Raw genomic sequence first — 72,089 nt, forward strand, 5'->3', positions numbered from 1 at the left:
CCTCAACATCACCTGTAGGAAAGGGCTCTAAAAAGGGTTTCAATCTTTGACCGTTAACCTTCGAAGAACTACTACCATTTGGTGTCTCGATTTCAACAGCTCCATGAGGAAAGACATTGCGAACAATAAAAGGACCCGTCCACCGAGAACGTAACTTCCCAGGGAAAAGATGCAAGCGGTATCATACAAAAGAACTTTTTGACCTGGAGAAAATGACTTCCGTAAAATGTTTCTATCATGCACAAGTTTCATTTTGTTCTTATACTCCTTCGCACTATCGTAAGCATCTATACGAATCTCGTCCAACTTATTGAGATGGAGTTTCCTATGGGCTCTTGCCTTGTCAAGTGAAAAATTTAGCTGCTTAACAGCCCAATAAGCTCTATGTTCTAACTCAACAGGTAAATGACAAGCCTTGCCATAAACAAGCCGATAAGGCGACATTCCAATGGGGGTCTTAAACGCAGTATGGTAAGCCCATAAGGCATCAGTAAGCCTAGACGACCAGTCTTTCCGATTAGGATTAACTGTTTTCTCTAATATACTTTTTATCTCCCTATTGGAAACCTCTACCTGACCACTAGTCTGTGGATGATACGGGGTAGCTACCTTATGTGTAATACCATATTTCTTCATCAGAAGCCTAAAAGTCCCATTACAAAAGTGAGACCCTCCATTACTAATTATAGCTCGCGGTGTGCCAAAACGTGTAAGTATATTATTTTTCAAGAACTCAATCACAACCCTATGGTCATTGGTTTTACATGCAACCGCCTCAATCCCCTTAGATACATAGTCTACGGCGACAAGGATGTATAGGTTACCAAAAGAATTAGGAAACAGACCCATAAAGTCTATACCCCACACATCAAAGACCTCAACAATTAGAATCGGGTTCAAGGGCATCATGTTCCTACGGGAAATGGATCCTAATTTATGGAAACACTCACAAGTAACACAATAGCTTTGGGAGTCTTTAAACAACGAAGGCCAATAGAATCCACACTGCAATATCTTAGCAGCAGTCTTCTTAGCACTAAAGTGACCCCCACAAGCATGATCATGACAAAAAAAAATACTGGACTGGTCACTCTCAGGTATACATCTCCTAATAATCTGGTCTGGACAATACTTAAACAAATAAGGATCATCCCAAAAGAAGTGCTTAACCTCGGCTAAAAACCTAGAACGATCTTGTTTACCCCAATGTTGGGGCATTCGACCAGTAACAAGATAATTCACTATATTCGCATACCAAGGTGCTTGGGTACAAAGAACAGTTGTTCATCAGGAAAACTCCCTTATAGGAAGGGAATCATCTGGGATCACAACAAGCTAGACAAGTGGTCTGCTACTACATTTTCGGCACCCTTTTTGTCTCTAATGTCTGGAGAACTCTTGCAACAATGGATCCACCTAATCAATCTAGGTTTAGTATCCTTCTTGCAAAAAGATATTTCAAAGAGCATGATCAGTAAGATATGACCTTAGAACCTAAGAGATAGGGTCTAAACTTGTCTAAGGAAAACAATGGCTAACAGTTCCTTCTCGTAGTGGTATAGTTCAACTGGGCATCATTCAGAGTTTTGCTAGCATAGTAAATCACATGAAGTAATTGTTTTCTCGCTGACCTAGCACAACACCAATAGCATAATCTGAAGCATCACACATGATCTCAAAGGGTAGGTTCCAGTTGGGTGCCTGGACTATGGGGCGGTAGTGAGTAAAGTCTTAAGCTTCTCAAAAGCCTCTAAACAAGCATCATCAAAGACAAACTTAACATCTTTTGCAAGCAAATTGCAAAGAGGTCTAGAAATCAAGCTAAAATCCTTAATGAATCGACGATAAAAACCTGCATGCCCTAAGAATGACCTAATATCTCTTACGGTTTTTGGGACCTGTAAAGTCTTAATAAGGTCAACTTTGGCTTTATCTACCTCTATACCCTTAGAAGATACGATATGCCCTAAACAATTCTTGAATGAACCATAAAGTGACATTTCTCCCAATTAAGCACTAAATTCTTTTCCTTACACCTAGTCAAAACTAATGACAAATGATGCAAGCACTCATCGAAAGATGAACCAAACACAGAAAAATCATCCATAAAGACCTCTAAGAACCGTTCTACCATGTCAGAAAATATGTTCATCATGCAACACTGAAAAGTCGCAGGGGTGTTACAAAGCCCGAAAGGCATGCGTCTATACGCAAAGGTACCAAAGGGACAGGTAAAAGTGGTTTTCTATTGGTCTTTTGGGGCAATAACGATCAGATTATATCCAGAGTATCCATCTAAAAAGCAGCAGTGACTATGTCCATCTAATCTCTCTAGCATCTGGTAGATGAAGGGAAGGGAAAAGTGGTCCTTCCTAGTGACCTTGTTCAATTTCTTATAGTCAATACAGACACGCAAACCCGTGGTCACTAGGGTCAGGATTAACTCATTGTTATTATTCTGGACTACAGTAATACCATATATCTTGGGAACAACCTGAACGGGGCTGACCCACTTACTGTCTGAAATAGGATAGATAATGCCTGCATCTAACAACTTAAGGACCTCGGTTCGAACTACTTCTTTCATATTATGGTTTGGCCGACGTTGCATCTCCCTAGAAGGTTTGGTATCTTCCTCTAAATAAATTTGATGCATACAAATAGTAGGACTTATACCCTTAATGTCTGCTATGGTCCACCCTACAACTTCTTTGTTGTTTTGAAGGATGGTTACTAGCCTACTTTCCTTATCACTATCCAAGTCGGAAGCAACAATCACAGGTAAAGTCTCAGATGGGCCTAAAAACACATACTTCAGGGTATCTGGTAATGGTTTAAGGTCCAACTTAGGAGGCTCTTCTAACAAAGGAATTAGGGTAGACTTAGAAACTGGTAGTGGTTGGAACTTACGTTTCCATCCATTACTAGTGTCAAACAAAGGGGTTGAATCTAACAAAGCATTCACCTCATTAATCACATTATAATCATCAAAATAAATCTCAAAGTGGGTCAGGCATTTCTCTAATGGATCTTCTAACAAAGTGTTTGGTAATGACTCCTCGACTAATATTCCTATCATGTTCACCTCTTCTATGCTAGAGTCATCTAGTTCATAGGGTATCTTATTAATATTAAAAATTTTCAGCTCAATATTCATATTACCAAAAGACAAATTCATAATACCATTTCGACAGTTAATGATTGCATTGGATGTAGCTAAAAACGGGAGACCTAAAATTACTGGTATTTGGTTCTCTGGGTTAGGGACAAGTTGGGTATCTAGGATAATAAAATCCACTGGATAAATAAACTTGTCAACCTCAATAATAACATCCTCGATCACGCCATGAGGAATTTTAACAGACCTATCAGCTAACTGGAGTGTCATCTGAGTAGGTTTCATCTCACCAAGTCCTAGCTTAAGGTACACATGGTACGACAATAAGTTCATACTAGCTCATAAGTCAAGCAATGGTTTCTCAACACGGTATTTACCTATTGTACAAGCAATGGTAGGGGACCCTGGGTCTGTATACTTAGGAGTAGTGGTATTCTGAATAATAGAACTCACATGACTAGATATGAAGGCTTTCTTCTGGACACTGAGCTTACGCTTTCGTGTACACAAGTCCTTAAGGAACTTTGCATAAAAGGGAATCTGCCTAATTTCATCTAGTAATGGAAGGTTGATAGTTACCTGCTTAAAAACCTCCAATATATCATTAAAGTTGGACTCCCTCTTAGTCGGAACTAGCAGCTGGGGGAACGGGGCTCTACGAACAAAGCCGGGCTCATGAGGACCCATATTGGTCTCTTTGGAGACTCTATCAGTCTCCTCATTTTCTGGTTCAGAAGGGTGAACTATAACACGTTCACTATCAGGCATGGAAACCTTGTTGTCTATCACTCTACCACTCCTAAGGGTTTTAATAGAATTCACATGATCAGATGGTCTTTCTGCTATTTCATTAATTTCTCTAGGGTTGGGTTGAGTCTGACTATGAAACTTACCTCTTTATCTTAAAGACTCATTTATCTGACTAACCTGGGTTTTCAACTCGGAAATAGCCTGAGAGTTAGCCTGACCAATTCTCTTATTCTCTTCTAAACCTTGAGCAACAGTTGCTGAAACTGCATAGTGTTACGAGTTAACAAAGCAAGAGACTCTTCTAAATTCATAATCTTCTTATCTGAAGGGTTCTGAAACTGTGTCGGAGTTGAAGGATTCTTAGTATAGCCAAAACCTGGGGGAGGCTGAGAATTACTAGACTGACCTTGATTCTGGCTTTTAGACCAAGAACAATTAGGATGGTTTCTCCAACCAGGGTTGTAGGTCTCTGAATATGGATCAAACTTCTAACGGTTTTCAAACCTGGCATTGTTATAAACAACATGAGCTTGCTCCTCACTAACCTGACGTTCCCAAAATGAGTTATCGGGCTCTATTCCACAACTAGAGACTTGGGAGGCTCTATTAGGTTCAACAAGGGACCTATTTTTAGGATGATTCAATTCCAGAGCTTCTAACCTTCTAGATAAAGCAGCAAGCTTAGCATCTGAACCAAAACTTGTATCTACCACATTGGTGCTACTTCTATTGACCAAGAGTCTTTTAGGGGGTTCAACAAAAGACTCCCGCTGTTGGGATTTTTCAGCGATAGCTCCTAAGAAGGTAAAAACATCTTCAGCATTTTTACTAGTGAACTCACCAGCGCACATAGATTCGACCGTGTCTTTGGTCGAATAGTCCAAACCATTATAAATAATCTCTACAAGTTTCATCTATCAAATCCATGGTGAGGACACTGGGATAGAAGATCATTGAATATCTCTAAAAACCTATAAAGATACTCTCCCTCTTTTTGCACACTAACATTAATGTTCTGCCTAACAGCTGCAGTTTTATGCTTAGATTAGAACTTCATATAGAAGGCAGCGATAAGTTCCTGCCATGTTTCTATGAATTCAGACGGTAGGTTGTTAAGCCAGGTCTTGGCTTTGTCTCTCAAAGAAAAGGGAAACATCTTAAGTTTCAAGACTTCATTGGTAAGGTCCTTTATCCTAATTGTTCCACAAATTTCCTCAAAGTCCCTAATATGAAAATAAGGGTTCTCATCATCCTTTCCTAAGAATATAGGGATCATTTTAAAAATACTAGGTTTTATTTCAAAATTAGCGGTAGTGGCTGGCAATTTAATGCATGAGGCTCGGGTGGACCTAGTTGGGAACATGTAATCTTTCAAAGTTGTCATTGCTGGCACAACAGAAGTACTAGGGGTAATTTCCTCACAAAGAGACAGATTCTCGAAACTGAAGTTTCCAAAAATAGGGCTCTCAAAAGAAGAGTCTTCGAGCTCCCCACTTTCACAAGAAGAACTTCTAGGCTCGTCACTAATCAAACGGCCAAAAGTATTTCTTTTCCAGGCCCTTTCGGGCATATACTAAAAAAAACAAAAAGAAAGGTCCTAAAAGGAATGGAGGTTTTATGCAAACACAAACAAGGCTGACTCCACCACAACAAACCTACTGATTTCTAGCAAAAAAAAAAAAGCATGATGGCTCCACTTAGATTGTTTCTAGACCAGCTTCTAATCCTTCGAAAAAGAACTCGTTACAATCTGAGCAAATTCTCTGGAATCATTCCGAGTCAAAGTGAGTTGAATAGAGGCGAGGGAAGCGCAGTGGAGCTTTGATACACAAGGCCTCACCAATATTCAAGGCGGCGCAGTCACGCATTCAACTCACAGAAACCATCATGAACTTAGAAGTATGCTCAAAAGAGTAACCAATATTTTTCGAATGACTGTCCTATTAAGCTTGGTGGGTTTTATAAACAACCTACAAATTGACCTGCAAGTGCACAGGGTCAGTTGTAGCTAGTGATGGGAAGAAAGGGTTTGTCCACAGGGACTTGGAGGGAGCTATTGTTGTTTTCTAAGTAAAATCTAACCTAAACAGGGAATTGGGGAAAACTAGGATATTGAATCCACCTAAATCCTCAGCTATATCATGTCCAGTGCAAGTCTTGTTTTTGGCCTTAGTAAACAAGGTGAAGGTTCAGGCCTGCCTTGTGTTCTGGGCTTTCATCTAGGATAAGCTATTCACCTAGTTCACTAATGCATCCCTAGCATTGATGGTCTTCTTACAGCACCATCAATCACAGATGGACTTCATCACTAATTTACTAACTATCCTATATCTAAAGAAAATTGCTCACCTAGTTAATCCTGTTCACCCCTAGCATTGGTGGTCTTCTTACAGCACCACCAATCACAGGTTACTATCATCACTGAGTAATCAATTCTCCATGGTTCTAATTCAAGCTCATCAAGAACAAAACTAAATCATTTACTTCACTGTGGCATAGAGGCTTCATCTGCTTCCTAGTGATGAACTAAAACATGGTAAACAGAAAGAGTAATTGAAATTGAAATAGAAATTGAAACTGAAATTAAAATTAAACCTACTCAGACCCAAATTGGGGGTTAACTTGGCTAGCCCAAGAACCGTTTTTGCATTCTCTACAGCTTCCCTTTTATAGTTTTTCAAAAATACAAAACCCTAATTCGAAACCCTAATTTTTTGGGGAAAATCAAATTCTCTCACCAATTTCCTGAATTGAGCTCGACCCATGCTTTGGGTATGTCCCCTCTGCTCTTCTGAAGCTTTTCCTGCCCTCAATTTTGTCTTCTCCTCACTGTTGGTGAAACCCTAGCTCGAGCTTTCTTGTCAAACCCACACTTAGGGTTCAGAGATGTGAATTTGAAAAGAAGTCTAGGCTAGGGAGAGATGTCGTGGTGTTGTCGGGTGGTTGTGGTGGTGGTGTGGTTCGAGAAGAAGGTGTAGTTGGTGGAGGTGATGGAGTTGCAGAACTGTGGAGTTTTTGGGGAAGATGAGAAGAAGAACCCGATGGAGAAGAAGGGTCTGTTTGGTTGGGTAATAGGGTTCGGTGACTAGGGTGTTAGACGGACGTATCAAAGGTTGATGCTCAGCGACGCGAAAGCGTAGGATGAAAAGATGATGGAATGATCCAACGGAGCGATGGAGATGAGGGTGGAGAGACCGTTGGATGATGGATACATCAAAACTGACGGTCCAAGATGGGGTTAGGTACTATGGTGTTTGACAGGAGCTTTGGATTTTGATGCACAATGATGAGGCGACCGTTGGATGACAAGATGGATCCAATCTGACGGCTCTCATGGAAATGGGTATGGATAATGGAAATGGATTTGGGTAAGGGTTTTGGGCTTTGGGTATGCCAAGCCCATATCTTCTTTAAGAACAATTCTTCCTCTTCAAGCCCACTTCTAGTTGATCCGGCTCTTGCAAACATCATTCTTCGCTTCCTCCTAGCGGGAGTCTTTGCCGTTCCTTTGCTCTTTTCGCTCCGTGAGATAACCAGGCTTTATTTAGTACCTAAAAATGCAAAATTAATCAATAAAAGTATTTATTCTTGAAAACAACGAAAACACATAATATGGGATAAAATGTAGAATTAATGCACAAAAGATGAGTTAAATGCCAAGAAAAATATATATAAATATGCACTTTTTAGCACTCATCAAATACCCCCAAACCTGAATTTTACTTGTCCTCAAGTAAAACAAAACTAAGGAAATCCTACCTATACCACTGTCGCTGGTCTCTCGATTTCATTTAGCGAATGCAATAAGCCTTTTAAACCACTAAGTGTCCCTAGTGGACGAGTGAAGTCTCGTGAAGGTTTGCTTAGAACGTACCTACAAAGTTCTAGGACAAAATATAAGCTCATATTCCATCAAATGTGACATGTGCAAGACATTTTAAGCTCACAGCAAAATGGAGATGTCAATCTAGCTATCTAAGGCACAATCCTAACACTGATAACAAATAAAGACATGTGATAAGAGTGTAAAGTGTATCTACACATGTGTAAAGAAAGATCGGATGTTATGACTACTAATCACCAAGAGATAGTTTCTCAGGCTAAGAACCAAGGTCGAAATCTAGCTAGCTGTCCGGACTTTACGAGAATTGTGAATGAGTTGGAGGTATTTCACAATTACTCGCGTTGTACATCAATGGCATACACCCTTCTTTGCTTATTACAATAAAACACAAAAGATGACTCTTTACATGACTCTTATTTACATTGACTACTCTCTTTTATTTTTGGAACAAGAGAGGATGGAATTGATAAATACTTGATTGATTTTTGATTTTTTTTTTTTTTTTTTTTTTTTTTTTTCTGAAAATATACATCATTTTTATTTTTTATTTTTTTTTTAACAAGCAATACTTTTGATACATATACAAAAGGAACAAAAGATTACATGACACTTTGCAAGAGGTAGCCCTTTTTGATGCACCCAGTTAAATTCGATGGTTGTCTTTCTTAATGTAACCTCCACCTTCTATCCCAACCAACCAAAGAACAAGCTAGTCAAGTTTCGTTCAGTATTCTAAAGTGATTGGCAACTAAAACTTCCGATAGAACACCTCAAGGATGAGGCTATACATGTATTGGTAGATCGTGCGCGTGCAAATTTCTTATCACTATGTGAATTGTGCTAGAATCAGGGTGCCTAAATATCTAGACTAAGACTCCTAAAAATTACATATTTGCACAAGAGTCAACATTTCAAGGTAAATGAGCTCCATTTTTATGTTTTTTTTTAATTTTTAATTTTGATTTTATCATTTTTTTCAAAAAGAAGGAGTTCTTGTTTTCAATTATGGCATATTATCAAAGTATCTACTTTTCACCCCCAAACCTAAACTAAACATTGTCCTCAATATTTCAAAATATGAACAAAATTATAATACAACATATGAAGAGGATCATGTTGAGTAGAGAAAAAGGAAAGAGAATACCCGATTTTGGCGAAAGCAATATTAGAACTCCGTTATTCAAGGCAAGAATCCAACATATGTCAGCCGAGATCATATTGGATTAACAAAATATATACAAAAGGAACAAAAGGGTTTTAAGAAATTTTATCTACTGGATTATATACAAAAAATTCACCATACACTAACAATCTAAAGAGTTGAGGATCAACCCAAAAGAAAAAGTGTAGAGGTTTCAACAGCTTCACACAATAATAACAGGAAAGAAACGCAAGTGAAACTGTGAAACAAAATGAGCTACCCCCAAACCTGGATTTTTCAACGGATAAAATTTTGGAAACAAAATCTCGCAGTTTTGGGGGTTCATCATGCACAAGGTCTAACTCAAAGTGAACTGTGCTAGGGACGGGCAAACATGCTAATTCCAACTGTGGTTCCTCAAATGTATTATACTTAGAAGCAAAATAGTCCAAGAGGACTTGGGAAGCACACAGTTCGAAACCTAGATTAGGGACTCTCAGAAAAATCGGTTTGACAATATGGGTACAAACCAAATCTAGGTTGGGTGGAAGGCCATCAGATTGTGACTTATGTAGGAAGATAGGCACATCATTACTAATCACATCAACATCTCCTAAGTCTTCTACACGTGTCACAACATGCTCACAATCATCAAACAAATTGGCAAGATCACAATCAGAATCATCATCATCAGAAGAATTATTCTCATGCATCGGCAAATCAGGAGAAATATCACAATGTGACCTAGGTAGAGGATCAGACACATCAAATATATTTTCATGCATATTAGCATTAGTGTCTACAAAAGATTCAACTATTCCTATGTCATGCTCATCTTCGCAGAATAATTGTACGAATCCCATGTCAATATCAAAATCATATGAATTACAATGAGTATTAGAAAAAACAACATTCATGAAGGTCGAGGGCGAGAAGCCATATGTTATTGAACCAACAGGTTCCACAATATTTTCATGTTCTTCTAACATATCATCATAATCATCATCATGGTAGCATGCATATTGGTCCTCATTAACAGTGGTGGTGTCATTAGTCGATTCATGTTCCTCTAAATTAGGTTCATATTCAACATCATTTACATGAATGGGACTAGACACTTCATTAGGGACAACATACATTTCCTCATGAATTTCCTCCTTTTGTAGGTGAAGCAAAATCTGATCTAAATATGCATGAATTCGTGATGTAGATCTATCAAAGTTTTGCTTACTGAGTCTTAAAGCTTCTGTGGTGGAGTCTAAATTCATGGGAGTACAAAATTCTTCATGTTCAAATTATGGTGAATGGTACATGCGTGCATGGTCATTAGGGTTTACAAAATATTGATCGCAACCCTCAAAGGATTGATTATGGTCCCAATGACTACCATTCTCACAATTTATGGGCATTTCATACCTTGGATTTTCTCTAGATTGCCTAAAATTATGCAAAATATGACAATTCTCAACAGGGTGGTCTAAACTACCACATGCGGGACATGCATAGATTTCAGGTTGCCTAAGAAAATTAGGCATGACAGATTCCTCATGTGATTGCATTTCTAAAGCTGTGATTCGAGCTTCTAATTGATCGATCAGTGATGATTGTGTGAGTGAGGCACTAGAAAAATGTTCATTTTCACGTTGTGGTGAATGATGCATGTGAGAATAGTTATTAGGGTTCATGTATTGAGGCTTGGGACTATGAAAATGTCCATAATAATTCCTATAACTATTGACATCATGGTCTATGGAAGGTTCATAACGTGGAGTATGTCCATACGCAAGTTCTCTAAGGGATTTGTTGTATTCCCCAACTGTAGACCAAGATCCAGACATGATTTGGCTCAAAAGCTAAGTAACTATGTTACAAAGCCCAAAATTTGGTTTTTAATGGGTTTGGATTTTTGGGAAAAATTTGGTTTTTATGGGTAACATTTGGTTTTGTCGGGTTTGAAAAAGAAATTTGGTTTTTAATGGGTTTTAGAAAATTTTGGTTTTAGACTTTGAAGACAAAGCCCATTTGGGAGCTTTTGGTTTTGATGGGAGCAAATTTGGTTTTAAAGAGGTAGAAAAATTTGGTTTTTAATTGGGAGCAAGAATTTTGGTTTTAGTGTTGGGAGCAAGCCCACATTGGTGGGAGAAATTGCTTTTCCAAGGGAAGGTGAAATAAGCCCACAATGTGTATGCAAACTGAAGCCCAATGTAGCTTTTGAAATAGCCCAACTGTTACTTGTTTGGTCTGAGGCCCAGTTGGGCTTTTAAAAGTTCAGTTTTTCTAATTTAAAACTACAGGCCCAAATCAATCTAACACCACAAGCCCACAAGCAATTAAACAAACAAACCCACAAGAAATTAATTACAAACCCAACAGAAAAATGGAAAAAATTATTACAAGCCCACAAATTAAAAATGGAAGCCCACAGGTTGGGTTCTCTTAATGGGTTTAGGCTTACTTGCTTAAGCACCGCCCAGCTGCTCAGTTTGGTTGCAAAAGCCCAGTTGGGCTTTGGATCATCCTAAGCTTTTGTCTTTGTTGAGGCCCAGTTGGGCTTGGCTTATGAATGGCAGCAGCACCACTTCAGGCCTAGCAGCAGGAGCAGATCAGCAGCAGCAGCAACAGCACAACAGCAGGCTTTGGGTCAGGTCACACAGCAACAGGTGCAGAAGGCAGCAGCAGTGCACTAAAGCAACAGGCAAGAAGATGCTCTGATGCTGTGCAAGAACAGCAAGCAAACAACTAGATGAAGATGCAAACAACAAGAATGCAATGTAAACAGCAAATGATGCAAGTGCAGCTGCAAGCTAAGAGCAACAGCAAGCAAATGAGCAAGGAAAGAAAAACAACAAGGATATGTTACAGGACTTATGATGCAGGTGACTTAAACTAAATGTGAGATAAAACAATGATGCAATTGACTGAAAAGCTAAAACTACAACTAACAGTACAGCTAACACATATATACAAGTAGTATGCAAATGATGCAGAACTACACAGTTGCAGTAGCAATGACTGAAAAGAAAAAACTAAACAAAATATGTACATGGTAAAGTAAAGAAAAAGAAAACAACAATGGCACCGCTACCGAGTCCCCGGCAGCGGCGCCAAAAACTTGATGGGTTTTATAAACAACCTACAAATTGACCTGCAAGTGCACAGGGTCAGTTGTAGCTAGTGATGGGAAGAAAGGGTTTGTCCACAGGGACTTGGAGGGAGCTATTGTTGTTTTCTAAGTAAAATCTAACCTAAACAGGGAATTGGGGAAAACTAGGATATTGAATCCACCTAAATCCTCAGCTATATCATGTCCAGTGCAAGTCTTGTTTTTGGCCTTAGTAAACAAGGTGAAGGTTCAGGCCTGCCTTGTGTTCTGGGATTTCATCTAGGATAATCTATTCACCTAGTTCACTAATGCATCCCTAGCATTGATGGTCTTCTTACAGCACCATCAATCACAGATGGACTTGATCACTAATTGACTAACTATCCTATATCTAAAGAAAATTGCTCACCTAGTTAATCCTGTTCACCCCTAGCATTGGTGGTCTTCTTACAGCACCACCAATCACAGGTTACTATCATCACTGAGTAATCAATTCTCCATGGTTCTAATTCAAGCTCATCAAGAACAAAACTAAATCATATACTTCACTGTGGCATAGAGGCTTCATCTGCTTCCTAGTGATGAACTAAAACATGGTAAACAAAAAGAGTAATTGAAATTGAAATAGAAATTGAAACTGAAACTGAAATTAAAATTAAACCTACTCAGACCCAAATTGGGGGTTAACTTGGCTAGCCCAAGAACCGTTTTTGCATTCTCTACAGCTTCCCTTTTATAGTTTTTCAAAAATACAAAACCCTAATTCGAAACCCTAATTTTTTGGGGAAAATCAAATTCTCTCACCAATTTCCTGAATTGAGCTCGACCCATGCTTTGGGTATGTCCCCTCTGTTCTTCTGAATCTTTTCCTGCCCTCAATTTTGTCTTCTCCTCGCTGTTGGTGAAACCCTAGCTCGAGATTTCTTGTCAAACCCACACTTAGGGTTCAGAGATGTGAATTTGAAAAGAAGTCTAGGCTAGGGAGAGATGTCGTGGTGTTGTCGGGTGGTTGTGGTGGTGGTGTGGTTCGAGAAGAAGGTGTAGCTGGTGGAGGTGATGGAGTTGCAGAACTGTGGAGTTTTTGGGGAATATGAGAAGAAGAACCCGATGGAGAAGAAGGGTCTGTTTGGTTGGGTAATAGGGTTCGGTGACTAGGGTGTTAGACGGACGTATGAAAGGTTGATGCTTAGTGAAGCGAAAGCGTAGGATGGAAAGATGATGGAATGATCCAACGGAGCGATGGAGATGGGGGTGGAGCGACCATTGGATGATGGATACATCAAAACTGACGGTCCAAGATGGGGTTAGGTACTATGGTGTTTGACAGGATCTTTGGATTTTGATGCACAATGATGAGGCGACCGTTGGATGACAAGATGGATCCAATCTGACGGCTCTCATGGAAATGGGTATGGATAATGGAAATGGATTTGGGTAAGGGTTTTGGGCCTTGGGTATGCCAAGCCCATATCTTCTTTAAGAACAATTCTTCCTCTTCAAGCCCACTTCTAGTTGATCCGGCTCTTGCAAACATCATTCTTCGCTTCCTCCTAGCGGGAGTCTTTGCCGTTCCTTTGCTCTTTTCGCTCCGTGAGATAACCAGGCTTTATTTAGTACCTAAAAATGCAAAATTAATCAATAAAAGTATTTATTCTTGAAAACAACGAAAACACAGAATATGGGATAAAATGTAGAATTAATGCACAAAAGATGAGTTAAATGCCAAGAAAAATATATAGAAATATGCACTTTTTAGCACTCATCAAAGCTCGTTACCCTATAGGTCTCGTTCTAGTCAAAATTTTAGTCTTAGGTTCGCGTTTGGTTTCGTTTTCCTAAGGCGGGAAAGAAGAGAACGGTGATGAAATCCGAACCCTTATCTTGTATGGCCAGTCCTTACCCTTTACTAGGAAATTAAAACAGCCGTTTTCAGGTCCTCAACATATATGAAAACGAAGGAATACAGTAACTCGCTAGCAGGAGATTCGCCAGTGTTTCGACAAACTTACCTCCCGTTCCAGACGGGGGATGAACCGTTGTAGCCGACTCGGGCCACGACTCCAATGTCGTGTACGAACTCGAGGGGCCGAGGTGATATCGTAATCACCGTCCTTCTCTGCAAACAGTTTTAATATTGAATACTACCCTTCCGTAGGGTTTAAAAAAAATGTTCAAATGTGCAAATGTCCAAAGTCCAAAATAAAGTGCAAAAGAAAAGGAAAATCTAATAAAAATTATAAAAGCTAAAAAAATAAAAATAAAAAAATAAAAATGTCTCTCTTTTTTTTCTCTCTCTTTTTATATATAAAAAATATCTTCTTCTTTCGCTCCTTTCGCTTTTCCTTTTACTCCAAGTCTTTAATTATTCACCAAAAGCTTTGACAAATTTTTCTTTCGCTCCAAATTTCAAAACCTGCAGTGCAAAGACAAAAACCAAAAAACGTAAAGAAGAACAAAATAAAATAAAAATGAAAAACAAATAAAAACCTAAAAAAAATAAAAATCTAAAAACTCTAGCCTAAAAACAAACCCGCGTCGGCGGCGCCAAAAATTGATGGTATTTCAAAAGTTATTGTAATGATAGTGGTAAAAAGGTTCGTTTCAGACTTGTGAAGGAAATGAATTTCTAGATTTAAATTTTTAAGAATAAAGAAAATTAATTTTCAAAAAGTGATGTCAAGATTTAAAATTGACCAAGGCTCCGGATTCACTATTACTTCAAGTTGATTGGTTACAAAAATATTTCAAAATTATTATCTAGCTCTTTTTCCATTAAATCACTTATTAATCTATAAGATGTCCAAAAAAATAAATTGTAATCCTTAAGCATGATTTACCAAAGAATTAATTCTAAGCGTAAAACATCAAACTGATTCACAAATAATTAAGAAAACCATTTTTATCTCTTTTTTTTTGATCCAAGTGAATTAAATAAAATAAATAATTAAGAAATTTTAAAAAGAATTTACCAATCAATTATGAGTGAATAGCTCCTCTGTTGCCTCAGTCACCAGGTATTTTAGCTCCTCATGTTATTCACGTGCTCAAAATAGGTGTTCATAGCTCAAAAGATGATCAAAAGAATGAAAAGGTATGAAGCTGTGAGTTTGTAACAGTTATAAATGTTACAAAACTCGCCGTAACGAAAGAACAATAACTGAACTGTTGCAAAATTTATTAATTGTTGGAATAGGTGTTACAAAACTGTGACAAAGTGTTTGAATTTGAAAGTTTAGGCCACTGTTTCTGCGACTGTTCTCTTCTGTTGTTTACGTTATTCAGTTTCTTCTTCACCAGCAGAAATGAACTTCTCCTGCAATTTTTTTGTTTTTCGTCTCTGAGCCTTTTTTTTTTACCCCCAAGGTCCCGACACCTCGTATGTGAACCGAGCTACCTATATATACTCATTTGGACAAAGAATAAACTCTCATAACTCCAAATATTCTCACCATAACTCGATATTACTTTTTACTGCCAGTCAAGGATTTTCCTCCCTGATTTATCAACCCACGCGTTACTCCTTAGATGTCATGCTATAAACACATTACAGAAGTCACCAAAACCCCAGTTTCCACACGCAAGCCTCCAGTTACAGCACACACTTCTCGGAAATAAATCCGAGAAGATATATCCTCCCTGTTTTTCTCAACAAATTGATTCAGCCAATTCTGGCCTAAACGAACACCCAAACCAGATATTTTAGGACATATCACAGCTTTTCACAAAGTTTCAGCGATTGAATCGCACAAAATCACGTCCAAAATCTTGATTGAAATTCTGCCAGGAATAACAAATATTTTCCCGCCAAAATGAAATTCAAACTTTTGAAGATGGTGTCCCCCTATCCGATCCTGGGGTGCGAATAACATCTGCCTTTTTTGGGGTGACATGGGTTGCCCCTTAGTAATTGAGTGCCCCTTAACCAATGATGAGAGTCCGAAAAACAAATGTCCTCCGGGGATGCTCCGTGCAACTTTTCGAGCCGAATTTTCCAACAATAATTATTTTCCAAAAATACCTACAAACACAGAAAACACTATAATAAGGACGAAAACCAGTACTAACAATACGAAACATTGAGTATAAATTAGACACATAAATGCATCTATCAATTAGTACATTGAGAACCAAGATTAGTGACCTTATAAGCGATAAGGATCGCATCTCCAATCAAGGTGCACACTCTTTAGCTCATTTTCATGAAACCATCCTCCAAGTTCAATTTGAAAGAGATAATCTTCTTCTCGAAAATATTGCTCTCAAAGAAAAGGAGAATCAAGCTCGCTCTCGCCTTCTTATTAATGACGACGCTGAATTAGCTTGGGCTGCGAAGGTTCTTGATAATGCCCGGAATGACTTAGGTGTAAATGTTAGTGTTTATGATGACCAGTCGTCTTTGATTAAAGATATGATTTCAGAAAGATAAGGTTGTTAGCCTTTTTATTTTCATAGTTATTCTCCTTATTGATTTTCCATTGAATTATTGATTTATTTTCACCTACTCGCAGCTGCTGAGAACGAATTTCGCAAGAAGGTTGGAGAACTTGAAGATGAAAAGCTGGATCTCACAATTAGACTATCGTCTCACAATCAAAAGTGTTCTCGACTGAAGAACCAACTGAAGATAACCATTTCAAATTTTCAGAACGACGCTATTACTTTTCGCAACGATACTATCAAAACTATTTGTGACGACCACGACATCCCTTATTCTGTATATTCCTGCCTTTCAGAGAAGATTCCTGAGAATACGCCTCCTTTGGTTATCTTTGATAGCGAAGCTAGTGATGCCGAAGATGATAGTGGAGAGGAATCTGATGGTGCTGAAGGAGAAAAGTCTGACGATTCTGATACACCGATGGATTAATCTTTGTTTTTTCTTTTATACTTTTGTATTGCACTACTTGTATATTGAATTCTCTATCTTTTACTTCTCTATTTGCTTCTACCTACACATATCAGAAAAAGTAAATGTTCTTTTTGGCCATTTTTATTTAATATATTATTTTTAACTTTTCCCTTTAAGAATTTGTTATCTGGATGTTCATTTGATATTTTTGTTCTCGAATGAGGATTATTTCCATCCAAGTATTTGAACAGGTTGTTCTTTTATTCGTCTTTCTCCGCGAAATTTTGCGATTTTGCTATTGGGGATATCTCGCCGCTTTGTTTGCGATATTTTCGCTGCTTTGTTTCTTGCTTCTTCGTGCATCTCGTCATAGATTAAATTTATTGGAATTTCTTACTGTATCAATTCTGGTGTGTTCTTATGCTTCCTTCCTAAGTAAAGGTCTTATTATGCCACCCTTTTCTTTTCGACAAAATCGCAGGACGTTTTTACACTTTCATGTAAGAACTTATTGATCCTACCTAAACTTATTTGTATGATTTTTATTGCATGATAGGCCTAAATATTCTTGAAAAAATGGAGCCCCATGACATTGTTGTCTTGTGACAAAATCGCAGGACGTTTTTACACTTTCATGTAATAACCCATTGATCTCGTCTTATCCTTTTCTTTTGAATATCTGTTGCGACAATATGACATGCCTAAATTTCCTTTCGAAAATAAAGTCCCATGACATTGCCGTCTTTTTTTACACTTATCAACTCCCCAATGGAGGGTGCCGCCCTTATCACCTCCCTGGTTGCCCCTTCAAGGAGACGTACCTCCATACAAGATAGGCTCCTCCCATCCGGTCTTAACAACAACCAGTTGTTTTCGCAGCCTCTTGTCCGTTTTTCCTATAGGGCTTATGGTTACGAGACTGTACCCTAAGTGGAGTTTTCTTCAGGCCGAGTGTAGAATAATCCAAGACTTGCCAAGAATGGCCAGGTACGCTCCAGACGTCCCAGGCACGCTTGGATCAACCGTGTACGCGCCTTGATCAAATTCTACACTCATTAGAATAGTCCCTCAGTCGCCCAACCTAAGTCATATATGCTTAAGCTGAGAATCCTAGGTGGCTCTCCTGGATGGGCTTTCATGGACCCCAAATATCCATGACTCAGGTTCCGGCTGCGGTATGACCTTTCCCTGAGCTATGTTAACCAGATGCCCCCTCCTATGACGTATTTTAGGTCTTACATTTTCCTCTTGCGAATTTTATTTCGCGAACTAGGGTGTACACCATACTCGGTTCGTCCCATTCTAATATTTCAATGATATCTGATTGACATCTTCATAATTGCGAGATTTTTGCAAAGCCATATTTTAAATCTTTATTCAATCTTCTTTTTGTATTTCAGTTCTGCTGTAATTTCCCCATCTTCTTTTTGTATTTCAATTCTGCAATAAGACAATAAAAAAAACTATTTTTTTTGTAAAAGCACCTACTTTACTTTACCTTTTACCTTTCTTCTTTTCCTTACTTCTTAAACTTTTTGCCTCTGCTGCTTTCTGCTTTCATGGTTTCAACATCTCCCGCCACTTGCTTAATTAGTTCCTGCGAATTTGTCGCTGCCTCTTAGTTTTTGCAAACATTTATCTCGCAATATCTCTTCAGTTCTCCTGCCAACTGTATCCACCATCATTCTCTCGCTCCTTTGCATTTGTTGAATGTTATACCTCCAACTTCCTTTCTTCCGTGCTTTCTCTTCGCAAGTTTTCACATCAATCTCGTAGTATTTTTTTTCCCTTCTGTCGTATCTCCTTTTATTACGCCATCTCCATTAGGATGTGGAACTTTAATGCATTGGTGCAACTTTGAAGCTACACCTATAATTCCATGTAACCATGGTCTTCCGATTAATGCATTGTACGGTGATTCTACATCAACAACACAGAACTTAACTTCGGTAGATAATCCTTTTAACGGGATTCTCATAGTAACTTCTCCTTTTGGTTTATTTGTTGTGCCGTTGAAACCATATATCCTATAAGTTGAAGGTATTAACTCATCATCTCTCCCTCCCATTGTTTTGTAAGTGTGGTAAAACAATATATCTACCAAAATTCCTGTGTCGATCAAGACTCTGTTTATCGCCCATGATTCTTCAGCTTCACTATCCTCATCTTCATTGAACTTTGGGATAATCTTCAGTTTTACCACTAATGGGTTATCGTGCATTTCTTCTCCCTCTTGAATTTCTTCTGCTGCGAACGAGATATTATGCTTTTGCCATTCTTTCAAAGGCAATATCTTTGCAATGTTCATAATCTCTCTTCCATCATTGTCTCTTGCGAATACTCGGCTCAAGACTGTGTCATGGAAGTCTTCAATTGTTTTGTACGAATGTACAATTGAGTTGCAAAACAAATTATTTGCCTTCTCTCCGACTTTAATTAAGAATGTATCTTCTCCTTTTGCTTCATTCACTCTTAGGTGTTCCAATGCTGGTGGCGGTGGTAGCTGGTATCTTGGTTGTCTTACCAAGAAATGATTTAACTTTCCTTGGTCTATCATTCTCAGAATTATCTTCTTGATGTTTCTACAATCATTTGTTGCATGCCCGTGGAAATTATGATAGGTGCAAAATTCTTGACTTCTATAACCTGATATGGGTTCACTCCCCATGTTCCATGGTGCTGGTATGTTCTCCATCAATATTATTTCTTCCCAAATCTTTTCCACGCTAGCATTCAGGGGTGGCATCTTAATTTCTTCCCATACAGCTCTATGACTTCTCTGTCCTCTATTGTATGGTTGCCTCTGTCCCCCATAGGTTTGTTGCGGCTGATCTAGTCTTTGTATCTTGTTGTTTCCGCCACGGTTGTAGAAATTTCTTTCTCTGTTGAACTCCTCTTGATCTCGACTTCCCATTGCTACCAATTTCTGTTGGCAATTGCTCATCAGCTTTTCTCGTTTTTCCTGCGAATTGCTCTCCACCGCATTTATCATTCTTGGAAGTAAACTTGCGTATGTCATTCTTAAATGATTACCTGTGACCTGATATGATTCCTCCTCATTTTTCTTTTGATATACTCTTCTTGGAACTGTCGCAGCTTAGCCATAGTGATTGTGTATCTTACGTTGAAGATTTTCACATATAGCAGGTTTATTTTGAGTATGACATTTACATATGAAAAAATGAGATTTCTCTCATCCACTCGACCTGCCATCTCGCTACACATTGTCTTCCACCTCATTATTATGTGCTTCAGACTTTCACTTGCCCTCTATTTTATATTGAATGCATCTTCAATTCCTAGACGTGAAGAGTTATTGCTTATGTATGCTCCCAGAAATACAACTCGCAGATGACTGAAAGATGGGATAGTATAATTTGGTATCCCTTCAAACCATTTTAGTGCTTCTCCAGTTAGACTTGATGCGAAATACTTGCATAGTACGATGTCGTTATTTTCCCACTGCAATATACATCTCATATATGCCTTGATATGCTGTATTGAACAAGTCATTCCATCAAAAACACTATTTAATGCCGGCAAGTTTCATTTTGGAGGTATTTCTCCCAGCTGTATCTCTCTTGTAAATGGTGTTTACTCAGCTTCTTCTATGGCTTCATCTAGCTGTCTTCTTCCTCCTTATTTTCTGTCATTCAGCATTCCTCTCATTTCGCTAACTCTTTTAAGATTTTATCATTGACGCCAGGGTTTTCCTCCATTGGCTTCTTTAGTTTCGCTTCTCTCCTTCTATGCTCATGTCTTTCCATTCTTGCGAGATTATGAATTTCTTCCTCCTCGTCCTCGTTTTGCCTTTTTCTGCAATCTTCTTTTTCCCTTCTTTGGTGAACTCAGATGTGATTATTCCCTTCATTTTCTCTTCTATAACTTTGTACATTTCTCAGCATTTTTGTATGTTGTCTATCGGATTCTCTCTAACGTCTGCCAAATTCTTCGCTACTACCGTTACTACGATGCTGTCCGCGCCTTTTCTCTCGATTGTCTTGATCGTTCTGACGTATTGCTGCTTGAAATTCTCTTTCTTCTACTTATTTCCTTTGTCTTTGCGGTGCATCTGTTGGATGTGCTTGTTCCACATAATGCTTCCCAACTGCATCTTCATTCACTTGATGTTTTTCATTCTGGTGGACATTCTTTGTATACAAATTTATTCTCATTTCTCCCCTGCCTGATTCTGAATTTGTTCTTGTAACACTTCTTGGTCTCCTACTCTATATCCTTATGTTCTCCATTCTCAATTCATGGTTTTGTCTTGTTAAATTTGCTCTATCTTCTGCTTCTATTCTCCTTTCTTCATCTATTCTTTCTCTGTATTCCTCTGATGCTTCAATTTCCTCATTTCTTTGAATTATTCTTCCAATTTCTTCCCCTTCTTGTTCTTTTCTATCTCCTCTTCTGAGTCTGCCCTCTAGGTACGTACACTTACTCTATCATAATCAACAACTTTTTTTCGGATTTGCACATTTTGATTCGGTGGCTGAATTTGAGTTTCATCATCATTTTTTGATTGGTTACTTCTCATTCCTCAGACAGAAGATTCTTTTGTTTCGTTACCATCTTCATCTTCTCTCCTACTAGCCAATCTCCTACTTCGTCTTATGATTGTCGGTTGTTCTGAAACATTTTTTTCTTTTGCCATTTTTCCTAATTAATCTTTCAAATTTCTTCAAAGAATGTTTATAGGTTCAATTCCAAGCTGTTTCTAGCGCCAACAATGTAATTGCAGGAAATCCTACAATACACCCCAAGCTATAATTCACAAGATGAATGATGATTTTATTAAGGTTTTCTTACTGAAATCACAAGATAGACTCAAATCAGAAAGATTACAAATGAATTTTATTTATCTTTCTCACTCCTATTGGCTTGATCAAGACTCGAAAAAGCTCCCCCCCTATTTCCAAGTTACTCAACCCTTTATATAGGGTATTACATAGTGGATGACAGTTAAGACAACCCTTGTTTTCGGATCTGACTTGCGATGTTCTCGCGGATGCACAATGATTAATCTCGCAAAACTCTTCAATCTCGCAAGATCTTCACACTTTACCCGTGATATAGCTGTCACTATCGGCCACGTCATTCTTTCGATAATCCTGCGAAGTCTTCGCAACCGTTTTCTGATCACAATCTCGCCGACTCCTAGTTCTCGCAAGATTCTGCTCCTACACAAAGAAACCGATATATCCTTACAGGCAGTTGTGGCAGCCAATTTCGAGCATAATCTTTTCCATATTGTGCCAATTGCAATTGCGCATAACCCCCACCTAGTTTTAACAAAGGGGTAAAAGGAGCGCCACAAACTCCTCAAGTAAATAATAATAATAACTATTAGTATTATTATGAAGACGGCAACACAGGCTTCTATTGAAACACAAACAAAATGTTACATGTCATTGTTTGGTTATGTTGGGAGCCGAACAACAAGTTGCACTCCAACACTTTTTTGAATAATAATACCTAACATCATTATAATTATTATTTACCGAACATTTGTTGGCCAGTCGTGTCTATCCTTGTCATGGCTTATTTCATTTACTAAATATAATAGTAATCAAATTTATTTATATATGTTAGTAAAGACTACTAAAGACTTAATGATTTAGCAGCCAGATGCCATATTGCCACACCTTTCACCTTGGTAGCTTGTTTTTGGAGGACCATTTCTGCGAAGGACAACTGAAAAGGCAAAAATAGTTGCTATATATTTCACATTTTGTAAAAATTGTCCGGCTAACAGAGTAACGGGCGTACCGGACACACCAGTCACCGGTTTTTTGGTTCTCTGTTTCAATATTTTTCCTATAAATAGATAACGTTTTCTGTTCCATTTTTGCAAACTAAATTTTAACACACACTCAATCAGAACCCAAATTGAGATGGATCCAGTTTTAGTAGCTACAGAGTTCGTTGCGCAGTACAACAATACGTATGATAACAATCCAACTGGACTCTTTAATTTCTACGTTCCAGGCTCAACTCTCACAGTAGATGGTCAGCGTGTCGATGGTGATCAGTCCATTGTTGATCGGCTAAGCGGATTCCAGCCTTGCAGTCACAACACTTTAAGTGTTGATTGTCTGCTTGCTGATCCAGAAAACCCTGACGAACCTCTCATCGTGATGGTCTTTGGTGATTTTGTGATGACGGGGACTGAACGTAAATACACTCAGGTAAAGTATAGAAAACATGATACTTTCTGTGAGCATCAAAGTCTGCATTTTATATAATTTTTTTGCCGTTATTATCATTACCGTTGGCTCTTACGTAACGAAACAGGATCAGTCAAAGACTGGTAAACTTTATCAATTTAACAGCCGGTTTACTTATTACACTGTATAATCGGTTTTCTTAACCATAGCTATTGAATATTGGCTCTCGTGTTCTTCTTTTCACCGTAGGTTCCTTTATCTTTGTTGTCTCCAAAATAATTTTTGCCTCGACCGCGGGATGGTAATGATCCATAAAAAAATCCGTTCTATTTTTAAACTGATCCGGTTTCAAATGTGTCGTTGCTAGAAGTTTTATAATTTGAACATGTTTTGTATCGGGAGGTGGGGTTACACGACTTTTCATGTACTAACTAGTAGTTAGGCCCGGTCCAGTACTTTTTTTTGTTATGGACTTTTTTTTTTTGTTCTAAAACAACAAATAACCTTAAGTATTAACTAGAATGCTTTAAAAACCGAAAAAAAAAAGAAAACCGATACTACAGTACCGTTATCACGGTGGGGAGGATCGACCGAAAAATGAAACACTGCGGATTGCATAACGCGTTATACATCTTTTTTTTTGGTTGGAATGTTATTTTGAGGCATATACATCATTTTAGTGGTTACATAACGAAATTAATGGATTCATGAACCAAATATGATTACATAATTCGTTATGCATCTCTTTATTTGTTGGAACGATATTTTTAGGCATATAGTATCTTCGTTTCAGAAAAAAAGATACTCGACAGTTTCATTTTTACCTAAAAATAGGCCAAATCGAAAAAGTGAAGGTATGACTTTTCCTGAAACGGGGTGAATTTTTTCTGAAACAGGGTGAAAATGTCACTTTTTCTGATTGCATAATGGCTATGCATTCAATTTTCGAAAATCGTGCATAAAGCGGAAATATCATTTTTCCTGAAACATATGAAGTATATTGTTTTATAAGTTGCAACGGAAAATTAGTTGCTGCATAAACCAAAATATCGCTATATAATGTGGTGATTTGCATAATGACTATGCATTCAATTTTTGAAAATTGTTCCTAAAATAATTAACACCTCCGAATTTTTCATAAAAACTCTAAATTTGATGATGTTGTTTGTACTCATTGGGTAGATCTCTTTAAAATCTTTCAATGAGATAAAATTTGTAAAATTCTAAGACACGAATTTTTAAATATGTTATATTCTAGTTTGTTTTCCCACCGTACCCCTGGAAAATTAGGATGCATAAAGAATTATAATAATTGGACTAAAAGGAAGGGACAATTTTATTCAGTGGAAAAATAACAGGAAAAAAAACACATGGAAATCAAATCCTCATTTTACAAAAAAAGTGGCTAAGGTCGGCCCGATTAACTAAAAATCATAGGTGCGAGGTGCGACCAACCTCAAGCCAAAGCCAAGCACTAGAGATACAGCTGGTATTGATGCTAGACCAGGGATATATTTGGTGGGAAATAAAGTTAGTATAAATCAAATTTCAATAAGTATTCTTTCCGTCCTAAATTTTTAGTCCGCTTTGACTAAGTCAAAATTTTAAGGAGATCGGAGAAGTATACAAAATTATCCTTTTTAAATGCTATATTATTACCAAAACTAAAAAGAGTATATAGGTTATGGAGTATATAATAAAATACATATTCGGTAATTTAGTTATTCATAGAAATGTTTAAATAGAAGATAATATTAAACATCTTTGTACGATTAATTTAATAGATTTGTTTCCTATTAAGGAAAATATCATTTAAGATTTTAAATTGGTTATATTTAAAAATAATTTTATAATATAAAAAATTAAATGATATATTTGAGAATTTGACTAAAAAATATGATTATAAACAGAAACTGGCCTATATTTTAAGACAGACGAAAATAGAATAGAGGACAGAAATTTTAAGACAGATGGAATAATAATTAGTAGGGAAATGATAAATATAATCAAGAATAAAGATTTGTCAATAATTTGTACTAATATCATTCGAAAATGATTTATTGACCGGAAGAATGAACCAGGGTTTCCCATTCTCACACCAAATTTGGGTTCCATGTAATAATCTGGTGGTGGATTCCTGGGACTCCCAAGTTTGAATGAGACACGGAAGACGGTACATTGTTCGAGTCATTGTAGAATTATTGATTATCATTTGGGTTAAAAAGAAAAGAAAGAAAGAAAACAAGTCAAACATCATTGGGAGATAGGTTGAATCAGTTTTTGTCTGATTGAAAGAGGGTCAAACTAAAACAACGGGAGACGCTAGAGTCACCAAGTTTTTCACTGAAAAGGCTCCCGAGAAACAATCCGACCCCTTTCCTCGTGCTTGGCATCAAGATTGGTGCGTGCAAAAATGAGGTCTGCTTTTTTATCTCAGCCGGTGATAACTATTGGATTTTTTCCTCGATTATTATCAATACACAAAATTGGTTAAAAAGATCAAAATCAACAATTTTTGGGTGAAAAGAATATTTAGATTTAGTTTAAATGGCCAAAATTTTAAAAATTGTCAGGGTCGTTGCCATTTTCATCGTTGCCATTTTCAAATATTTTTTCTTAATTTTAATTTACACGGGATGTATCCGGTTTCATCCTTGCTATGTTTTAAATTTAAGCTAGGATGAATCCAGTTTCATCCTTGCTATTTTTTTTGTTGTCCATTTCACCCGAACTATTTTTTACTCGTCCATTTGAACCGTGATTAAAAAATATTTGGACAAATGATCCATTTTTCGTTATCAATACAACCAACAATATTAAAAATTAATAAAGAAACATGTTTCTGTTTAAACAAGAAAATTATACTATGTTCTACGAATTAATTCCCATATCCTAGCTAGCAACGGGTTGTGAGTTATAACCCTAAAGGTGTCACTATCCATCCACAAAAAAACACATCAAAATAAAAGTAATATAAAAACCACAAATAACAAAAGTAACACAAAAACCCCAAAGGTGTCACTATCCACCACCAATCAGTAACACCATTGTTATTCAACGGTAACATGACAAACATCATCACAACCACCATCTTACCATCACCAACCAGCAACGTCATCATCGCCGCCACCACTACCATCACCAATCACCACCATTATATCCACTATCCAGCACCACTATTTCCACCAACCAGCACCATCCATCACCATCAGCTTCATGACCAGCATTGTCACTACTGACTACCACTACTAGCAACCAACACCATATCCACCAACAAATACTAGCACTACCATCACCATAAAAAGCACCACTACCAACCAACACCACCGCTAACCAGAAACAGTACCACCAAAAATTAGGTTTTATCATAAACTTACTGTTTCATCATTAAAATCTTTGGTTTCATGAAAAAAAATAGGCAAAAATAAATTGAAACCAAATTTGGTTTCATCATAGAATTTGATGAAACTAATTTTGGTTTCATCATAGATTTTGAATAAAATAATTTTGTTTGGGGTTTTTGTATCAATTTTTAATAATTTGGGGTTTTTGTATCAATTTTGTTTAATATGGAGTTTTAATGGATTCCAACATTTGAATGGAGTTTTTGTACTCCACATTTGGTCACCTTTGTGTTTTAATACTAGTTCTAAGCTAGGAATGATGATAAGGGGTGTTTAAGGGTGAGTAAGTTAATAAGTGACCCTTAAAGTCGTTTACCTTATAAAAATGCTCTTCTATAAAATTAAAAACTGAACCTAATTTCTTCCGGAGAAAGAAGAAATTGAGGAAGAAAAAAATAAGGAGCTAACTCTCTAAAAAAAGATCTCATTACTCTTCAAAACTAACGATAATAATTAGGAGTGCACAACGGCTGAGAACTTAAGTTCGGTTTGATCGGTCGGCTATGGAGCAGCCAACGTAAACAACCGTAGAATTATCGGTTTATACAAACGTTGGATCCAAGGTTCAGTATACGGCAGGGTTTTTTCAGCACTGTTCGGCTCAGTTAATCGATTTGGATCGGTTTATGTGCATCCCTCGTAATAATAAATTCACAGTCAAATTTACTTTCTAATTTCTGGAAGGTCCAAAATGAAAATGTGGTTTGACTAGTTTTTTTGTTTGACATGGGCATGCGTATATTTCTTTTTTATCTTGTTATTGCAGTAATTGATTAGAATACTTTCAGTATTGGTTATGATAAACATCTAGATAAAATTTTTCAAGGACGTCAAATATGGATATGAAATGTACAGCTTCTGGAATCCTAGCTAGTTCTTTGTAAACAAAAGCTTTGTTGATTTTTATTTTATTTTTTCTTTTGAATTTATCTTTTGTAATTCCTTCCTCTTTTAGTTATGTCTTAATTATCAAAATATAAACTTGTATATCTCCTTTTATCTATTTCTCGCAGACTTTCCATTTGTATCCCCAACCGGAAGGAGGTTACTTTTATACTTAATGACATGTTCCGCCTGCTTTTTGATAGCTCATAAGTGATCAGTTGATAACAATGAACATCATCGAGCAAAGGTGTCTCGATATATTGGTAATGATTCAATATCGTAATGGTGGTATATTATCTTCTTATTTAAAGTTCCTTTCGTCTTTTAATCTGAGCCTGGATTATAAGGTTGTTGTTTAATTATCAGGCTTCAAGCTGCCTGCTGTGTTTTGTTAACTGAATGGTGGTATATTTATGAGAGAATTACCTTAATTTCTGTTTTGTGTGATAGATATTGTATCCACTATGTTATATATTTTCAGCATAATAAAATGAAATAAATTTGATGTCTATGGGAGTTATAAAGTATTTTCGTTATCAATCTTATTGCATTCTTAAAACCTTCTTTTTTCTTTGTCGAGAAGGAATAATTATATTATCAAAGTATAGAATTACAAACGTCTGACTAAAGGGAGAAATCAAATGGGAAAACTATTTAGTATTTTACCAAGACATATGGCTTGTCGAAGCAATGTGTATGGGGATAGAATTACCTGTGAGTATGGTTAACTACAAATTTAGAAAAAGAGGCAAGTAAAGACTAAGGGGAGCACATATAACCGTAATATTGCTGTAAAATTTTGGTAAATTGGACTTTGAAGTAGGTAAAACTAATACGCACCGGTAAAACAACCGTTTCTTAGATTGACTTGTTATTCTAAATGCCCTAAAATGAGTATTATCAAAAGTTTTTATCACGCTACGGGTCTTCAATAACAAAGGTATTGAATTGATCATATGCGGAAACATTGAAGAACTTGAAGTACGGAGAATTCAAGGCGATGATGGAGATTCAAAAAATCAAGCATTATGGAGATTGATCTGAAAGGTTTATTCTATTGAATTCATATGTATCGATAGTTTTGTTACTAAGATTGAAAAGGGAGGAGACTATTAGAGGCGCTCGGTCGAACTCCCAAGTTTTTTTATCTCAATCTTGTTATTTATGTTAGTTGCACAAAATTATTCTAGTCTTCTAGAGTCAAGTCTCAGACTAGGATTAAAGTATAGTAGTTGAGTAACATATGTCATTGAATTCCCACAAATATTGATGTCTGGAGGAAAATGAAGAAATTTGCGAGAACTTCATCAATAAAGCTATGTATGTGAAGATTGACTTATTTTGTTTACTCAAAGTACCATTCTAAACTCTTAGAATTAATTCATTGAGACCTAATTGATATTAAGTCATTTCAAACTAGAGGTGATAATAAATGGTTTGCTAAGTTTATAGATGATTGTACGAGGTACTGTCATGTTTATATAAACTTGAAATTGAGAACTAGATGAATGTTATCGTTTAAACTGCTACCATTTAAATTGTTAGTTCTAACTATGGTGGTGAGTATGAAATACTTGTAGGATATTTCTGCAAATAACATGGAATAATACATGAGACAACAACCCTTTATTCACCTTAATCCAGTGAGCATAGGAACCGTACCCTTAAGGATATAATGGATGTCATGTTGATTAGTTCAGGATTACCTGCGAACTTGTGGAGGGGAGGTTATCCTCTAAGCTACTTACATCCTGAACAGAGTGATAGTATTTTCAATGATGTTGTAGTAAAAGGTTCATTGAGACTTGTGAAGGTTTGATTTTAAACTTAATAAAACTAAGAATATAGAAAACTCAAATATAAAAAAGTGTTTGTTGAAATTATGGAGAGGATGGGGTTAGGAGTTCACCATTGGCCGATATTAGTGATTTAATAAAATAATAATCATGCAACTCAGCATCCAAATTGATTCTAATATAATTGCCTAGACATGTAGATTTTCAAAAGAATAGAGGTTAATCCAAGCATAGAATATCAAAACCTAAAACAAGCATATTCTATCAAGAGAAAATACACCAAACTAATCAAAATCATATAAAAAATTTTTAGTTCAATGCAAAAATCACAATAGAGTTGTTATAATTAATTACAAATAGAAATGTATCACTTTTACCGAAGCAACGGCTTCCTCCATAGACCCAAGGATTGGGTTTATTTCATCATGATGGAAACACGCTCGAAATTCGATTTCATTGCGCCAAATGTGCTTATAAAGATGAATATGTAAGAAAACAGGGATTTGTAACGCTGTAACGCTATTACTATTACAAACTGTGACTGTTACAAAGAAATGGTACTTTAAATTCGGCGTTGGCACTGTTGAACTGTCGCTGAAAGACTGTTGCAAAACGGAGAAAAGGCCACGGTTTATAAAGACAGTCTTTAACAGCTATATATGTTCTTGATGTTCTTCACAGATGTAGCAACAGAAATATTCGTTGCAACTCACGATTCTCCACTCTGTTCTTCAACTAACCTAGCTCCTTGTCGCCAGTTCTGCAGTTTGAGAAACAGTTATTGCATATAGTCTTTAGGTAAAAACTTATATCTTAACAAGTCTCTCATTCTTTTCCAAGTACATATAGGAGGTTTGAGATATTTTCTACGATCATCACAAAGTTTGTCCCACCAAGCTGTAGTACCACCTTTCAGTTTATATGCAACCAGTTTAACTTTAGAAGAATCATGTACCTCCATGTAGTTGAAAAACGACTCTACTTCATAAAACCAATCTAACAATTCTTCGATGTTTAAACCTCCATGGAAGTTGGGTATATCATCTTTTAACTTATATTCTGGTAAAGAACCATAAGAATTCGCTTTTAATCTTCTTTCTTCTTCCCAGTTTTTTTCTAAGACTGCTTCAGCTTTGTCTTCATTTTCATCACTGTGTATTATCACAGTTGCAGGTTTCTTATAAGGACTATTAAGGAAACTCTCAAATTGTTTTGTGAAAGTAAGAAACTTGGAAATTTCTTGTGAAACAAAATTATTTTGAACAAAAGGATTCTTGTTACTTTTACTTGTATCATCTCCCTTTGTTTCACCTGATTGCTTGTCTTCTGTATTGGCGTCGTTATCATCAATTAAATTAGGCATCTCCAAGTCACCAAAACCAACATGTTTCCATAATTTGTCTAAACATTCTCCATGCATATCAAGTCTTTTCTTTAGAGAAGTTGTAGCTGAATCAATCTTGGTATCAAGCTTGGTTTCGAAGGAACTAAAAGACGTTTCAAATTGGTTTCAAGATTCTTAACACTACGGGAAAAATATACATCTACAACTGGAGATTTACAACACTTCGCTATACATATTAGAAAGTCCTATGTTTTACAACTGGTTTCAAAGGAAGAGTTGTCGTATATCATCACTACCAACCCATAGGAACAAGGGGTTGCGCTAATAAAACAAACGACAACTCCTTTAGCAAAACTGTTGTGACGACATTTAGGTATAACAACTTTGTTTCATAAGTGTAGTGAATTATCCTATCACAATTCTCACAAGTGTTGTTGAAGAACACAAAAATATGATAATGAAAAATGCGTTAAAGGAGAGATTCGAACATGAACCTAATGCATGGATGTCTAGCTCATCAAGATGGGTTTATGCAGTTCAGTGTTTAGATTGTAGATCTGTTTTTGAGTGTTTTAGTGAATGTTGGTTTCTTTTTTTGCAGGCAATGCCAGTGAAGAAATACCAGCCTTCTTCAGCTGTTATTAGCTTTTTCACTGCAGTTGTTGTTAAGGTACTTGGTGCTTTGAAGGTTATAGATGCTGATACCGTGAGAAATGTTATCCCCTTTGTACTTAATGGAGTTGATCTAAATGCGAATGGAGGCTCTGACCACAAGGTAAAAGGCTGCATTTATTTTATGGATTTTGAATTTGGATGAGTTTTACTTTGTGCCATTATTTGATTTTTATGGATGTACTGTACATTTAACTTCTTTCTTTCCGTTTTTAAACGTTTCTATCAAACTCATAGAGTTTGCAGTATGATTGTTTTCTGCGTATGTCGAAATACATCTAATTGTCCTTGAATATTGCTAAATTTATGTAGTTGGCTTAAAATTTATATTACTGCATTTGGTTTGTGTTCCATTTGTATAAGCCACCTATGTTTGGCTTGTGCATTTCTAATTCTTGTTCTTTTGTCTCTTTGTGTTTTGTCAGTCACAGATTCAGATGTTCCCAAAGAAAGCAATGGAGAGCCTCAATGAAATTAGCTAGTTCCCTTGGAAGTTGGAACTGAACTCGAATAATTTTTTTTATTGTATGACATGCACTTCTGTCTCTTTCTAACTATCTGCTACAATCTTTTTCATTTTCTTGAAGGGATTTTGTTGGAGTAATTTTTGAGAAAACTAACTTGTTTGAATCTCTTGGAAATTCCACAGGTATTAATTACTAAGTAACCTCCAACTGCATCTATCCAATCTGGGCAAAAAGCAAACTACAAGTTGTGGAAATTCAGGATTTGCTGGTTTGCTTTACAATTGTATCCAAGACACATTAGAACCATTAGCTAGGACTTGTAGACTTGGATATTTTTTTTAAAGTTAAGTGCTAACTGATGAATTGTACAATGAATATTTATTTTTACATAAATGGTCATTTGGATGTATGGATGCAGGTTTCATTTCATTATAATTTAAATAAATGGTCATTTGAATGAATGTAAATGTGTTATACTGGCAGCTTAATGTGAATGTGAAATACTTTTGGCAATTCGGTTTCAGCTATAATTTTTTTTAGAAAAAGTTTTATGCACACAACTTCTGATAAGAGTTGTGTTCCATATTTCAACTACACAAATTAGGTGTTGTCCAAGATAGTTCTACAACTCTAACAAGTGTAGTGCAAATCTTATTCATAATACTAATAAGAGTTGTTACACATTTCTATGATACACATCCTAGGTTGTCCAAGATAGTTCTGCAATTTTAACAAATGTCGTGTTACATATTTGTACCATACACATCCTTCATTGTCCAAGATAGTCCTACAATTTTAACAAGTGTTGTGTTACATATTTGTACGATACGCATCCTTTGTTGTCCAAGATAGTCCTACAACACAAGCAAGAGTTGTGTTAGGATTTCAAAAAAAAATCGAAAGAGAATCACAACTTTGGCAAAATATTTTCGAACCATGAATCACATCACTCTTTACAACTCTTAGTCAAGCATTGTAGAAAAGCTTGGACTTTCTACAATACCCCCCTTCCACAATGCATAAAATGGAGTTGTCGTAGGGGTACTACAACTCTAATATGTAGTCGTCAATGATGATTTTTCCCGTAGTGTAAAGGACTTCAAAAGTTCTTCAATATCAGCCATTGTAAAGATGATGAAATATAAAAGTTTTAGGGTTTTGAGTTTGTTGCGGAAGCTGTGTAAAGGATCTGTTTTTAGATAAAAATCTAAAAACTCTATATCTGATACCAACTAATGTAGCACAGAACAGGATTGAAATGGATATTTAAGTTTCGTCAGAAACTTAATAAGAAAACTGATTCAAGGATCAAGATTCTAAGGTTTAAAGATTGATAATCAAATTGATAATAATAATATTGATAATAAGATGTGTTCTTTAAACAAGAAGGCTTAGCCCTTATATAGGCTAGCATGACCGACTAAAAACATAATAAAGGAATTCTACCCAAACTAGGAAAGTAAAGGACTTGCGAAGCAAATAAACTAAAATAGACGCAAGGGATCAATAGTCACTGTTGATCCATACGCAAGGGATCAACAGTCATTGTTGATCCAACATAAAGATGTACTACATCACAGACTGCTAAGGTTTCAGCTGATGTGCATCAGAAAAGAAATCAATACAGTGAAATAAACCAAAAAAATAACTCATTATCTTCTGTTTTAGATCGGAACAACTAAAAGACAAGACCACCAAAAGAAGAAAATCTACGAAAAACATATATAAGATTTAATACATAAATTCATCACATAACAATTAGAAGAGACTAATAATCAAACAAAGGAAAAAAAATGTACATCAAAAGAAGAGATTAATAATCAAAACTAACCTCTTATTAGTAAAAGAAAAATCAATTGAATCTCGCCATTAAGATTGAGAAGAAGAGTTTTTTCAGCTGCAAGAAATTTTTTCGGCTGCAAAGAAAAATGTTTTGGCTGAATATTCGATGGAATTTAGGGGTTTCATCTCTTCCCTTCAGCTAGAATTCCAATATTACCCTGATAGTTCACAGAAAATCCTGAAAATATCAAATATCAGATATTTCGCTCGTACCATTTTCGCATGTACCGGCCGATATAGGAAAATATCGTATCGCGATATTCTGGTTTCCGTTTCACTCTACCACCGGTAATATCGCCGATATATCGGCCGGTAAGAACGAAATTGACTACATTGGTCACACTTCATTTTGCGTGCTTTTGGCACTTGGTTTAACTTGCTTACTTCTCCATTTTCCAATTGCCAATAAAAAACCCCTCCAACATCCAACTTGATTATCGTAGCAAGTGCTTCTTAGCTTGAAATGATTATTTGCACATGTTACCTAAGTGTGCTTCAAGCGTAACAAGTGCTTCTTAATTAGGTATTCTATTGTTATTGCATTCTAGTCATTGAATCTATAAATATGTAGCTAGATGCACTCTTTCATATGCATAACACGAATGGCTCCTCCAATTTCTCCGCATTTCCTTCTTCTATTACTCATTGTCCTTTGCTCTAGTACTGTTCTAGTTCAATCCGTTGTTCCTAAAGATAAAACTTTCAATTTCATAAACCAAGGTAAGTTTGATGATGGTACTGCTGAAGATAATTGGTACGCTAATGGTTACCGCTATGTAGGCCTATCTTCATACCCCTTCAGACTATATTTCTATACCATTGGTTTACGGCGTGCTAACAAACTTGTTCTTGGCATAAGCGGCGGCGATCCCTCCGGACAGTTTATGGCGTGGGTTTGGATGGCTAACCGAAACGACCCTGTTGGTGAAAATTCTACTCTCACTTTTGGAAGTGATGGTAATTTAGTCCTCGCTAATTTCGATGGTCGTATAGTTTGGCAAACTAATACAGCCGACAAAGGTGTTACCGGCATTTCCATGCAGCCTAGCGGGAATTTAGTACTTCATGATCGTAAGGGGAGATTTGTCTGGCAGAGTTTTGATTATCCAAGTGATGGCATTTTAGCTGGTCAATCACTCAAGCACAGCCGTACCAAGAGACTCGTTAGTCGTGCAAACTTTTGGGAGAGCCGGGACGGAGAGGAGAGTATTGTGATTGGAAAAAAGGGGTTCATAATGTATCTTAATAAATCTGGCAATCCTCTTTACGGATATGCAGGTTGGGAAGCTGACGGTCTTCATAGTGTAACATTTGATTCGGTTCAACAAGATGAACCTGCTATTGTTACTTATTTTGTAACCTTGGGTTTTGCAAACATAAAACAAGCTGCAAACACTACCTCTCCACCTTCCCAACCACCACCAGTTGTGGATCAGGCTACAAGATATAAAAGAAGGCTACCAGGTCCTCCTCCTGCACCGGAGACTCCGACTCCAGAGTTCAAGGTGGCTCTTCCTCAGATCCGACCACTACAGCGGAGGATCATACTTGCCAGAGTTTATTTTGGAGACACTAGATTTATGGGAGTGAAAGCAGATCTTAAATATTCCTTTCTTAGGCTAGATCCGGATGGAAACCTAAGGATTTACACCTTGTTTGCCTATCCAAACAATCATACGTGGTGGACCGAAACATATGCATTTTTCTTAGATACTGTGGAAGAGTGTTTATTTCCATCAAAATGTTGCTCATTCGGATTATCAAAATGCAGTGCATTATCTCTTCGGTGGTGCTCGAATTGTAACGGTTGCCCTCCTGCTATGCAATCAGGTTGTATGATCAAGACATGAAGAATGATTTATCTTCTTAGCGAGTCTTTCTTGCTGGAGATCATTATTAAATGCTTGTTGTTATTTCTTGCAACCGCATATTAGCAAGTCAATCCATAGTATGGAGACATGTGCCCGATAATGCGGATCCATCACTTTTAAGTTACAAGTTTGGCAATATTGCATTGGGACAAATGACTTGCACATGTTGGCTTAGTACGTCACAGACTTGGCCATGCTTAAGGCTTTCTTGTTTGACCCGAAAACAGCTCCGCTGAAATGCGAATCTCAACCTATTGTCATTGCAGCTAAAGTATTTATAAATAGAAGCACTCTGATGATCAACATTTCACTCACACACACCACATAAAACCTTTTTCATGGCTTCTCCCAGTATTCTTCTCCATTTTCTTCTATTATCCATTATCCTCCTTTGTTCTACTGTCCAAATCCAGTCGAGAGTTCCGGCAAACGAAACTTTCCAAATCATAAACCAGCCAGATGAGTATGTTGGTTAGAATGTTGAATACCGGGCGGAATACCGGAACATATATGAAAGCAGACTAAGAGCAGAGGCGTTCGGGTTATATTTCTATAACACTACAGATAACGCATATATTCTTGGCATGGGTTCCGCTTGGACTGCCGACAATGACCTCATGTACTGGGTTTGGGATGCTAACAGAAACAACCCTGTCGGAGATAATGCTACTCTCACATTCGGCATAAATGGCAACTTAGTTCTGGCAGATGTCGATGGTCGTATAGCTTGGCAAACTAACACCGCTGACAAAGGTGTTACAGGAATATCCTTGAAGTCTAACGGGAATTTAGTACTTCATGACAAATATGGGAGATTTGTCTGGCAGAGTTTTGATTATCCAACTGATACCTTCTTGGTAGGTCAGTCACTTAAGGTCAACGGTAAAACTAATAGACTTGTTAGCCGTACATCAGATCGAGATGCTCGTGATGGTCCTTACAGTATGGTCATTAACCGTAGAGGGTTCATAATGTATCACAACAGTTCAGGTGCACTTGTTCAGTATGGAGGTTGGGAAGCAAAGGGTGCTTTAAGTGTAAAATTTAATTCAATTCAACATGATAATCCCATTGCCGCTACTTACTTCTTAACTCTAGGCTTTGGAACACAAAAACAAGCAAACCTCAACTGCAGCAGTGTTGCTCCATCCCCTCAACCGGGGACTGATCTCAGTGCGGCCCCAGCCCCGGCGCCAGAGGAGCCTCTTCCTCCGGTTCTACCACGACAGCGCAGAGTTATACTTGAGAAAGTTTATATTGGAGATTCGATAATCCCAGGACAGGCGTACAATTTTAAGCATTCATTTATCAGGTTAGGATCAGATGGAACCCTAAGACTTTACACCTTGTATCTGTATACTGGTAATATGTTCTTTTGGATCGAAGAAGCATCCTTCCGTGATACTGTGAAAGAATGTGCATAAAATGGGGAGCTACAATTAGATCAGCCAGTATGATTTATGGTATACGTTGTTGTTTTCAATAAATGTCTTTTTTTTTTCTTTCTTCTCTGTTGGAGGTAAGATTTATTTCCTCCTCGTTTGATTAATAAATCGCTCGTCGTAGGTTTTAAAATTGCATTAAAAAGAATGTTGAAATCGCTCATGGCTCCTGTATGTATGAGTGTTGTTAGTGTCAACTACTTGTGTCAGCTCAATAAATATTTGCATTACTTACTTGTGCTAATTGATCAAGTATTTTGTTGGATCTTGCAACAATGAACAACACGTTAGATATATAAAGAATTAATCTAAAATAATTCTACCAAAACACCTTGATGTGGGCAGAATCACAGATTCAACAAGTTGCCCTTAACACATTAGTTCACGGGTATATTCGAGTTGAGTAATGCTAAACCCCTCACAGCGAAGATGTGTCCATGATAAGACTGCCCGATATAACTTGAGTTAGCACAACGCAAGTTACCCACTCTTGAACTCAGCAACGTGGATGGAAGTAAAACGCCGCACAAACAAAGGAAGAAGATGATAAAAAGAATTGCTTCTACTGTGTTTTTAAAACAGATTTTCGAGTTGTATGTAATACTTGCAAATCAATTTACATTTTGGTTTTATTCGAAAACAAGTAAAACACGTAAAAGAATTTACCCATAAATAAAACTCTTAAGAATTAATTTCCTAAAGAAAACTCGCCAAAAAATAAATCCGTGTAGAAAAGGGACTCGGTATATGACATACGCGCATATCGCATGGGTCAAAACATGTATTTTTGCCCACCCGCTCCACCCACGTTTTACAATACATACATAAGAGTATGATTTTTGCCCACCCGCTCCACCCACGTTTTACAATACATACATAAGAGTATGATTTTTGCTCACCCGCTCCACCCATGGGTCATTAGATCAAACCACACCAAGACCATAAAACCTTTTATTAAAACTCATTTTCTCCAACAATCCCTCACATGAATGAAACCACAGAAAACGAAAAAATCAGAGTAAGGAAAATACCATTTAGGCAAAGGTGTCCATGAGGTCTTGAACCCTTACTTAGTGAGAAGTTACCAGAACTACTTTCTAAACAATGAACCTAGTCTTGAACTGATAGCGTTGGTGTAATTCGCAACAACAACCACGTATGATATCCTCTTGGCGTTGCTAAGTTCGTGCTGTTTTGTCCAATTTGGCGCTGGACATATCCTGTTTCTCATAATGCTCTAGAGAATCGGCTCAATTCTCATAGGAAGCGCCCCACTTTCACATTCAGATAGGTGAGTTCCATCAAGAGTGTTTACTTCTACACCCCACTTCAATCTTAAATTGAAACTATGGAACTCATTAAGACGTATTTAAAAGTCATCCTCCACATGCAGTCACGCAATCACATCAACACCATAGGGAAGGGACAGAGAATGAAATTCTCTGATAGTGTTTACCTTTACCTGCGACAAATTAGTTGTCTTATTCGAAATCTTGATCTTGGAATCTCCAATCAGCAAGGTTGAGTATCCTTCATGGCAAGTTTAATTATTGAGCCTAAGACCCATCCCGATCGATGCTTTACTAACTATCTCCTTGGACAAACCTTTCGTCAAAGGGTCCGCGATATTATCCTTGGATCTTGTCCAATTTATGGAAATAACGCCAGTTGAGATTAATATTTTCAAAGAGTCATGTCTTCTACGCATTTGTATAAACTTTTTATTGTAGAAGCTATTCACAGCTCTACCTATCGTAGATTTTCTGTCACAATGTATAAATATAGCTGGCACAGGCATATGCCAGAGAGGAATATCTTCTAAAAGGTTTCTTAGCCATTCGACCTCCTCTCCTGCTTTATCTAACGCAATAAACTCCGACTCCATAGTGGAACGAGCTATACATGTCTGTTTGGAAATCTTCCAAGATACAGATGCACCTGCTCGAGTCAAAACATATCTACTTGTAGACTTAGACTCTTCTGAATCTGCTATCCAGTTTGCATCGCACAATCCCTCAAGGACGGCAGGGTACCCTTCGTAATTCAAACAAAAGGTCATTGTGAACTTTAAATACCTCGGCACTAATAAGCGCATCCCAATGCATCTGCCCTGGATTACAAGTATACCTGCTTAACCTACTCACAGCATAAGTAATGTCTGGTCTCGCACAATTCATCAAAGACATCAGACTTCCTATGACTCTCGAGTATTCAATTTGGTTAACTCCTACACCCTTATTCTTCTTGAGATGACACTTAGAATCATACTGATACACAAAGGTTTACAGTTAAACTGATTATATTTATTAAGTATGGATTCAACATAATGAGACTGACCCAGACTATAAACGTTATAAGTTTTTTTAATCTTCATCCCTAATATGACATCAGCGGGGCCTAAGTCTTTCATGTAAAATTTCACATTCAACAGTTTCTTAGTGGAACTAATAACATCCATGTTTGTACCTAGATAAGCATATCATCAACATACAAGCATACAATCACACATGCATCCTTGACAAGTTTAGTACAAACACACTTATCAGATTCATTAATTCTAAAACTACTAGAAATCATCACATGATCAAATTTCTCATGCCACTGTTTAGGTGCTTGTTTCAATCCATACAAAGACTTAACCAGTTTACAAACTTTTTTTTCACAACCTCTAACTAGAAAGCCCTCAGGTTGTTCCATATAAATTTCTTCATCTAACTCACCATTAAGAAACGATGTATTTACATCCATTTGATGTATCTCTAGATTATGGAAAGAAGCTATAGCAATTAACATCCTAATGGAGCTAATTCTACTCACTGGTGAATATGTGTCAAAGAAATCTATACCTTATATTTGTTTGTAGCCTTTAGATACAGCCTACCCTTGTATTTTTCAATAGTTCCATCTATCTTACGTTTATTCTTGAAAATCCATTTATAACCTATGGCATTACACCCTGGAGGTAAATCTACAAGTTCAAAAGTACCATTTTCTCGAAAGGAATCCATTTTACTAATGGAAGCTTCTTTCCACCATGGAGCTTCTGGACAAGTCATGGCTTCTCTATAAATCTGAGGATCAGACTCGGCTAGGTATGTAATGCAACCAGGATAGGTTTTCTTAGTTTTAGCCCTTTTACCTCTTCTAGGTTATACTTCTGGTTCATCTTCCTCTAAAGGTAAATACTGACTAGTTGAAGGAAAGTCCAGGGGATTATCAATACATCTCTTACGAGAGTCATGTTTTAAAGGAAAAACATTCTCAAAAAACTCAGCATCCCTAGACTCCATAATAGTATTCAACCCTATGTCAGAAATTTCAGAACTCACAAACATAAACTTATGACCACTACAATGCTTAGGATACCCTATAAAAACATAATCAACGGTTTTGGGCCGTATCTTATTTTTCTTAGGAGGAGGGATGCCACCTTTTCCAAGCACCCCCACACTTTGAAGTAATCATAAGATGGTTGTCTACCTTTCCATAATTCATATGGAGTTTTATCTGATCCTTTAAAGGGAACTTTGTTCAGGATGTTATTAGAGGAGAGGATAACCTCCCCTAACAAATTCGAAGGTAATCCTGAACTAATAAACATGGAATTCATCATATCCTTAAGGGTACGGTTCTTACCTCAGCTACACCACTGGATTGAGGTGAATAAGGGGTTGTAGTCTCCTGTATTATGCCATGTTCTTCACATAAATCTCCTGTGGAAATTTAATACTCACCACCATGGTCAGACCCTAATAGTTTTAATGGTAGTGTTCAATTAGTTTTCGACTTCACGTTTATATATCTTAAAGGATGCTAAGGAATCATCCTTTCCTCTAAGTAAGTAAACATGGCAGTACTTCGTACAATCATCTATAACAGTAATAAACCAATTCTTACCACCTCTTGTTTGAACTGACTTCATATCAACTAGGTCTGAGTGGTTAAATCTAAGGGTTTAGAGTTTCTCTGGACATTCTTATTGAATGATTTCTTAGCATGCTTCGATTCTACGCAAATCTCACACTTATGATTTTTATCTAAAGTGAATTTGGGTATGAAGCATATGCCATTCAGTTTATGCATTGATTTATAGTTTATATGACCAAGTATACCATGCCAAACGTTCAATGACACACACAAGTAAGCAGAAGAATAATTCAATTTCAATTCAGGACAGGTAACATTAAGTTTATATAGACCCCCAGTCTTATAACCCTTACCCACATAATTATTTCCCTTAGTTACTATAAGTTTTGCAGACTCAATTGTAACTTAAAACCCTTATCATCTAAAACAAAACAAGAAACAAGATTTTTGCAGATGTCTGGAACATGAAGAACTTCATTCAATGTGAGACTATTTCCATATGTGATCTTCAGACCGACCTTTTCTTTCCCTGCAACCTCTAACGCAGATGATTTACTCATATAGAGTTTTTCTCCTTCCCCTACCCTCTGGTAGGAGGTGAACAGGTCTTTGTTCCCACAAACATGCTTGGTATCTCCAGAGTCTACCCACTAATTCATCATATTGTTCACCAAATTAACTTCAGATACCACAACAGAAAATTTGTCTTTGCTCTTCTCAAACAAGTTAGCATTATTCTTCTTATCCTTACGTTTCCTACAGTGAACTGCCATATGAACAATATTTCCACACACCCAACAAGGACCCTTAATTTTAATAACGCTAGATTCTGGTTTACGAAACGTACCTTTCTTGTTAGGTCCATGCTTCGAGTTGCGAATGTTGTTGTCACCTTTTCTAGCTTTGGATGACTTGTGTTCATACATATGAGCCTTGTTAGCCATGTCCCTTGCAGATGACACGTTCTCGTCTTTGGTGCACAACATATCTTCCACTTAAATCTTCTTTCCCAATTCAACCATGTTGATCTCCCCAGTGTCATGTCTCAGCTTTTTCTTATACTCTGACCAAGAAGATGGTAACTTCTCAATCACCGCAGATACCTGAAATGTCTCATCAATGACCATACGTTCAGCAAGAATTTCGTTAATGATTTGTTGAAGTTCGAGGAACTGATCAACAACATACTTATCATTCGTCATCTTGAACTCCATAAACTTTTCTACCAATTTTTTTTGCTTCATGCAGTCTCAGCTTGGTATTTTGCTTCTAACACAGTCCACAAATCATAAGCAATGAAATTATCTTTAGCGTTGTAAAAATCATACATCGCATCTTCCAAACCATTCATGATATGATTTTTAGCCATAACATTAGACCTCGTACCTCCTCTTCAGTCAAATTTTCAGCATTGTACACTTCAAGTGTATCCTCGCATTTTGACACTAGCAGAACATTTGTATTCAATGTTGTGACCAATGCAAGTGTATCCTCTTACTTGTCTTGGGCTGATGAATGTTGCTCGAATCATGTTGTTTTTGATGAATCACTGATGAAAAAATGGGGGTACAACAACCACATCCAATATTTCGCTTAGCAACCTCTTTGGACTAACTCCAATATACTTTCCATAGAATGAACTAGACAGTCAGACTCAATCTAGATAACAGTATATAAAAGATTTATAATATCTCTCTTTATCGATTCAATTCTTAATCAAGCAAATAGAAACCTGCGAGTCTAATTGAATACAAAAGAAAACACTTGAACGGTACCAAAGACCAATGTTCAAGTATCAATCAATATTAATCAACAACCAAAGGTTGTATTTCTAATTGATTGATTCTAACGTACAACCTGTGATATTTCAATTATAAAGATAAACAATATAATGTGGAAATTGAAATAACACAGATACCAGAACTTTGTTAACGAAGAAACCGCAAATGCAGAAAAACCCCGGTTTGCAATTGCATTCCTTAGTTTACATAAACATGAGTTCACAAACAATCGTCTTTAGATATAACCAACTCAAGTTCGTGGACTGGGTTCGCGGACTTAAGTTCCCGGAAGGAGTTCTCAAACTCCAGCAAATTTTCTCGGGTCGAGAACTTCCGCCAGTTCGCGGACTGGGTTCGCGGCTATTGTTCCGGTTCTCTTGATCAACAAAGTTCGCAAATTTCGTTTCAAGGAATAAGGACTTATACATATATGTGTTTCCACAAAAATGCTTATATCCATCAATGATTATATAATCTAAACTCTCGTTTCAATCATTGAAACATTCTTAGAGAACGTTATATAGTTGTTATTCACAAACTATTTTTCGTCAAAACAATTTTCAAAGTGACTGAGACATAACATGACTTTCGTCACTAGGTAAAGATGAACTTGGTTAAAGCGAAAGCTTACCAACACATATTTCGAGAAATAGATAGGCGAGATAAACTCGGCTCGAAATAGCAAATGTATATAATCAAAGTCTATATATATAGCAAAACGACTTTTGTCTCAAGATAAGAGATAGAGTAGATAGACTTTTGAGTGATAGATAAGTTCAAGTCTCCACATACATTTTTGTTGATAAAGTTCCACCGGTTCCTTAAGTAGTTCTTCGTCTTGTATGATGAATTGCCATGGAGTTCCTGAGCTCAACTACACTTTCTATCCTAGTCCAAGACTTAGCTATAGTATACCAGAAATCAAGACTTATAGTTATGATCACTAACATTAACAAACATGCTTGAGATAGCAATGCATGCGGGTTCAACCGAGCAATGCTCTAACACATATCTTACGTATTTTAGGTAGTTTTCTAGATGTCGGAAATATGTAGTTTATGTCTTATATTTTATGTATTCTAGTTAATTAGAGTATATTTAATTTATTAGGATATATTATCAAGAATAAAATAATATCTTAATTATATATTTTATTCGCTCTATAAATAAAAGAGTAACGTCGTAATTGTAAATCGTAAATCATCCCAGTTTAATCAGTTCAGAGAACATTTCACCCTTCAAGATTTTGTCGGTGGAAGTAAGTCGAGTTGACTGAACCACATCAAATTTCTTATCTCATTTCATTTCTCTTGAATCGATAGTCCTTACTTTATAGACTATGGTATGTAATACGGAAGCATAACTTTTAAGCTATTAAGTTTGGCAATACCGCATTGGGATAGATGACTTGCACATGTTGGTTTAGTACGTTACAAGCTTGTACATGCTTCTTAGGCTTTCTTGTTTGACCCGAAAATAGCTCCATTGAAATGCGAATCTCATCCTATTGTTTTGCAGCTAAAATATTTATAAATAGAAACATTCTGATGATGAACATTTCACTCATACACAGCACATAAAACCTTTAATTCATGACTCCTCCAATTCTTCTCCATTTTCTTCTACTATTCATTATCCTCCTTTGTTCTTCTGTCCAAATTCAGTCAAGAGTTCCAGCAAACGAAACTTTCCAAATCATAAACCAGCCAGATGATTATTCCGGTTTGATCGTCGAATATTGGGCGGATTACCGTCACATATATGAAAGTAGACTAAGAGCACAGGGTTCGGATTATATTTCTATAACACCACAGATAACGCATATATTCTTGCCATGGGTTCTGCTTGGACTTCCGACCAGGACATAATGTCTTGGGTTTGGGATGCTAACAGAAACAACCCTGTCGGGGATAATGCTACTCTCACATTCGGCGAAAATGGTAACTTAGTTCTGGCAGATATCGATGGTCGTATACCTTGGCAAACTAACACTGCTGACAAAGGGGTTACAGGCATATCCTTGAAGTCTAATGGGAATTTAGTACTTCATGATAAATATGGGAGATTTATCTGGCAGAGTTTTGATTATCCAACTGATACCCTCTTAGTAGGTCAGTCACTTAAGGTCAACGGTAAAACTAATAGACTTGTTAGCCGTACATCAAATCGAGATGCTCGTGATGGTCCTTACAGTATTGTGATTAACAATAAAGGATTCATTATGTATAAAAACAGTTCAGGTGCACTTCTTCAGTATGGAGGTTGGGAAGCAAAGGGTGCTTTAAGTGTCAAATTTGATTCAATTCAACAAGATCATCCCATTGCTGCTACTTATATTTTAACTTTTGGCTTCCCAAACCTGAAACAAGCAAACATCAAGTGTAGCAGTGTTCCTCCATCCCCACAACCGGGGACTGATCTCGAGCAAGCCCCAGCTCCGGCGCCAGAGGAGCCTCTTCCTCCGGTACTACCACTACAGCGAAGAGTTATACTTAAGAAAGTTTATTTTGGAGATTGGGTCCGTACAGATATTCCATACAACTTTCAACATTCATTTATAAGACTAGAATCAGATGGCAATCTGAAACTCTACACCTTATATTTGTATCCTGGTAATGACTTTTACTGGATTAAAGAGGCAGTCTTTGGTACTACTGTGAAAGAATGTGCATATTAGCATGTAATCTCATGTAGCGCCTGCCATACTAACGGTTCATTAGGTTGTACGATCAGAATATGAAGTACAACCAAGTAAGAGTTGCAAGATAGTGGCCTGCTTTCTTTTCTGCATGCAGCACAGGAGTTATATAACCTTGTTTTGTGATAATTTGTAGCTCCAGTGTAAAGACAGCTAATGGCTCATGCATGTATGGGTGTCGATATAATAAAAATTTAGTTAAGACATAAAAATTTAGTCAACTGTTGGATGAAAATCTTGATTATAACAAGGGTTCTTGAGAGTTGAGATTGCAATAAGAATCTCCCAAATGATTTTGTTACGTCCAACTTTCATATTATAAAAAGAATGCACCACAAAATAAAAGTCAATTAAACACGGCTAAGAATATGAAAGCACCAGTTAGGTGGGTATGTCAAATCTTATCCTGATTAATAATGCATTTGAATTGCGTCCGAATCGATGATCTGCACATGAATTGCGTTGACCTTAGAATGGCAAGATTTTCTCCATTGAAATGTCAAAGCTTATCCTAATATTGTATTGCACCCATGAATCTATTATTATAAGTAGAACTAGAAACTCTCTGTCAAACCTATCCAAGTATCATGGCTTCTCCAATAGATCTACATTTCCTTCTTTTATCCATTCTCCTCTTCGGTTCTAGTGTCTTAGTTCAATCAAGAGTTCCTAAAAACGAAACTTTCCAATTCATAAACCAGGGTAAATTTGGAGGATTAAGTGTCGAATATTGGGCAGATTACCGTATCGTAGAAGCCGTTTATGCATACCCGTTCGGACTGTATTTCTACAATTCAAGTCCAAATGCATATATTCTCTCCATAGGTGCAAGTCCACCACACAAAATATGGATGATGCCTTTTGTCTGGGATGCTAATCGCAACGACCCAGTTCGCGAAAATTCCACTCTCACTTTTGGCCGTGACGGTAACTTAGTCCTTGCTGATGTCGATGGTCGTATCGTTTGGCAAACTAACACGGCGAACAAAGGTGTTACTGGTATTTCCATGCAACCTAATGGGAATTTAGTACTTCATGATAAATATGGGAGGTTTGTTTGGCAGAGTTTTCATCATCCAAGTGATACACTTTTAGCAGGTCAATCACTTACGCTGAAAGGTGGTGAGAAACTCGTTAGTCGCACAGCATATCCGGATGGTCGAGAGGGTCAACATAGTATTGTGGTCGACAAAAAAGGTTTGATTATATATTTGAACAATTCAGGCAATGTTCTTCAATATGCAGGTTGGGAAGCAAAAGGTCTTTCGAGTGTAACGTTCGATTCGGTTCATGAGGAAGAGCTTACTACCAGTTATTTCTTAACCCTTGGTTTTGCAAAGCAATACGCTCCCTCTAAAAGAATTCTACTCAAGAAAGTGAATTACAATTATTTGCATTCATTTCTTAGAATAGAGTTTGATGGAAACCTGAGACTTCATACAGCTAATACAGAACCTGATTACATGTCATGGGGTGTCGATTACGAGTACTTTGGAAATACAGTGGAAGAATGTGCATTGTATAGAAAATGTGGTTTGACTGGGTTTTGTGATAGGAGCATATGTGGTTCTTGCCCTCGTAAGGGTTCTTTAGGTTGTATGATCGATCTATGAACAATAAGTAAAACAATGTAGTTCATTTAATCCATCAATAAATTTTACTGTATTTGAAATGATGATATGAAAATGTTACGTGTACATCAACAAGTTCAGTTTTGTTTTAATCAGTTTGGATATGACACAATCACAATGCATGACAATTGACAGGAACTTCCAAAAGAATTTATCGTCAAATACGGGAAGGAACTATCTGACCATGCAATTATTAAAGTTCCCAATGGTGGTACAAATAATCCCGTTTTAATAATGGAACCACAACAGAGTTCTTTAGTTAGGATGTTTCGATCTCAAAATCCTCTACATAACTGTTTTTTCTAAGCAATTATTCAAACCTATTTTTTTTCAAATCTTCTTCTTCCAATCTAGATTTATTATGATTGGATCTGATTTATCAGATTTTCCGAGTAAATTTAGGTTTATAATTACATAGTAATTTTCCTTCTTTCAATAAAAATCACTTTCTGATTTAGGTTTTAGAATTTCTTTTTATGTTTCTGGAATTGTAAATACCTTCCCTAGGTAGCACTAGTCACCATAAGAAAAAACGCGTAAAAAAAATACGAAAAAAATAAAAAAAAAACAATCAACACGAGGACTTCCAAAGAGGTCACCCATCTTAGTACTACTCTCCCCCAAGTTCTGATGGGTTATGATGCATTAGTGATGGTATGATCGATTGCTGATACTATTTCACCAGTTTTACTACTTAACATGTCTCCAATGCAATAGCTCGATCAGCTTAACGACCGTTAGATCTCCGCGAAAATTCTGATCCGGGCATATGATAACTCCTTAGACACCTTGCGACGAGGAGATTGTGCTGGTGCAATTATTTTGAACAAATAATATTGTTTTAATGAAAAAACATTGTAATAATCAACTAAATGTCCCTTTTGTTCGAATTTTCGCTAAAATAAGACATGTGCTCCCCCATAAATAAAGATTTCATTTTTTTTCCTCAAAAAATCAAAAAATCCCTACTCGCTTCCCTAAGTAGTAAATGGTCATTATAAGAAAAAATAGTAAAAAAATTACCAAAATAAAATAAAAAAGGCAATCAATACGGGGACTTTCCAGAGGTCACCTATCATAGTACTACTCTCGCCCAAGCACGCTTAACTGCAGAGTTCTGATGGGTTTTGGTGCATTAGTGTTATTTTGATCGATTGCTGATACTATTTCACCAGTTTTACTACTTAACATGTCTCTAATGCAATGACTTGATCAGGTTAAAGACCGTTAGATCTCCGCGACGATTCTGATCCGGGCATATGATAACTCGTTAGAAACCTTGTGACGAGGAGATTGTGCTGGTGCAATTATCTTGAACAAATAATCTCGTTTTAATAGTTTTTGAATGAAAAATTATTATAATAATCAATTAAATGGCCTTTTTGTTCGAATTTTCGCTAAAATAGGGCATGTGCCGCCCCATAAATAAAGATTTCGTGTTTTTTTTTCCTCAAAAAATCCCTACACAAATGACTTCCCAAGAGGTCACCCATCTTAGTACTACTCTAGCCCAAGCACGGTCATGCTTAAATGCAGATTTCTAATGGGGTCTGGTGCATTAGTGCCGATACTATTTCACCGGTTTTACTACTTAACATGTCTCCAATGTAATGACTCGATTAGCTTAACGACCGTTAGATCTCCGCGACAATTCTGATCTGGGCATATGATGACTCCTTAGAAACCTTGCGACGAGGATATTCTGCTGGTGCAATTATTTTGAACAAATGATCTCGTTTTAATAGTTTTTCTATGAAAAAACATTATAATAATCAACTAAATGGCATTTTTGTTCGATTTTTCGCTAAAATAGGGCATATGCCCTCCATAAATAAAGATTTCGTTTTTTTTTTCTTCAAAAAATCCCTACTCCCTTCCCTAAGTAGTCACTGGTCATCATAAGAAAAAACACTAAAACAAATTGCCAAAAAGAAAAAAGGAAATTAACACGAGGACTTCCCAAGAGATCACCCATCTTAGTAATACTCTCGCTCACGCTTAACTGCAGAGTTATGATGGGTTCTGGTGCATTAGTGCTGGTATGATCGATTGCTGATATTATTTCACCAGTTTTACTACTTAACATGTCTCCAATGCAATGACTCGATCAGCTTAACGACCGTTAGATCTCCGCGACACTTCCGATCCGGGCATATGATGTCTCGCTAGAAACCTTTCGACGAGTATATTGTGCTAGTAGAATTATTTTGAACAAATAATCTCGTTTTAATAGTTTTTTAATTAAAAAACATTATAATAATCAACTAAATGGCCTTTTTGTTCGAATTTTCGCTAAAACAGGGCATGTGCCCCCCAATAAATAAAGATTTCGATTTTTTTTCCTCAAAAAATCCCTACTCCCTTCCCTAAGTAGTCACTGGTCATCATAAGAAAAAACGCTAAAAAGAATTGTCAAAAAAAAAAAGAAAAGGCAATCAACACGAGGACTTCGCAAGAGGTCACCCATCTTAGTACTACTCTCTCCCAAACACGCTTAACTACAGAGTTACTACAGGCCATTTAGTTGATTATTATAATGTTCTTGTGCATTAGTGCTGGTATGATCGATTGCTGATACTATTTCACCAGTTTTACTACTTAACATGTCTCCAATGCAATAGCTCGATTAGCTTAACGACCGTTAGATTTCCGCGAAAATTCTAATCCGGGCATATGATGTCTCGCTAGAAACCTTGCGACGAGTATATTGTGCTAGTAGAATTATTTTGAACATATAATCTTGTTTTAATAGTTTTTTAATAAAAAACATTATAATAATCAACTAAATGGCCTTTTTGTTCGAATATTCACTAAAATAGAGCATGTGCCCCCTCCATAAATAAATATTTCGTTTTTTTCTTCAAAAAATCCCTACTCACTTCCCTAAGTAGTCACTGGTCATCATAAGAAAAAATGCTAAAAAAATTGCCAAAAAAATACAAAAAAGTCAATCAACAAGAGGACTTTCCAAAAGGTCACCCATCTTACTACTATTCTCGTCCAAGTACGCTTAAGTACAGAGTTCTGATGGGTTGTGATGCATTAGTGCTGGTATGATCGATTATTGATACTGCTTCACCAGTTTAGAACTTACATGTCTCCAATGCAATGGCTCGATCAGCTTAACGACCGTTAGATCTCCGCGACAATTTCGATCCGGGCATATGATGACTCGTTAGAAACCTTGCGACGAGGAGATTGTGCTGGTGCGATTATTTTTAACAAATAATCTCGTTTTAATAGTTTTTTCATCAAAACATTATAATAATCATTAAATAAAAAACATTATAGTTTTTTTAGGCCTAACACTCGCGCAAAAGCCCAATAAGATAAATACAGGATAAAAGAGATACATAGGCCAAACGTAATATAGTTCGCCCGTCCTATCCCTACCGCCGTTCTAATGGATGAATGTAAGAATCTTCTTTTAACGGGGACATCCATCATTAGTATAAGTAATGTGGGACTAAAGAACCTTTAGTTCACTCATATGAAAAATGAGCAAGTTTCTTAGTGACCCTTATGTTCTAAATTGATTCCAAACAAAACCGAATAAACTCAAGTTTATAGAAGTTATTAAAACCCTAATTTTCTCCAAAAAGCACTACCTTGCTTATATACTGTAATAATCACCGCACCTAGATTTTTTTCTTACCCCAACGACTAAAATAGCTTACTTCATTACTGAATCCTTTTTTTTCTTTTCTTGCAAGATATTTTCCAACTTCATCTTCATATGGATATTTAATTACTTTGCTGCCAACCAATAAATGAGAGGGAGGGAAAGATGATTAACAGTTTGTGTAGGTACTAAACACCGCACGTCATAATATGTGTGCGCAGTAATCAATATTACAAACAAGCGAAGGGTATCGCGTATAGTACATTTGAGATGACACATCAGATGACGTAAGAAGAATCATGAATAAAGTGTGATAGCCGTGCGAGGTTATAAAGCATGTGCGAGAAGAGTCAAGATAAGCATGCGATAATGACGCACGTCAGATCCGAAAATAAAGGTTTTATTAGATGTCATCCACTATGTAAACCCCTATATAAGGGGACCGAGCTTGTTAGAGGAGAGATATTTTTGAGAGCTTAGATTGGGAATTTAGGAGAGAGAAAGATTATTTGTTCTCAAAGTTAGAACTCAACTCAGACCTTGTAACCATATGGAAGATTTTGTGAATGAATGTATGAAATTATGATGATTACATGAATTGTTGTTAAGATTTCATATAGGGTGTGGTTGTAGGATTTCGTGCAACTACATTTTGGCGCTAGAAATCATCTCGGAGTGATATACCGTGGTGGTGAATGTTTTAAGATTTAAATCTAACAATTCAAAAGGATAACCTCAGAAATTTCATCTTCATTGCTCAAATTTTTAATTAGTTACAGAGAAATTCTTCTTTACATTGAAAAAAGAAAACAAAAATAGTGAGGCGAAGCAAGAGAATCGCTGGAAGGAGAAGGAGTGAAATTGCAGAGTCATCTAGGATGGGAGAAAAAGATAATCCTCAACAACAAGTTCATAATCCAGTTCAACGAGAACCTGTACATGATAACACTATTGAATATGACAGAGTAAGTGTTCATACTTCACAAACAGATTCAACAGAAGAAAATGCATAAAAGAATATAGAAGAAGGATTCATAGAAGGAGATGATGGAGATATGAAAATCGCTGAACTTCGACAGAGGTTGGCTGATGAAAGAAGGTGAGAGGAAGAATAACGTGCGAATTTGATGCGTCAGAATAATGAGTTAAGAGAAGAGAATATAAGATTACAGGAGAAGATATTGAGAATTATGACTCGCTCAAGGTCGAGATCAAATACATCAAGAAGAAGTCCATCTAGTCAAAGAGACATCAGACAACAATCACGTTTGGATGATATTGTAGAAATTATTCAGGAAAATGATGATCTACATGATCGATGCAATGAACAACCGCCAATAGATGACCGATACATACAACATGGTGAAGATCATCGGATGCAAGAAGATAATAGAGATAACATATATGAACAGCGAGTAGAGCGATATCAAGATGAACGACATGATCCAGAGCAAACAAGGATGATATTACAGGGTATACAAGCATTAAGAGATCAGCGTGAACGTGAAGCAGAGGTTGAAAGATATATGACAGAACAGAATCGCGCACATGCTGAGCGAGAAATACGCAGGAGAAGAGGACGGGAAATTCAATAACGAGAATTCCAAGACGCTGTACGCGAAAATAATCATAACAACCGGGTAAGAAGACGCGAAAGAAATCGCATGCTTCCAAACCAGATTATGGAGGATGAGGAAGAACATATAAGAACTAGGTGGCAAGAAAGAGAGATGATAAGGGATCAACACAATCAAGTCAAATGGGATGACAGAGAAAGACGGAGACGCCGAAGAGATGCTGAAGAATAAATGGAAATGCAGGAGGCTATTCGTCAAAATAAACATGAGAACAGAGTAATCCAAGCAAGATTAAAAAGACCAATGCAACAAGACAAGGTAATGAATGAACAAATTTTAAGAGAGTTAGCGAAAATTAGAGAAATAATGACAACAAGAAGAGAGGGCGGTAGGAGACAGTTGAATGAGGCAATTGAAGAAGCAGGAAAAACACCATTTGCAACACAAATACAGATGGCAGGAATACCGCCTAAATGCAGTTTTACAATATTCACCAACATCTTTGATGGAACAACCTGTGCGATACAACACATAAAATCTTATGTGCAAACTTATTGCAATGGGAAGATCATGATGCGGTTCTTTGCAAGTATTTTCCGGCAAGCTTGTCAGGAGAAGCTTTGAAGTGGTTTGAAGGTTTACCTACTGGAACAATCATATCATTCAATTATTTGAAGTCAATCTTCATAGGATCATACATCAGTAACAATGTATTAAGACCAGGCATAGAGCAGTTATTTGGTTTGCGAAGAAGAACAAATGAAGACCTACGAAGTCTAACCACAAGATAGAGAACAATGTGCAGTGAAATGGCTGGACGAGTGTATGAAAGAAATCTCATATTAGCGTTCATCAACGCACTCTTCGCAACAGATTTTCTATACACACAAATTTTCAGAATTAAAGACACCATATCAATGACAGGGTTACCCGAGTATCAAGAAGAATACATCGCTCTTGGTAAGCTATAATTTTGATGGAAGAACCGGCACCACCATATGCGGGAAATGAGCCACCACCAGGGAGGAGAAGTGGATAATTCTGTGCTTATCATCGCTTTCACAGCCACGTAACAAATAATTGTAGGGACATAAATAAAATTATACTGCGAATGATAGATCAGGGGAAGTTAGATCACTTTTTGGTACAACAACCGCAGAACTTACCTCCACCACCTCCAGAAGGTCGTACACAAGGTACGGAGACAAGAAGAAATACATTTTTGATTGAGGTAGGTGCGAAGGCAAAGAATCTATATTTTAATTCGATAATACACTCGTTCAAAAACATAAAAGACTTCCATGATAATATTCTGAGCAGAGTATACGCAAGGGATGGAACGGGATGAGAGATATTAAATCTTGCGAAGATATCGACCTTAAAAGATTGGTAGAAACAATTAATCTCCTTCAATGCAGAAGAGGTGCCTGGAGGTGGGGAATTTCACGGAAATCCATTAGTGGTAAAATTGGAAATCAATCCAAAAGCAAAAACTGATGAAGATGAAGAGAAAAACATAGATACATGGGCTATCAACATAATACTAATAGATCCTGGTAGTTTTGTGGATATATTATTCTACCATACTTACAAAACTATGGGTGGTCGAGATGAAGAGCTTATTCCCTCTACTTACAAGATATACAGTTTTAATGGTACAACTAATAAACCAAAGGGAGAGATAACTATGTGAATCCCTCTAAAAACCATATCATCTGAAATACTGTTCTGTGTTGTTGACGTCGAATCACCTTATAATGCTCTAATTGGTAGACCCTGGTTACATGGTATCTTAGGGATAACTTCAACATTCCATCAATGCATTAAGTTTCCTCTTACTCAAGGTGTGAGAATAATAAGAGGAGATCCAAATGAAAGGAAAACATGCCATGAGATTGAAATTGAAAAATCTGAAGAGCATTCGAGCAAGCGAAGAAATTGGAGACAACGGATCAAAAAAAATCAACGAAGTGAAAGGTTGATGGTAGATGCTATCAACACAGAAACCGAGATAGAAAATACTTCTGCATGAGCGATAACAATCGCGTGAGAACTAAAATGTGAATTCCAAGAAAGAGATCTAGTGTTGAGGCAGAAACCTAAATACCAAAGAAGTGGTTAAGGAAACATGGATAACATGTGGGAAGGCCCGTATAAGATCAGAAGAGTCAGTAACTGTTAGAGCATTGCTCGGTTGAACCCACCAAGTGTTGGTATGTCAAGTTTGGTTGTCATATTTTAGTGAACTCATGTTAAGAGTCGCTTGATTATGTACTAGAGTTATACTTCGTATAAGTTAGCTTGAAAGTATTAGGATATGAGACATTACAAGTATTGCGAAGTCTTGAATATGTGAAGAAGCAATGAGCTACAACGACAACAATCATCCTTCCACTTGAGGTTAGTGATATTTGACTTGAACTGTTTCATTCCCTAAAGTATCTTTCGAGTCGTGCATATTGAAAACATAACTGTGAAGCATATTTGAACTCTAGATAGACATAATATTAAGGAATACAACACGAGGTTTATTGCTTAATCATTAAACTTTGTAGATAAGACATCACCATAATCATTTGAATGTTATTGTGATTATGTATGGGTATGAGGTGAGGATTTAATCCTAGGGAACAATGTTTACATGTGTTCTAAGGAAGTAAGTTCATAAACTTGTTTGTGGACAGAAAAGGAAATTGTCGGGAGTTATTGGTTTTGTTATTCATTGCATATCTTATGAACAATAAATATGTGTGATAGAGTATAACCGCTTACAAATTGTTGTGTTCTTGGTAGAACTATTCACAAAGTCCTGACTTTTGTATTGGTATAACTTTTATTAGTAAAACCAATCTTAAGTAATCACCTGGTATGATCGGATTGTATGTTCCTTGGGGAAAGGGAACCGATCCTTGTTGGGGGGTAGGGAACCGATCCTAGTGAGGGAAAGGGAACCGAACCTAAGGGGTGCAGTGCAATAGGGAACCGATCCTTGTATGGGGTGCAGCAAGGTTTATAGCAGAAAGGGGAACCGATCCTATGGACATGTGAAACACATATGAGTTTAATACCATATATATATGGGGAAGCGATCCTAGTACCTCGTCAACCGAATATTTGGGAAGCTAGTGTGACTATGCGTAGTACTCACATGGAGGTAGAACCGAAACTTTTTTTGGTAGAGCTGTAAACCCATGATTGTGATTGAATGTTGGTTTGATCAATCACATAGTTCTTGAAAGTCAGATGAACAAATTATAAACTTGTTTGGAAGTGTGGAAAATCGGTTTCAAGGTTGTAGTGTGAAAGAGAACTTATAAAGTAAAGATGTCGACAAACTTTAAACACGTGCTGTGAATGTTTATTTCTATAATTGTTCAAAGATATTCCTTAAAGTCTAAGGGAAGATAATCCCAGGATCGAAACATAAGTAAGTTAAGAATCTTTTAATTAAGGTTATTAATTTAACTTTGTAGGGAAATTATGGAATTAGTAATGTGCATTTACCAATTAGATTTTCCGAGAGATTTCGATTGTATTTTTGGACAGAGCATTTCCAGGAATTATGAAAACCGAATCTGTGCATTTATGAATATCTTGAGAATATTTTCGGTTTTGGAAATTCCTTGGAGAGGAGAGTAATCTTATTAGGTGAAATCTCTTACGGCCGCTCGTTTTAAAGTCTTATTTGGGATTGAGAAGCTCTAGCGCGACCCGTTGGTGGGAAACTAGATAATTGTGGTTTATCTTTGTTTTCGATTGATTTGATTGAATAACGGTGGTTGAAATCTGATTGCACCTAGTTTTTTTATTCTTGAGAATCTTCTATTCTGATATAAGATTCACTCAAACTAGTTCAGAGTTTCGACAGGGATATTTAGACTGTTGTTAGTTCTAAAGACGATCTTGTGATAATCCATTGTTAACAGACTCCGTTTTGTGCGTGATTGATCACAAGAGATTCAAGTGATTGTGTGCAGGTATTTATTGAAGATTTAAGAAGATTTAAAGACAAAGAAGATATTGAAGATATGACTTGGGTTTTATAATCTTTGGTGTGCATAATACTTGTTTGGGAAAAGAGGATCCAATTAAGAATCGGTTTATCCTTGTGGTAGATTGGATTGATTAATTGAGTAGATCGGCATCAACACGATTCTTCGGATTAAAGGTGTTGTTGGATTAATCTTAACCGATTACCTTTGGGTGATTGAACATAAGATAGATCTAGACCCGACGAAGGAGTTTATGTTGAGATAAACGGAAGAGCCTTTGTCTGACTCATATCACTTGGTTGAATAGAGTTGATACCAAACATATTTCTTGTTCCTTTACTGTTTGGAATACGAACCAAAGGGATTGTTCCAAGTGCGTGACTTATTCACAAGTCGGAGGCGTGGGAATACAGACGGAACTAGGTATACTATAGAGTTAGGTACTTGGTCTCAACTATACGAAGTTAGGTTTAATTTTGTGTAGCGGCTTAATCCTGAGAGTATCCAATTCTGGACTAGGTCCCGGAATTTTTTTGCATTTGCGGTTTCCTCGTTAACAAAATCTTGTTGTGTCATTTACTTTTATTTTCCGCATTATAATTGTTTTATTATAATTAAAGTAAATTACACAAACGTTAATTCCTATTTACTTGATAAGCAATCCTATTGTGTTTGGTTAAGTCCGAACCTTTATATCAATTAAACATACTTCCTTGTTGTATTGGCCCGATCTCGTATCCATATACTATCACACGAAGTGTGAACCGATTAGTTGTATTGTCTCGACTCAGTCCATAGACAATCACTTTCGGAGAAAGGACTTATAGGTAGGAAAAATTTTAGGTTGAGGTATATTTGGGTACCCTCGCCTTTTCAGTAACAATGGAAGGAATGGGTTGATAGATGAGAAGGGAAAGTTATGTGACGAATTATGGCATCAAGTTTATTTAAAGAAGTATGGTACATGCGGTAGTTCTCGGTCGACAGTAGAAATGGAACACATACAAAATGATATGCTAGACAGCATAAACGAACTCAAAGAAGTGCAGAAAGCGAAAGAAGCAAGCAACTAATCTCAGATGTAGCAGTCTTCAATGAATCAGATGCTATTCAAGAAAAAAAGAAAGATTATATCAGAGTTGTAATAATCAAAAACTAAGAAGGCAATTGAAGAAACCTTTTTCGTTATAATGATATAAGAAAAAGACAAAAGTAAGATTTCATAATAAGACCTTAATAAAAGGCATCAAATATAAAGACTCCAATTACGGAGCCTAGCTATGCAATTATGGCGTGCACCCTAGTTCGCGTAAAGCAAGAGGCAATAATAAGACCTAATGCACGTCATAATTCGTAAGCTAGTTAGTATGGCTCAAGTGAAAGCTACACCGACCCTGGAGCTTGAGTCATGGAGATTTGGGGTAAAACAAAAACCCATCCGGTAGAGCGCCTTAGTTGAAAGACAAAGTTAAGAAGCTCTCTACTAAGGAGTGCAGAAACTCGATCAAGGCGCCGAGGTACACGGTTGAGGCAAGAGTGCCTTGGCATCTGGAGCGTACCTGGACATTCTTTACAAGTCTTGACTATGATGCACTCGGTCCGAAGAAACCCCACTTAGGGTGCGGTCTTGTAACCATAAACCATATCGGTGGAGGGATAATAGACCCCGAAAAAACTGGTTGTTGCATTACTAGATGGAAGGAGCCCACCCTAACCCGGTAGGGGTACGCCTCCTTGAAGGGGCAATCAGGGGGAATATAAGGACGACACCCTCTGTTAGGGAGCTGAATTGTGTCAAAAGACGCAAATATCATGAGACTTTTTACTCACAAGAGTATTAAGGCTTGTCATATTTATGCGATAATAAAACCTGGAGAGGTAATAATACAAGAAAATGATAAGGATAGATCAATGGGTCATTACGCGAAAACGTAAAGACGTCCTGCGATCTCATAGCATAGCAAGAATATCATATACAAGACAAAATAAGACTTTTAATTAGGAAGGCTAAATAAGACCTCATGAGAGAAATAGTAAGAAGCTAATAATCATTATTATTTTGCAGGATAAATATACCTTGCGAAGTTTGTCACATGTTAATGAGTCGAAGAGAATTTCGCATGATAATACACAAAACATAGCTGAGGCAACACGCAAAGGTAAATTTAAAAGAATACAGAAGGTAAAACAATGAGCATAAGGCATATAAACACAAAGAAGAAATACATTCATATATTAGTTTAATCTACTCATCTGTTGTCGAATAACAGAGGCAAGTATGGGAATGCTAGCATTTAGAAAAGTGTTATTCGACCCCACTGATGATATTTTCAATGATGTTGTAGTAAATAGTTCGTTGAGGCTTGTGAAGGAAATGAATTCTAGACTTAGTAGAACTTAAAAATATAGAAAACTTAACTCAAAATTGATTTCAAGTGATTGGAAAATAACCGAGACACTAGAATCCACTATTACACATGAATGATGTCAAATATTTCATAACTCTAATTATCCTTTCAATCCTTTATTTCTTAATCCACAAATAATCGAACATATTCTCAAAAATTAATTGTATCCCCTAAGCATAGATTATCTAACCAAAGCATAACTTATCTAATTGAATCACAACTAATGAAGAAAAATATGTAAACTTTTAAGAACTCTGCAAAAGCAGTGATTGAGTGAATTATAATTAAATATTAGAGAAAATGAAATAGTTACCCATTGTTCATGTGTGAATAGCTTCATCCATTGCCTTGGTTACGAGAGAATTAGCCGCTCATCATGTTGGAAACACGCTCAAAAATTGATTTCATTTATGCTCAAAGGGTTACAAATGATGAATAAGGGAGAATTATAATAAAAATCGGGTTTGCAACGCTTATAACTGTTGCAAAAACCGTTACAAAGAGCCCTACTGTTGTTGTTGCGTTTTTAAGTCTTCCTGTAAACTGCGACCCACAGAATGAGTTGTTGTCACTGTTCAAAAACGACTGCTGGTGCAGGTCTGTTCTTCGTGTTCTTCAGTTTTGCAGCAGCAGAAATGGCAGCTCTGCAAATTTGATTTTTCGCTCTGTGGTGCTCTTTTTCTCTCCCAATCTCTCTGTATCCCTTCTATATGATCCCCTCACCCTATATATACTCAACAGCAGCAAAATATCACCCCATAACTCTCACAAATTTTCATTAAACTCGGCAGTGAAGAAAAATATTCTAGGAATATTTTCTTCCCTGTTTTAGTTTCTCACGTGTTTCTACAACTGCAAAATCTCCTCATTTATCTTCTTCACGGTCCAGAGTGTTGCTAGAGTCATCATACACGAGCAGAACACGCATAAATCTTCCAAAACCCGTGAACTATTCTTCTCATGCACGGGCTTCCCTGATTCCTTGTCACGGATTTTCCAGCAAAATTTGATCAAAACAAACACCCATACCAGCTCTTTTATGACATATCAAAACTACCCATGAAGTTTCAGCCCTTTGGTCCACCAAGAACATCTTCAAACTTCGATCGAAACATTCTCAGAGAGCTGCCATATTTTTCCTGCCAATTTTTAAGTTTCAAATGAAGAAGATGGTGTCCCCTAACGAGCTGTGGGGTGCGAATATCAGCTTCCTTTTTGGGTGCCCCTTAGTAATTGAGGTGCCCCTTAACCAAATATGGGCTCCGTATAGCAAGTGTCCTCCGGGGGTGTTCCGAGTGATTTTTCGAGCCGATTTTTCCAACAATATTTATTTTCCAAAAATACCTAAAAATACACAAAACACCGTAATAAGGACAAAAACGAGTACCAACAATACGAAACATTGAGGACAAATTAGACACATAAATGCGTCTATCAAATACCCCCAAACTTATTATTTGCTAGTCCTCGAGCAAAACTAATAAAAAATAAATAAAACCGAGTTAATCTCGGGAGGGTTTACCAGAGGTGTGCCCACAAAACCATTACTCCAGACCCTAGCTATCTATGCAGAACCTTGGAAGGCACTAAAGAATCTCCTTGGTTGGCATACTTATTGACTACAGGAGGAAGTACCCTGATGCGAAATTCCAATTGCTATACACGAGTTTGCACTCAAGCATACTAAAATTCATATAAAGTGACAGAGCTCTACTCAGATAGTTTCTGAACATCATAAACCGGAGTCAACGAATCATATGGATAGATTAAGAATATGGATGTAGAGAAAAATGTGGATGATGTTGACTAAGGTGAACCTATCCTAATGGACTGAGATATTGGTCTTGACTAATATCAATACACTGACAAAACAAGGGAACCAGTGGTCGATAATCCTAACTCTAGGTCAACTCAGCTGCCATATACAAGGGTACCAGTGGTCGACTTTATTGTATTTATTCTGGTTGGTCTGGTGGTCTGGTCTCAATTTATTTTTATTTTATTTTAAAGAAAACAAGTTTATTAATCACCATCAACAACAAGGAGTTTACAAGTTTGTTTGTTTTTTCATCTCAGTCACTCTATTTCACCCTAGTAATGGTAAAAAGAAAAAAAAAAGTGATCAGGATTCTTTCGATGTTTCCATCACGAGGATATGGCGAAACTACCATGTTTTCTTTTCTAACACCTGAGCTCTGTGCTTTTATGAATAGACTCTTCTAGATGTTTCCATCTAATCATATTGGTTCCTCAACTCCTACAATCAAAATGTTCCCATCCACTTAGATCGGTTAGTCCCAACCTTAATAAACATAAATTTCTAGGCTCTGGAGTTTATTTATTGCAACTAAAAGCTAACAAAAAGTTTCTTCCCCACCCCAAACTTAAATCTAAAATTGTCCTCAATGTTTCTAATGAAAGAGCAATACCAAAAAGTAAAGTAACATGAGGAATCATTAAAGAGAGAAGTCGGAAAGATAGTACTTGGGTGAAGAGATAAAACAAAAACTAATATACAACATACAATCGCCTCGATGGTCAATCAAGGGTAAACATGGTCATCCAGAGGGACCTCCTCAACATCACCTGTTGGAAAGGGCTCTAAAAAGGGTTTCAATCTCTAACCGTTAACCTTCGAAGAACTACTACCATCCGGTGTCTCGATCTCAACAGCTCCATGAGGAAAGACAGTGCGAACAATAAAAGGACCCGTCCACCGAGAACGTAACTTCTCAGGGAAAAGATGCAAGCGGGTATCATATAGAAGAACTTTTTGACCTAGAGAAAATGACTTCCTTAAAATATTTCTATCATGCACAAGTTTCATTTTGTTCTTATACTCCTTCGCACTATCGTAAGCATCAATACGAATCTCGTCCAACTCATTGAGCTGGAGTTTCCTATGGGCTCCTGCCTTGTCAAGAGAAAAGTTTAGCTGCTTAACAGCCCAATAAGGTCTATGTTATAACTCGACAGGTAAATGACATGCCTTGCCATACACAAGCCGATAAGGGGACATTCCAATGGGGGTCTTAAACGCAGTACGATAAGCCCATAAGGCATCAGTAAGCCTAGACGACCAGTCTTTCCGATTAGGATTAACTGTTTTCTCTAATATACGTTTTATCTCCCTATTGGAAACCTCAACCTGACCACTAGTCTGTGAATGATACGGGGTATCTACCTTATGTGTAATACCATATTTCTTCATCAAAAGCTTAAAAGGTCCATTACAAAAGTGCGACCCACCATCACTAATTATATCCCGCGGTGTACCAAAACATGTAAGAATATTATTTTTCAAGAAATCAATCACAACCCTATGGTCATTGGTTTTACACGCAACCGCCTCAATCCACTTAGAGACATAGTCTACAGCAACAAGGATGTATAGGTTACCAAAATAATTAGGAAACGTACCCATAAAGTCAATACCCCACACATCAAAGACCTCGAAAAATAAAATAGGGTTCAAGGGCATCATGTTCCTACGGGACATGGTTCCTAATTTCTGGCAACGTTCACAAGTAACACAGTAACTGTGGGAGTCTTTAAACAATGAAGGCCAATATAATCCACACTACAATATCTTAGCAGCAGTCTTCTTAGCACTAAAGTGACCTCCCCATGCATGATCATGACAAAAGGAAATAATACTGGACTGGTCACTCTCAGGTATACATCTCCTAATAATCTGGTCTGGACAATACTTAAAAAATAAGGATCATCCCAAAAGAAGTGTTTAAACTCAGCTAAAAATCTAGAACGCTCTTGTTTACCCCAATGTTGGGGCATTCGACCAGTAACAAGATAGTTCACAATATTCGCATACCAAGGTGATTGGGTAACAAAGAACAATTGTTCATCAGGAAAGTTGTCCCTTATAGGAAGGGAATCATTAAGGGTATCCACAATAAGTCTAGACAAGTGGTCTGCAACTACATTTTCTGCACCCTTTTTGTCTCTAATGTCCGGAGAAAACTCTTGTAACAACAGGATCCACCTAATCAATCTAGGTTTCGTATTCTTCTTAGAAAAAAGATATTTCAAAGCAGCATGATCAGTATATTTTACGATCTTAGAACCTAAGAGATAGGGTCTAAACTTGTCTAAGGCAAACACAATGGCTAACAGTTCCTTCTCCGTAGTGGTATAGTTCAACTGGGCATCATTCAGAGTTTTGCTAGCATAGTAAATTACATGAAGTAACTTGTTTTCTCGCTGACCTAGCACAACACCAATAGCATAATATGAAGGATTGCACATGATTTCAAAGGGTAGGTTCCAGTTGGGTGCCTAGACTATGGGGGCGGTAGTGAGTAAAGTTTTAAGCTTCTCTAAAGCCTCTAAACAAGCATCATCAAATACAAACTTAACATCTTTTGCAAGCAAATTGCAAAGAGGTCTAGAAATCAAGCTAAAATCCTTAATGAATCGACGATAAAAACCAGCATGCCCTAAGAATGACCTAATACCTTTTACGGTTTTTGGGACCGGTAAAGTTTTAATAAGGTCAACTCTGGCTCTATCTACCTCTATACCCTTTGAAGATACGATATGCCCTAGAACAATTCCTAAACGAACCATGAATTGACATTTCTCCCAATTAAGCACTAAATTCTTTTCCTTATACCTAGTCAAAACTAATGACAAATGATGCAAGCACTCATCGAAAGACGAACCAAACACTGAAAAATCATCCATAAAGACCTCTAAGAACCGTTCTACCATGTCAGAAAATATGCTCATCATACAACGCTGAAAGGTCGCATGGGCATTACATAGGCCGAAAGGCATTCGTCTATACGCAAAGGAACCAAATGGACAGGTAAAAGTGGTTTTCTCTTGGTCTTCTGGGAAATAGGAACCTGATTATAACCGCAGTATCCATCTAAAAAGCAATAATGGCTACGTCCAGCTAATCTCTCTAGCATTTGGTCGATGAAGGGAAGGGGAAAGTGGTCCTTCCTAGTGACCTTGTTCAATTTTCTATAGTCAATACAGACACGCCAACTCGTGGTCATTCGGGTTGGGATTAACTCATTGTTATCATTCTGGACTACAGTAATACCGGATTTCTTGGGAACAACCTGAACGGGGCTGACCCACTTACTGTCTGAAATGGGGTAGATAATGCCTGCATCTAACAGCTTCAGAACCTCGGTTCGAACAACTTCTTTCATATTAGGGTTCAGTCGACGTTGCATCTCCCTAGAAGGTTTGGTGTCACTCTCTAAATAGATATGATGCATACAATCAATAGGACTTATACCCTTAATGTCTGCTATGGTCCACCCTAAAGCTTCCTTGTTATTCTGAAGGACAGTCACTAGCCTACTTTCCTGATCACTATCCAAGTCGGATGCTATAATCACAGGTAAAGTTTCAGAGGGGCCTAAAAACACATACTTCAGGGTATCTGGTAATGGTTTAAGGTCCAACTTGGGAGGCTTTTCCAACGAAGGAACTAGGGTAGACTCGGGAACGGGTAAAGGTTCGAACTTAGGTTTCCATCCATTACTAGTGTCTAACAAAGGGGTTGAATCTAACAAAGCATTCACCTCATTAATCACATCATCATCATCAAAATCAATCCCAAAGTGAGCTAGGCATTTCTCTAATGGATCTTCTATCAAAGTGTTTGGTAATGACTCCTCTACTAAGGTGCCTATCATGTTCACCTCTTCTACGCTCGAGTCGTCCAGTTCCTGGGGTAGCTTACTAATGTGAAAGATGTTCAGCTCAATAGTCATATTACCAAAAGACAAATTCATAATACCAGTTCGACAGTTAATGATCGCATTGGATGTTGCTAAAAATGGGCGACCTAAAATCACCGGTATCTGGTTCTCTGGGTCAGGGACAGGTTGGGTATCTAGGATAACAAAATCCACTGGATAAATAAACTTGTCGACCTCAATAAGAACATCCTCGATCACACCACGAGGAATTTTAACGGACCTATCAGCTAACTGGAGTGTCATCTGGGTAGGTTTCATCTCACCAAGTCCTAGCTTAAGGTACACATGGTATGGAAGTAAATTCACACTGGCTCCTAAGTCAAGCAAAGCTTTCTCAACACGGTGTTTACCTATTGTGCAAGAAATGGTAGGGGACCCTGGGTCTTTATACTTAGGAGTAGTGGTATTCTGAATAATGGAACTCACGTGACTAGCTAGGAAGGCTTTCTTTTGGACACTAAGCTTACGCTTTCGTGTACACAAGTCCTTAAGGAACTTGGCATAAGCCGGAATCTGCTTAATCGCATCCAACAATGGTAGGTTGATAGTAACCTGCTTAAAAACCTCTAATATATCATTAAAGTTGGACTCCCTCTTAGTCGGAACTAGCAGCTGGGGAAACGGGGCTCTGGGAACAAAGCCGGGCTCAGCAGGACCCTCATTGGTCTCTTTGGAGACTCTATCAGTCTTCTCATTCTCTGGCTCAGAAGGGTGAACTACAGCATGTTCACTATTAGGCATGGAAACCTTGTTGTCTATCTCTCTACCGCTCCTAAGGGTTTTAATAGCATTTACATGATCGGATGGTCTTTCACCTATTTCATTAATTCCTCTAGGGTTTGGTTGAGTTTGACTAGGAAACTTACCTCTTTCTCTAAAGACTCATTTATATGACTAACCTGGGTTTTCAACTCGGAAATAGCCTGAGAGTTAGCCTGACCTATTCTCTTATTTTCTTCTAAACCTTGAGCAACAGATTGCTGAAACTGCATAGTGTTACGAGTTAACAAAGCAAGAGACTCTTCTAAACTCATAATCTTCTTATCCGAAGGGTTCTGAAACTGTGCCGGGGCTGAAGGATTCTTAGGATAGCCAAAACCTGGGGGAGCTTGAGAGTTACTAGACTGACCTTGATTCTGGCCCTTAGACCAAGAAAGGTTGGGATGGTTTCTCCAGCCAGGGTTATAGGTTTCTGAATAAGGGTCAAACTTCTGACGGTTATCGAATCTAGTGTTGTTATAAAGAGCATTGGCTTGCTCTTCAACAGTATGGTCTTCCCAAAAAGGCTCTATTCTACCACTAGTACCACTAGAATGACCTAATTCCAACGCTTCTAACCTTTTGGCTATGGCTGCTATTTTAGCATCTGACTCATAGGATCCTTCTACCCTATTGACATTTCCTCTACTTAGAAGAATTGTTTTTGGGGTTCCCTATTATTTTCCCATTGTTGGGTCTTATTGGCGATTTCATTCAAAAATGTCATCGCCTCATCAACAGTTTTATTCTCAAACCCACCTGTGCATAAGGACTCAACCATGGTTGTTGAATAATCTAAACCCTCGTAGAGGATCTGAACTAACCTAACCTTCTCTAAACCATGATGAGGACATTGAGATATTAAGTCATTGAACCTTTCTAAATACCTATATAAAGATTCTCCCTCTTGTTGAGCAAAAGTACAAATTTGTGTCCTAATAGACGATGTTTTGTGCCTTGGGAAAAACTTATGTATAAAGGCAGATGTAAGTTGTTCATAGGTTTCAATTGACTCAGAATCCAAACTATACAGCCAAGATTTGGCTTTATCTTTTAAGGAAAAGGGGAATAACCTAAGTTTCAGTGCATCATCACTAAGGTTTTTAATTTTCAGAGTACTACATACTTCCTCAAATTCCCTAACATGAAAATAGGGGTTCTCATTCTCTTTTCCTAAAAAGGTTGGGAGCATCTGTAAAGTCCCAGGTTTGAGTTCATAATTTGCCTCGGTTTCAGCTAACTTGATACAAGACGGACGAGAGGTCCTAGTTGGGTTCAATAAAGCTTTTAAAGTTGCCATTTGGCACTACCAAAGGACTAGGAGTACTTTCTTCACAAAGAAGCAGATTCTCAAAACTGAAGTTTCCAAAAACGGGGCTCTCTAAAGAAGAGTCTTCGAGCTCCCCGCCTTCACAAGAAAACTACTAGGTTTATCACTAATCAGACGACCTAGAGTGTTTCTTTTCCAAGCCCGTTCTCTAATGACCTCGGGCATACACTAGAAAAACAAAACTAAAACGAAAATCCCTAAAAGGGAAGGGAAGTTCTATGCAAACACAAACAAGGCTGACTCCACCACAGCAAACCTACTGAATTCTAGCAAACAAAAAGCATGATGGCTCCACTTAGATTGTTTCTAGACCAGCTTCTAATCCTTCGAAAGGGAATTCGTTACAATTTAAGCAAACCCCTCTGGAATCAATCCGAGTCAAAGTAAGTTGAATTGAGGCGAGGGAAGCTCAGTGGAGCTTTGATACCCAAGGCCTCACCGCTATCACAAGGCGGCGCAGTCACGCATTCAACTCACAGAAACCATCATGAACTTCGAAGTATGCTAAAAGAGTAACCAATATTTTTCGAACGACTTTCCTACTAAGCTCGTTACCTATAGGTCTCGTTCTATTCCAAATTTTAAAGCTTAGGTTCGCGTTTGGTTTCGTTTTCCTAAGGCGGGCAAGAAGAGAACGGTGATGAAATCCGAACCCTTATCTTGTATGGCCAGTCCTTGCCCTTTACTAGGAATTTAAAACAGCCGTTTTCAGTTCCTCAGCATATATGCAAACGAAGGAATACAGTAACTCGCTGACAGGGGATTCGCGAGTGTTTCGACAAACTTACCTCCCGTTCCAGACGGGGGATGAACCGTTGTCGTCGACTCGGGCCACAACTCCTATGTTGTGTACGAACCCGAGGGGCCGAGGTGATATCGTAATCACCGTCCTTCTCTGCAAACAGTTTAATATTTAATCTACCCTTCCGTAGGGTTTAAAAAAATTAATGTCCAAATGTCCAAAGTCCAAAAGAAAGGTCCAAAAAATAAAGTGCAAAAAGAAAAAGAAAAATACAAAATAAAAAGAATTCCTAATACAATCTAATAAAATAACACTCTCTTTTTTTTCTCTCTTTTTCTATAAAAAAAAAAATCTTCTTCTTAGCTTTTCGCTTTGCCTTTTACTTCAAGTCTTTAAATATTCGCCAAAAGCTTTGGCAAAAATTTCTTTCGCTCCAAATTCCCAAAATCTGAAAGGAAAAGACAAAAACCCAAAAACGTAAAGAAGAACAAAAAAAATAAAAAAAAATAACTAAAAACTCTATCCTAAAGACAAGCCCGCGTCGGCGGCGCCAAAAATTGATGATTTTCAATGATGTTGTAGTAAAGAGTTCGTTGAGGCTTGTGAAGGCAATGAATTCTAGACTTAATAGAACTTAAAAATATAGAAAACTTAACTCAAAATTGATTTCAAGTGATTGGAAAATAACCAAGACACTAGAATCCACTATTACACATGAATGATGTCAAATATTTCATGTCAAATATTTCATAACTCTAATTATCCTTTTTATCCTTTATTTCTTAATCCATAAATAATCAAACATATTCTCATAAATTAATTGTATCCCCTAAGCATAGATTATCTAACCAAAGCATAACCTATCTAATTGAATCACGACTAATGAAGAAAATTATGTAAACTTTTAAGAACTCTGCAAAAGCAGTGATTGAGTGAACTATAATTAAATATTAGAAAAAATGAAATAGTTACCCATTGTTCATGTGTGAATAGCTTCATCCATTTCCTTGGTTACGAGAGAATTAGCCGCTCATCATTTTGGAAACACGCTCAAAAGTTGATTTCATTTATGCTCAAAGGGTTACAAATGATGAATAAGGGAGAATTACAATAAAAATCGGGTTTGCAACGCTTATAACTGTTGCAAAAACCCTTACAAAGAGCCTTTCTGTTGTTGTTGCGTTTTTAAGTCTGTCTGTAAACTGCGACCCAGAGAATGAGTTGCTGTCACTGTTCAAAAACGACTGCTGGTGCAGGTCCGTTCTTCGTGTTCTTCAGTTTTGCAGAAGCAGAAATGGCAGCTCTGCAAATTTGATTTTTCGCTCTGTGGTGCTCTTTTTCTCTCCCAATCTCTCCGTCTACCTTCTCTATGATCCCCTCACCCTATATATACTCAACAACAACAAAATATCACACCATAACTCTCACAAATTTTCATTAAACTCGACAGTGAAGAAAAATATTCTAGGAATATTTTCTTCCCTGTTTTAGCTTCTCACGTGTTTCTACAGCTGCAAAATATCCTCTTTTATCTTCTTCACGGTCCAGAGTGTTGCTAGAGTCATCATACATGAGCAGAACACGCATAAATCTTCCAAAACCCGTGAACTATTCTTCTCATGCACGGGCTTCCCTGATTCCTTGTCACGGATTTTCCAGCCAAATTTGATCGAAACAAACACCCATACCAGCTCTTTTATGACATATCACAACTACCCATGAAGTTTCAGCCCTTTAGTCCACCTAGAACATCTTCAAATTTCGATCGAAACATTCTCAGAGAGCTGCCACATTTTTCCCACCAATTTTTAAGTTTCAAATGAAGAAGATGGTGTCCCCCTAACCAGCTATGGGGTGCGAATAGCAGCTGCCTTTTTTGGGTGCCCCTTATTAATTGAGGTGCCCCTTAACCAAATCTGGGCTCCGTATGGAAAGTGTCCTCCAGGGGTGTTCCGAGTGATTTTTCTAGCCGATTTTTCAACAATATTTATTTTCCAAAAATACCTAAAAATACACAAAACACCATACGAGTACCAACAATACGAAACATTGAGGACAAATTAGACACATAAATGCGTCTATCACCCACATGATAGATTTACGCTTATTTGTCATAGTAAATGGATATCATCATGCACATTTAGAAGGGTGATATCATAAATTAATTTTATTTGTTAGAAAGTGAAGCTTTTACAGGTATATAGGATGGAGGATACACATTAAAGGATGGGAATATACATTAAAGAAATATCAAATAATCAAAAATATTACATCAAAGGAGCAATTTCAGGAATTAATGTTTGAAGACCAAAGAACTGATGCAAACTTTACAAATGTGGCAAAGTAGAAAAGCTGTTCAAGAACAAAGAATCTACTTTTCGCCTAAGTTGTCTTCATTCGCCCTATCAGCTTAAGAATATTAGCTTCATCGTCAATATCTTCATATTCAGAATTTGCTTCACTATCAGAAATATCAGAAATTTCTTCATTTGGAGCAACATCAGCGAGCTTATATTTTGAGAGAGGAATTCCATTATCAGCACAGATCTTCCTTATGGCATCATCACGGACACGAATAATATCCTTGCTATTATTGGAAATGGTAGCAGCAAACTGTCTCTTCAATCTGCGATATTTAGAATCACGAACGGTAAACTTCGCTTCATTAGAGGAAGCCTTTACTTCCAACTCCTTAATTTGGCTCTGGTATTCTTGTTCAACCAATGCGAAGGAAAATGAGAAGGTTAGTGTCATTCACAAAAAATATGTCAAGGGGTAACAAATGAAAAGGAATAATAAACGACCTTCTTATTGGAAATAATATCTTTAATCAAAGAAGAGTGATCTGATCCAAGACTAACAGTCACATCTAAGTCATTTCTAGCATTATCCAATACTCTGGCAGCCCTGTCAAATCCAGCATCACTTTCGATGACAAGTCGAGAACGGATCATATTTCCTCGTTCAACAAGTGCGTCTCTCTCGCTTAAAGCTCTATCTCGTTCCACTTGAACTTGAAGAATGGTCTCTTGGAATTTCTCTAAAGTGTTCGCACCACTAAGAGAGATTTGATATTTCTCATTGATAAGAGTACGAATCTTGGCGTGCAAAGTTTTATTTTTTTCTTTTGATTCTAAAAAACGACGCTTAAAGCGATTACTATAAGATAAGGAACTTCTATGATGAATGTTAAGGGATTGGTATTTCTCCTTTAATTCCTCCAAGGAAAGGGTTTTCAACTTATTGTCAGCGAAGTTATTTAAAGAATCATTAAGATACTCAAGAAGAATATCACCATTAATAGGATGAGGAAGATAGCGAAATAAAGAAGTCGTCAGTAAGGCCGTAAATATCTGCAAGAATAGATAATTATAATGGAGCAAAATACATAAATATACAGGTCAATGAAAGGAGTAAAGGATTACGCACCAATTAATTGATCATTCCTTTTTTGAAGATAGGAAATCTTGTTTGTACAGGAAGAAATATGAGATTCAAGTTGATGGTTTCTCTTGCGAAGATCAGTAGCATCATTTTCATGAATGGAAACCTGGGACTTAAGTTCATTATTTTTAGCTGCAAACCTGCGAAGCCTCCTTTCATAGTCTGAAGAGACAACATATGATGAGTGTGGATGGGAAAAAACAAGACGCCGGTTTTTTGGGAAAGTGAAGAGTCGAGCGTGCTGTTGAGACTCCTCAGCCGGGAAAAATGTTAATCCTCACACAGATGCACCGCTGCAAAGGGGGTGCTTAGATTCGGAAAATCAATTTGTATGACTCCGGCCTAAACCAAGACAATGGTCGTTCCAGAGTCAATTCGGTCGCAAAGAGGGAGATGGGTTGATCTGTAGGATGGAAGCTGAGAGTTTTCTGGGATCAGTGATAATCAAGTATTGTGGGTGTGTTGAAGGTTTCTGCAATATTGCTGAACTGCTGAAGTTGAGTTATGTGAATAACTTTATATCGAGTTGTTCACGGATAATGATGATAATCGATGATTGGTGATATCCTGATGTCCTCGATTAGACTTATTTATATTGCAAGAATGATGTACCACTGATTCTTGTAAATGTGACGGTTTCTTAAGTGAAAGAGTGGGAAAGTGGGAGATCATGGTAAAGTCAGTTCCATGTCATGCAGAGACTTGACTGATCCTGCACCCACTACTTTTCTAACTCCTTCAACCGTTTACACGACTAACGCACATTTCTCGTTGTGGATGAATCCACGTGTCGTAGACCGCCAGACCAAAACCCTAAGTGATATCCCCCCATTTGTGACGTGATTGATATTTCACGAATCATGGAGCCTGCAAGGCAGACGTGTATTAGTTAGTCAGTTGTTGACTGATTTATACTGGGAGTCTAATTTTGTTGAATCGAGCATAAGTGGTGAATTCTCAGTGATTCATGGATTGAACATGTAGTTCTCTGAGATGTCAATGAATTACTGACTAGAGCGACTGAGAAAGTATTGCTCAACTCGACGAATTGCCGAATATTGAAAGTTTGTCGAGAAACTGAGCAAGTATTACTCAATTCAACGAATTGCCAAATATCGAGAGTTTGTCGAGCAACTGAGCAAGTATTGCTCAATTCGAAGAATTCGATAATTTTGGTGTGCAACTGAGCAAGTGTTGCTCAATTCAACAAAATACTGAATATTGGTAATTTTCCGTGCAATTGAGCAAGTGTTGCTCAATTCGACAAACTACTGATTAATTACCGAATATTGATGGTTGGATCAATATTCGAGCAACTGAGCAAGTATTGCTCAATTCAAAGAATTATTTACTGGTGCCGTGACCCAATAAAATATTAATCAAAAATATTGGTGAATTACCGAATCTTATTAATTTGGATGTTGATTACTGAATCAACATAATTTTGTGTTTGCACTTGCTCATAATGGTGATTCGTGGTGCGTTTGTTCGAAACCCTAATTTTTGATCAATCCTTCAAAAATTGGTGAATTGCTGAAAATTGGTCATGAGTGAAGAGGGATCGACCACATGGGATGATGAGCGTCCATGTGATGCCCAGTGCTCGAGTGAGCACGCACCAGGGTTCTCAGTTTGAGAGTTGGTGAAAGAACGATGATTAAATGCAGGTTTCATCATTTATTGAAATATTGCTGGATTCAGCATTAGGTGACAAAACCTAGGTATGAGAGATGAGAACCGACCAAGAGAGCATGGGACCAGCTCTTGGTGGTCACGAGACCAGTTGTTGGTCATTTGA

The 72,089-nt window shown here is 37.2% G+C and overlaps 5 protein-coding genes and 3 pseudogenes across 5 annotated transcripts; 5 read left to right on the forward strand and 3 right to left on the reverse strand.

The window, feature by feature from the left end:
* The first annotated feature begins 22,680 nt into the window (after positions 1–22,680).
* Positions 22,681–27,637, forward strand: LOC113345399 (nuclear transport factor 2B-like). The gene is made up of 2 exons (XM_026589175.1): positions 22,681–22,996; positions 27,393–27,637. The coding sequence occupies exons 1-2, from the start codon at positions 22,703–22,705 to the stop codon at positions 27,438–27,440; spliced, it is 342 nt and encodes a 113-aa protein (XP_026444960.1). The 5' UTR covers positions 22,681–22,702; the 3' UTR covers positions 27,441–27,637.
* Positions 27,638–33,988: 6,351 nt separating this feature from the next.
* Positions 33,989–35,236, forward strand: LOC113345269 (EP1-like glycoprotein 2). The gene has a single exon (XM_026589059.1). The coding sequence runs from the start codon at positions 33,989–33,991 to the stop codon at positions 35,234–35,236; it is 1,248 nt and encodes a 415-aa protein (XP_026444844.1).
* A 605-nt stretch (positions 35,237–35,841) lies between these two features.
* LOC113345270 (EP1-like glycoprotein 2) lies at positions 35,842–36,681 on the forward strand. The gene has a single exon (XM_026589060.1). It carries the CDS (start codon positions 35,842–35,844, stop codon positions 36,679–36,681), a length of 840 nt encoding a protein of 279 aa, XP_026444845.1.
* A 7,376-nt stretch (positions 36,682–44,057) lies between these two features.
* LOC113345271 (EP1-like glycoprotein 1) lies at positions 44,058–45,231 on the forward strand. The gene is made up of 2 exons (XM_026589061.1): positions 44,058–44,069; positions 44,119–45,231. Exons 1-2 carry the CDS (start codon positions 44,058–44,060, stop codon positions 45,022–45,024), a joined length of 918 nt encoding a protein of 305 aa, XP_026444846.1. The 3' UTR covers positions 45,025–45,231.
* Positions 45,232–45,620: 389 nt separating this feature from the next.
* On the forward strand, positions 45,621–46,731 carry LOC113345379 (EP1-like glycoprotein 2). Its single transcript, XM_026589149.1, has one exon. It carries the CDS (start codon positions 45,633–45,635, stop codon positions 46,656–46,658), a length of 1,026 nt encoding a protein of 341 aa, XP_026444934.1. The 5' UTR covers positions 45,621–45,632; the 3' UTR covers positions 46,659–46,731.
* Positions 46,732–47,716: 985 nt separating this feature from the next.
* Positions 47,717–47,834, reverse strand: LOC113345621 (annotated as a pseudogene).
* A 1,272-nt stretch (positions 47,835–49,106) lies between these two features.
* Positions 49,107–49,248, reverse strand: LOC113345632 (annotated as a pseudogene).
* Positions 49,249–49,622: 374 nt separating this feature from the next.
* On the reverse strand, positions 49,623–49,741 carry LOC113345638 (annotated as a pseudogene).
* Positions 49,742–72,089: the final 22,348 nt, after the last annotated feature.

Source organism: Papaver somniferum, unplaced genomic scaffold (assembly GCF_003573695.1).
Source record: "Papaver somniferum cultivar HN1 unplaced genomic scaffold, ASM357369v1 unplaced-scaffold_81, whole genome shotgun sequence".
In the NCBI taxonomy this organism is placed as follows: domain Eukaryota; kingdom Viridiplantae; phylum Streptophyta; class Magnoliopsida; order Ranunculales; family Papaveraceae; genus Papaver; species Papaver somniferum.

Excerpts from the sequence above, each read along its gene's own strand:
- LOC113345399 (XM_026589175.1), top strand. The coding sequence starts at position 22,703 with ATGGATCCAGTTTTAGTAGCTACAGAGTTCGTTGCGCAGTACAACAAT. Across the intron at positions 22,997-27,392 it reads CTGAACGTAAATACACTCAG|ACTTTCCATTTGTATCCCCA; the intron begins GTAAAGTATAGA and ends TATTTCTCGCAG.
- LOC113345269 (XM_026589059.1), top strand. The coding sequence starts at position 33,989 with ATGGCTCCTCCAATTTCTCCGCATTTCCTTCTTCTATTACTCATTGTC.
- LOC113345270 (XM_026589060.1), top strand. The coding sequence starts at position 35,842 with ATGGGTTCCGCTTGGACTGCCGACAATGACCTCATGTACTGGGTTTGG.
- LOC113345379 (XM_026589149.1), top strand. The coding sequence starts at position 45,633 with ATGGCTTCTCCAATAGATCTACATTTCCTTCTTTTATCCATTCTCCTC.